The sequence below is a fragment of the Helianthus annuus genome, chromosome 9, assembly GCF_002127325.2.
Source record: "Helianthus annuus cultivar XRQ/B chromosome 9, HanXRQr2.0-SUNRISE, whole genome shotgun sequence".
Classification (NCBI taxonomy): Eukaryota; Viridiplantae; Streptophyta; class Magnoliopsida; order Asterales; family Asteraceae; genus Helianthus; species Helianthus annuus.
In genome coordinates this window covers 162,431,385-162,503,473 of record NC_035441.2, presented here as the reverse complement: position 1 = coordinate 162,503,473, position 72,089 = coordinate 162,431,385, and the positions used below count along the sequence as shown (strand labels likewise).

Genomic DNA, 72,089 nt, shown 5'->3' with positions numbered 1-72,089 from the left:
GATATTTTAGGAGAAATGCTTCTTGATGAACTATTTCAACTAGAAGATCTGATTCTTGATTGGTTAAAAGAACTTAGGATGGATTTTCTAAATTCATCTCAAGACAATAACCAAGAAGAAGTGTTGGGATCGCATTCAAACAACCTCGTTAATCCCGATAATACCTTCGACTCTAGCAAAGACTTGGACGATAGTCATCCCTGTGTCGATTGTTCCGTGAAGGACTCCCCATCGGCTTCGTTCGATGCATACATAGACCTGAGCGATTCGGCATACACCTTCTTTAACGAGAGCCCGGAAAAGGGTTGGACTTGTCCACCTACATATAGCATAGGAATCACCCTCACCGACAACCTCTTGCGTTCTCGTCTTAACCTAGGTCAATTAAGGTATCTTAGGCACTTTGGGGTTGTTCCATCCAGTAAGGAACCACCCGATCCGGATAAGTTCCTTAAGACAAAAGACAATCTTCCTAATCAGCCCTTCGACACGGGGCCGTGTCCGGCCAACACGCCCCCGTGTCCACCAAAAGATTCTTTTCTGATTTTATCAGAATACGGACAAAAATGTGTCAGGATTCTGTCTGCACACGGGGCCGTGTCCAGCCGACACGGGGCCGTGTCCAACGTGTTGTCGTTTTCTATAAATGCAGCATGATTCCTGCTCATTTGGACCACTTCAAAAGACAGAGGTTCCAGAGATCTTCACTCATACTATCCTAGGTATGTTCTAAAAGAAGGTTCTCAAGAACCATCTTGTCTTTTCCACTTTTGTCCATTACCTTCTTCCTCAATTTTTAATTAACACCTCCATTAGAGTTGGAAACTTCATGATTCCAACCTTTAATGAAGTGTTTGTAAGATCTTATTCAAGGAATCTTGTCTAAAATAAGTCATGCAAACTTTGTTTTAAATTATTTGTGCTTAAACTTTGCATATAAACCAGTAAAATAATTTAAAAACTGCAAGATTCCTCAATATAAAAGCTTATAGACATCTGGACACCGGGCCGTGCTCAACGAACACGGGGCCGTGTCCGAGGTACTGTTTTACAAAAATTTGAGCTCGTTACGGTCTTTCCTCTCAGAATGGCAAGCAGAACAAGCGGAACATCCGCATCACACGCAAGGAACAACCGAAACGGAAGGAGGTCATCTATGGCGGAAGACTCTCTTGTAAACTATGTTTACGCCCTAAGAGAAGCTATAGATGAAATGACGGGGGTGGAAGAAGCCTTGGTCGACCGCATCAACCATCTAACGGTGGGACTGGAAGGGTGTCTCCAGGAAGTTAACCTCTTGCACCAGAGGTTGAACATTCTCGCATCTCCCCCTTTGGTACCTATAATAACCCAAAGGGCATGGAACGTGGTGCCTGAAGTTATCATACCAGCCGAGTGGTATGCCATGCACCCGGGGCCTCCTAGGGACATATTGCAAGGAGTTCTGGTTGGCGCTACCCCTCCCCCGCAAGATGTTGAGGAAAACGAAGCCACCTTCTTTCTCCCAAGAGAGATAGAAGAATGGCTTTAAAAACATCTAGGAAAATAACACTCGGCTAAGAAGTCCTACTACATTACCGAGAATGAATTCCCAGAATTTTGGTTCTTCACAAGGGATTAGGACTCCTTATGATAACTTTATGTTTCACTAGATCTATCTAATTTAGGACTTTTTATTTCTTATTTATTTTTAATTTTTAGGACTATGTAATCCTCTCTATGATTATTAATGAAATGATGGTTTGAATGGTGTTATAAAAAAAATAAAAAATAAAACACACTCTGGATGATGAGGAATAACCAGGGAAACGAGAAACATCGCCCCATGCACTAAAACAGAGCAATCCGACAACGATCTCCCGTTACAGTAGGCTCAGCACGGGTCGTGTCCACCCAACACGGCCCCATGCTGCACAATCTGCAGCAAATCGCCCAGTTCAGGTAACTGGACACGGGGTCGTGTTCACTGGACACGCCCCCGTGCCCAGGCTTCTGTTTCTTTTCTTACAATTTTGTCACTGGCACCTGAACACGGGGTCGTGCCCGGTCCCCACGGGGCCGTGTCCAGACTGCCAGTAACATAAAATTTTGCTTTAAACACCATTTTACACATTCAATCAACCTAAAAACTTATTTTTGGGACACATTGAGGACAATGTGTAATTTAAGTGTGGGGGGGATGCTAAAACCTTGAATTTTGCAAGTCCTAATAACAAGCCTTACACAAAACTCTATTGGAACCGCTAATCACCGCAAATTTTTTCCAAAAAAATTTCTTTTTTTTTACTTGTCTAAGTTTAAGTTGGGAATTCAAGACTTAACAAGGTTATATTTTTACAAATTTACAACCGATAGCGTCGTGATAAAAAGAACCAACATAAGAAAATTATGAAAAGGCATGACAAACTTAGTTAAAATTTGATTATATACTTGATCACATAAAAAATCCTTTTCTCACAAAAGTGAGTTTTGAGCCTTTAACGAGCATACAAATATATATATCTTTACACTAAATGCTCATTTTTCGTTTCTTGTGTGAATAGCCGCTTGGTTCGTACGACTCTAGAACTTGCCACAACAATACATTCCCGGTCCTTACCAACTTAAAGCCGAGTAAGTAAATGATGGAGGCATTAGGACTAACCCTTTTTCTTTCTATACCATTATTTTTCTTTTTTTTACCACCTACCCAAAATCCCCCTAGTTAACCCCTTTAAGCCTAAACCTTTTCATTTCTTAACCCAAAACAACCCTTTTTACCCACCTAAACCTTTTTATTTTTTTTAGTAACAACGTTCGGTTATCTTATGACTTTCAAATATTATCTTATGACTTTCAAATATATATATATATATATATATATATATATATATATATATATATATATATATATATATATATATATATATATAGGGTAGGGATATGGTAAAAAGTGTCTAAAATGTGAGAAGGGTAAGAAGTGTTTTAAACCATTGGATATTTGATCTAATGGTTGAGATCAATAGGGTATAAAAATGTAAATTGTGTTTTAATTAGAAGGACCTTATGTAAAATTGAAGGGCAATAGTGTCTTTTCCAATGTTTCAAATATGGTAACCGTATCCTACACAACTAAAACCCCCTTTAATCTCCTAAAAACTAGCTATCAAATTTAATTGCTAAATTATATCGATCCTCAATTCTAAAAATACAAAAATATGTAACTTCTGCAACAAACGTATAACACTATACATCCATCATATAACACTATACATCTATCATATAACACTATATAACAATATATAACACTATACATCCATCATAGACATGCTACCAGAAAAATATAACACTATATAACACTATGCATCCATCATCTAACACTATATAACCAAAGAACACTATATAACACCATGTAACATTATATAAAAAATATATAACACTATACAGTTCTGAATGGTAGTTGCACTACAGAATTAATAATTTATGGTGTTATATAGTGTTTTTTGATAGTTGCGCTACATAATTATATAACACTACAGAATTATATAACACCAAAAACCATATTATAACACCATATAATACCAAGTAACACTATATAACACTATATAAAAAATATATAACACTATACAGTTCTGAATGGTTGTTGCACTACAGAATTATATAACACTACACAAATTCGTAGATTAATTCCTATATTCGAATTCCTATAATAAAGGGTGGCGGTTATTTTGGGCAGTTATCTTTTAATCAATTAATTGAAAGAAATAGAAAATTACTAATTCACTCTTTTGAATTAATTTAGATATAGGACATTTGTCATCACCACATTATTTCTCACCCTTCTCACAAAAGTAGGACTTTGTACAGGATCCTCTACCTATATATATATATATATATATATATATAGGACAAAGATCCGTTAGGAACCACCCTTTATTGCGAGAACCAGTGTGAACACAAACAGTAATACCTAAAAAAATCTAAAAAACACCCAAAAATTTTTTATTTATTTTTTACTATTTTTTATATAAAAATCACTACATTTAGTATCCAAAAAAAATTTTTTTTTTTTTGCTACTAAAAGTAGCGATTTGAACATAAAAAATAGTAAAAAAATAAAAAAAAATTTAGATTTTTTTTTGATTTTTTTTATTTGTTTAGATTTTTTAGGTTTTTTGGGGGTTTAGGTTTTAGCATTTTAACTGGGGGGGGGGGGGGGGGGGGTGGAGGGGGGGGTTAGGTTTTTTTTAGGTTTTTTGAGGGTTTTAGTTTTTAGCATTTAGCTTGGGGGGGGGGGGGGGTTAGGTTTTTTTTGGGGAGGGGTGGGGGGTTTAGGTTTTTGGGGGGTGGGTGGGGGGTTAGGTTTTTTTTAGGGTTTTTTTTAGGTTTTTTTTAGCTATTTTAGGTTGTGTTCACATTGGTTCTCGCGGTTCTCGCAATAAGGTGGTTCTCGCATGAACCTTACCCTATATATATATATATATATATATATATATATATATATATCTTTTGATGAATCCAAACAAACAAACAAAGTTTATCAAATATCTTTGTTTGAACAATCCATCGAAATAAAATATGAAAAATAAAAAGTCTTTCAAACCGACGTTTGTTACGCCTTTAGCCCTTTTTACTAACCACTAACTCATCTACCCACCTTTAGCCCAAGCCAAAAAACCCATAAAGTCCTCTTGATATTTACAAAGGTATATAGTTAAAAAGGAGGAGGATTGATTGCTTGGCAAGCTTATGGTAGAAGTAAGTTCCATGCCGCTCTCGAGTGATTCACCAAAAATACACCTTCGGCCGAGTGTCGAGTGATCTCCCATGAGGTATGTGAACTTGTATATAAATAAGATTTTAAAAAAGGTATGTTATGCCCAAATAAGTAATTTATCTTAAGGAATGTTCTTAATAAATCATGCCGAATAGGATTGTAAATAAATAAAAATAAAACCTCAATAAAGAATCTTGGAAATCCCGACACTCTATGACAAGCCCAAAAAACCTTCTCTTCTACCCATTCCATTTGGGAGTGAATAAAGTCACATTATAAACAGTTTTGCTTGAGGACAAGCAAAGATTCAAGTGTGGGGGTATTTGATATGCGCAAAATGCAACATATAAATCATATCAAATGTGTCATAAAACTAACCCGTTTTTAGTACTAATGTTGGAAAAGTGTGTTTTTGTCTTCCTTTTGTATTTTCAGGATTAAATGAGCTCAAATTAACAAAAGAAGCAAAAAGACAGCAAAATCTAACATAAATACAAGAAAAGGAGCTAAAGTGGAATGCCCTACCCCTCAACAGCATCTTCCCAAGCAAAACCAAGAAAACAGAAGACTGAACGGGGCCGTGCCCAAGAAGCAGCAGAAAAGACAAACCTTTAGAAGCTTCTATTGCCCACCACGGGGCTGTGCCCTGTGGACACGGGGGCGTGGTCAGACTCCTGCAGGCGCATTTATTGTAATTGCGAATTACAATTAATGAGGAGAGAGACAAGGATGGACACGGGGCCGTGCCCGAGCTTATGTTCAGCCTATAAATAGGAGTGCTTGGAGACATTTCAACTCATCCCTTGGCACACCACCTCTCTCACACTTCACCCACCACCCACCACCACCATAACACCATCATCCACCACCATCATCCATTGTCCATCATAGAGTGTGTGAGTCGTCTCGGGATCCAAGATTGATCGTAAGAGTTCTTGACAATCAAAGACCATGTTTGCCTAAGTCTCTTACATCACTTGGTGAAGACCAAGTGTTTAGTTTAATACTTTTTATTTTTAATCTTTTGCACTTTTTAATTGGTTTTGTATTAATGACTTTAATTACTAGTTGCTTATGTTGAAGGTGATTCTTCCTTATCGTTTGTCCGTGGTGTCTTGGCATTATTTTACTGTCTATATAAAATAAAAGATTTTCACCATTCATATCTCCACGGTCTATATGGAGGTATGTTGGCTACCTAGTCGGGGGTTAAGGGAACGGTTTGGTAAGAGTCTTGCCATTGTTCAGCGTTTAGAGACCCTGCAAGGGACCTGGGTCAAATTTAGTAGGACCTCCTTCAATACCCAAAGGTATTGGATGGCGGGGGTCCAAACTCTTTGATCACCTCATAAGTTAACTACTATTAAAACTTTAATCCAGCTACTTAGGACTGTATCCCTGCTGACTCAGACTACTTAGCTGAGGGTAACGTCGCCTTCAAAAGAGGGGCCTACCACATTATGCATTAATAACTTAATTAATTATCTTTCAATAATCCGACCCTTTAGGATTGTATCCTTGCTGACTCAAACTACTGGGTTGAGGGTAACGTCGCCTTCAAAAGAGGGGCCTACTACAATAACTAAGATAATCTCTTAAATAAGTGCAAAAGTGCGAAAATAATCAAAGGTTACACTAACACACGAGTCGGATCCAAGTGATTCATCTTGTCTATCTGTTTTTATTTTTATTTTTATTTTCAGCATTTTAGTTAGTTTTATTTTCTTAGTTTAAAAATCTTTTTCTAACATTTTGGTTTGATTAGACGTTGAGGATAAACCGGTACTAAAAGCTCTTGTGTCCTTGGACGACCTCGGTATCTTACCAACACTATACTACGTCCACGATGGGTGCACTTGCCCATATGTGTGTTTAGTGTTAGTAAATATTGTGTTTTATAAATTTAAAACTTGGCTAAAAAGTGTAAAAGGGCTTAAAATACATACCTAAAATATAACACACTTCACGCACATCAAGGGTTGGGTGGAGACTGATGAGGGTCGAGAGTTCCGATTGTAGGGTCGGTTTTGGTTGTTTCGGTGGGTGTAGTTGACAGTGGAAATGGTTGGTACGGGTGCCGATTCTTTGAGGGTTCGTTCATGGTCAAGGAGTTTTTCGAAAAGATCAGGAAAGGCAATAGTTGTGTCACGGGTTTTGAAGGCAGCCACAAGGTTAGCATAGTCATCGCCTAATTGGTTCATAACATGAACAACGAGATCTTCTTCAGGGATGGGACTTTGAGTGAGAGCAAGTTCATCAAATATAGACTTCATGTCATTGAGAAATCCGGTGATAGTGCGAGAACCACGTGGGTTTTTAGCGAGCCAAGACTTGAGTGATCTTATGCGGGACCGCGAGCCGCTAGCATAACTCGAGTTGAGAAGATCCCAAGCTTGTCGAGCAGTGTCGGCTGAGGATATAATGGGCTGAATTTGATCTGAACAACTTCCGAGGATGGCGGAGATTATCATTTGGTCTTGGCGAAACCATTTGAGGTATTCCGGATTTGGCTTGGTGGTAGCACCTTCAGGAATGGTTTGGGAGGGTGGTTTTTGAGTTCCGACAATATGATGTTCAAGTTCCAAGCCAATGAGGGTTGAGTGGACTTGTTTTCGCCATGAGGGAAAGTTTTGCGGGGTGAGTTTGATCGGAAAATGTGTAGCTGCGGTAATGTGGACTAGGGTAGAGGCCATGAAGGGCTGTGAGGATTAGGAAGAGTGGGACATGATCGGAAAAAAAAGAGGCTCAGAGGAGCTAATTGGCTCTAGATACCATATAGAATAGTGAACAATGCTGTGTATTTTGTATTATGAAAGTTGTGTCTAATACAATGTAAGAGGTACAATATATATACAAAGCAAAGGAGTATTCACAGAAGCAAATCATGCTCTTCTACAACAGTTACGTTGACTAATAATGGAGGAGATAAAGCTCTTCTACAACAGTTACGTTGACTAATAATGGAGTAGATAAAGCTGTGATTTGGAAGGAGAAGATTATGGAGGAGATAAAGTCGTATTAATTGTAGGAGATATCTTTGGTATCCTTGATACTTACCGAAGGAAATTATCTTGATTGGTCCCAAGAGATGCTCAATTTCTTGTTTGCAAAGAACGAGGTTGGCTTCATCGACGGGTCAATCAAGAAACCAGAACCGAATGCAGCCGATTACATGGCTTGGATGCGGTGTGATGCCATGATCAAGGGTTTGCTAAACACCGCAATGGAAAAGGAAATACAAACGAGTGTGAAGTACACCTCAACGGCTCAAGAAATCTGGGCTGATTCGAAGGAACGATTTGGAAAGGAAAATGCCCCTCGGGCGTACGAATTGAAGCAGTCGCTAAGTGCTATCAAGCAAGACGGTCTATCGGTCTCATCATACTACACGAAGTTACTGTAAGACCCATAAATTTATAACAATCTTTAATAAATAAATAAATAAATAACTTTTTAGATTTTATACAAAATTTCCATATTAATATATGGAATCTTAGAAAAGTCATTACATAACTTTATAGTTTAGAACATGTATTTAAATACATAAAATGTTGCTTGACTACTAAACATTTAGATCATAAACATATGATTAACAAAAGATGCAAAAACAAGATCTTCATCGTGTTCGGTTCCTTGGTAATGGCTTGATCATCATCCAAAATACTTGCAAAAACACCTTAAACTGAAAATTTACAACTAGTTAGTGTTATAACGATTAATGGAATGTATAACATAACTAAATTAACAAAATAACAAAAAAAATCAGAAGAAACAACTTCTGGGTGGCGTCGGCTGTCGACGGCACTTAGCTGCGTCGACGACGCCGTCTGCTTTTTGCATCGGGACAAAACTGCCGTAGGCAGTAATTTAGGGCGTTGGACAACATTACCGCGTCGGCGACGACCAAACATGGCGTCGGCGACGCCACGTGCTGCACCAATTTTGTTGCTGTGTTGTTTAGTTTATCCGTTGAGGCTATAACTTGCATAACTTTTAACTCATTCACCCGTTTAACTTCCCGTTTCTTCCTACATGATCGTAATTTGATTTTTCTATCATTTGAACTTGAAATCCAACATCCGGAATAACAAAATCTTTAGCTTACAAGCTCTCGGCTTTATATTTATACACAAAATATTTGACCTGTTCATAATTTCTTTCAAATGCACATGAGTATCATAGCTAGAAATGTTTCCTATTATCTGGAATTCTATCTACGTAATTTATGCATTTCAATACTCAATATGTATTTTTAATTATTCGACCCGTTCAACTAAAAAAGTTGAACTTATTTAGCACAATTTCTATATGCATAATTGTACAACTTTTTGTCATAACTCGTAACCCGAGTCTTTGACCTTCATTTTGCGTTCCCGATTTTCGGTTTACGCGTATTTTTGATGTCTCACCCATTACTCGGGCATTATACCGAAGTCGTTACTTATGCAACCATTCCGGTATGCATTAAGACTTCATTTCACCCGTTTGGTTAACTTAGCGAAATCCATCGCTTTTATATCACCAAACTTTTCATAGATTCATTATTTCACCAAACTTAGTGAAATCCATCACTTTCGATCATTCAAACTTATTACCAATTCCCTCAATTTGTCCCGTTTGAATGTTTAGTGAAATCCATCACTTTCGGATATTCAAACTTATTACCAATTTCCTCAGCTTGTCCCATTTGAATGCTTAGTGAAATCCATCACTTACGAACAATCAAACGTATCGTTAGTTTATCATTTAGGTCCTCCGGTTCGTTTTTACGAAATACATCGTATACATACGAACCGACCTTTATGACTAGTTTATAATAAACGATCATATGCTAATACAATTCAAATAAAGAGAATTCTACGAAGCACGAAACTACGTACCTTTAAAGTTTTCCCTTCAAGCGAGTTCCGCTCTGTCTTGACCACTTGATGATTCACCCAATTTTCTTATAGAGTTCAATTCGATTTATCGTTTAGAACTCATGATACGACATATGTCACGTAATTTGTCAAAATATCATTTACGTGATTCTTTTATACATTTTAATCAATCAATGATTACTTAGGCATTTCATCAAGCATCTTGCGGGCAAGATTTATATACTAACCTTTTAAATCTAGACATTATCAATTAACCAAGTATACATACTTCTTATTACCAAATTGGTTGATGCACATTAACTAGCATCAAAATTCAAAGTATCAAGCACCAAATACCTTACTCGCAACATTATAGTTCATGTATTCTACATAAACACAAAACCCACTTATACACACCTAGTGTTTCATTCAAATACTTGTAATTTTGGCATTTAACTCGAAATCGTTCACTTAGGGTTTGTTCCTAAGTTTGTTTACATCATCTAGCTTACATAATTATTATTAATTCATGTAGATATCAGAATTTCAATTTACAACAATCTTTCTTACTATCATCAAATATCAAATTGTGACATACCTTTTAATCCCTTGGATTAGATGATCACAATCACTGATTCATGCACGAATTTGAACTCCTAATAGACCTTTAATTTACCAATTTGCAGAAATTAGGTCTTGGGGGAGTTTTGATTCACCCGCACACACACCTTTATGTGTTTGGGATTTTTAAAATTTTATTTTATAAAAACCAAGTTTCATTTATTTACAATTTTAGTCCCTCCATTCTTTTCAAATAGAGAATTTTTATAAATCATAATATGTTAGTTAACTTAACTTAGTTAGTTAGCCTTGGTTAATTATGATTTAATATTTTTGGGGTGTTACATCTCAAGGTCTTACACACTGGCGGTGGTACGGGATTTGTTAATAGGAGGGCAAAAATTTTGTTTTTGGAAAATGGTACATTGCAGCAATTATATTGATCATACGCTCCCAAAAGCAAATGGGCGACCTGAACGCAAGAATCGACATATAATAGAAATGGGTTTAGCCATGCTTTTTTGGTGCAAATGCCTTGGTATCTCTTTGGGTTGATGCGTTTGCATTGGCCGCGCATGTCATAGACCGGTTACCGACACTTATCTTGGTGAACAAATCACCTTTTGAACTTCTCTTCATACATACGCCACAATACAATAATTTATGAACCTTTGGTTATTGAGTATACCATTATTTGCGAGACTACTAGGTTCACAAGCTAGACCTGAGTAGCATTCCTTGTATCTTCATTGGGTATAGTACTAAATACAAAGCTTATCGTTGCATGAATCCCGGCTCCTCACGCATTCACATTACCCGCCATGCACAATTCGATGAAACAGAATTTCCTTATACGTGTCGCATATCTACAATCGAACTTTCATCACTTTTCACCTTTATTTATTTGGAAGAATATAACTTCAGCACCTCAACTAATAACCAGTCGTCACCTCCCAAGTCTATTCCTTCTCCCATTAGTCCAACATCTCCCTCCAGCATGTGCCTACCCACAAATCTCACACATAATTCTACAACCACCCAACCGTACCACACCACATCTACTTCTCAAAATGACCAAACTCCACCAACCCCACCCTCCACCTTCGTTTCATCGGACACTCGAACTGCCCTAGTGCCACCACCTCCCATTACCGTCCAAGCTCCGGTTCATCCTATTCTTACTCGCACAACGACCAGAAACAACCATCCTAAACATCAAATAGATTTTTCTATATTATCCACTTCTACTCTTCATTCAGCCCTCCTCACCACCAAAGAACCAAAGGGGTTCAGATCTGCCTTTAAAGATCGAAGACATATGCATGCTTTGGAAGAAGAGCTTACGACTCTTCATAAAAACAAAACATGGGATCTTGTACCACACCCATCCCCATTCAATGTTGTTGGTTCAAATTGGGATTTCTAAACCAAATATAAGTCAGATGGTTCTATCAATAGCTTCAAAGCTCGCTTTGTGGCTCAAGGTTTTACTCAAATCCTGGGTTTTAATTACTCACAGACTTTCATTCTTGTCGTTAAAGCTTCCACCGTTCGAATTGTGTTATATATAGAGGTAACAAGAAAGGAGCATTTACATTAGTTAATTGTTAAAAATGTGTTTTGAATGGTGATCTTCGTGAGACCGCTTTAATGGAACAACCGCAGGGATTTCGACTCTCGATGTCCCACTCATGTTTGTCGATTGAGAAAGGTACTCTATGGTTCAAGCTTCTTGTTTGTTTTCCCCAAAGGTTCTTGTTTTTCTTCTATCTACTAGTCTTCATTGACTACAATATCATTAAAGGTAATGATGAGGCTTCCATTTTATGGTTTATTGCCTCTCTTCACAATGAGTTTGCCATTAGAGATCTTGGTATTCTTAGTTATTTCCTTTGTCTTGAATCGACCTCCACTCCCATTGGCTTGTTTTTTTGGTCAAGCGAAATAAGCCTATGATATACTTTCTCGAGTAGGGATGTTAGATTCAAAACTAGCGGCGACGCCTTTTAGCACATCTAACATATTTGCATCACCCAGCCCACCCTTCTCGGATCCTAGCTATCGTTCTTTAGTGGGTGCTCTCCAATATCTCACAATTTTTCAAGCCAATCTCTCGTATGTTGTTAACCAAACAAGCCTGTTCCTCCATGCCCAAACAAGTACTCACTTGCAGCTTGTGAGACACGTCTTGCGTTATGTCAAATGAACTATCTCTCTTGGCCTTGCTTTCAATGGACCACTTAGCACTTCCATAAATGGCTACTTTAGCGCCGATTGGGCACGTTGTATTGAGACGCGTCATTCCACTTACGGTCATTCCATTTTTCTTGGAGGTAACTTAGTATCTTGGAGCGCCAAGAAACAACCTATAGTCTCGCATCCAAGCTGTGAATTTGAATACCACGCCATTACAAATACAACACCTGAAATTATCTAAATGCTTTTCCAGCTGGTCATTCAATTCTGCTTTGTTACAACCTGAGTGCAGTGTTTCTAAGCCAGGGTTGCTCGTAAATGTGCCAAACATATTGATATTGACTATCACTCCTTTCGTTAGTTTGTCTCTTCGGGAAAACTTCATACAAAATTTGTTCCACCATGCCCCAGATGGCCAATATTTTACAAACCCACTCGCGAAACCATTATTTGAAGACTTTCGTGACAAACTTGGTGTTCGCCCGCCACCCATTCGCTGGAGGAGGGGGTGTTAGAGGTGGCGGGGTGGATACGTGATATTATCACGGAAACAACATCCACGCGTTATACTCCACCGCCGGGAACAAGTTCAACGCGTTATATTTCCACGAAATCCGATTTTCGTTATCTTTATCACGCGTTATTGTTTGGTTTTGTGAGTGTAATTGTTGGTTGGGGGGAAATTGTTGGGTGTGGTGATGAGTGATGACCACCCCCACTAAAAAAGGTTATGAGTGATGGAAAAATGGTCGATGACACGGCGGAACTTGATTGGTGCTTGTGAGTGATAAGTTCTATCACTAGTGAACCACCCCCCTCCCCTTAGCGTTTAAAATTTTTGAATTTCATCGACTTTCTGAAATACGTAAGGTTGTTACATCTATCCTTGTATATAAGAAGTTCTATTAATTACCATCTCTATATTTTTTTAGTTTGTACTATTATTTAATCAAAGAGAAATATCATTGGAGGATCCCACATGCATAAGGGAAGCACTCTCGTTAGAGGGAAAAGTAACTTTAATTAAGGCGTGCTTAGGAAGCCTCTCTAATTGCTTTTTATCGCTCTTCAAAGATCCTACTCTGGTTATCAATTCCTTAGAAAGTATTAGAAGAAATTTCTTGGGGGAGGGGGGGGGGTGTCCTGCGATAGGTCGAAAGTTAGTTAGGTGTCTTGGGATAAGGGTTTAGCCCCCAAGGTGGGTATGGGGTGGGAAGTTTGAAGGCGTTTAACTTGGCCCTCCTATACAAGTGGAGCTGGAGGTTCAAGAAGGATTCAATCAGTTTATCGGTCAAAATAATCAAAACTATTCATTCCAGTAGGCATATTTTAAGAGACCCCCATTACATGTGTTTGGAAAAACATTTTCAGTGTGGATGAGGATCTAGCCAAGCTTCATGTAGATTTATCCAATCAAATTCGATGTCGTCTAAGAGATTGCAAGGTATCTTGGTTCTGGCATGATGTTTGGATAGAAGACACCCCTTTGAAGATAAAATTCCCAAATTTGTTTGCTCTTGAACTGAATTGAATAAGGATTGTTAAGTCTCAAACAGACCACAGGTGACTAATGAGTTGGTGTCCTTGAACAAAATTAACACTTAGTTGAAGTTGATGCTCGAATAAAAAGGGAGGGGACCGCGTATTTAAGATGAAAATGCGAGTTTTTAAATTTAATGTTTACCAGTTTTAATAATTAATATGTACTAGGGTTTAAAATTAATGTTATATTTATCTTGACTTGTTTTTTTTTTAAATTAATGTTATATTTAAGTCTGAGTTATATTTTTAATAAGTATTTTGAGTTATTATATTTATTTTAGATTTAATTTAAAAATTGTGCGAAGGAGTATGAAACGTGCTGCATTTTTCTGTGATTTGGCAAGTTATGACAAGCAGAAGGCAAGTAGTGGAGAAAGATGATGTGAAGAAGAAATATATTATGACAAGTAATCCGAGTATTATAAGCATTCCATGTGACCAAGTATAACGTAAACCACATTTAGTATACTTGTAATCAACTCTTACACTTCTATATCTAGTATAGGTGTAATTAACATTACACTTTTATAGCTTTTTAGTATGTTTAAAATTGATTATTTATCAATAATTATTAACAATAAGAAATCATATAATATTACTCAAGCCTTTTATTGCATAACTGAACCTTGAACAATTTTCTAAACCAATAACCAATTTAGGTGTTACTTGGTTTGATACATCTGGACAACGTAAAATTATAAGTACACTGATACACTATTACATCGTAAACAGAATGCAAAGGGTTCTAACGAACCACTCGTTTCTAGCCTTTGGATAGCATGGTTATTTCCTTGACCATGTTATCTATGTTTAAAGAAGACGAACCCTTGGGACCTATGGCAACACGAGCCTTTTCCTTCCATTCTATAGCCTTGTTCCTCATTCGGTTACCTCCTCCCATCAAGTGTTGCACAAGTCTACTAACTTCATCTCGTTTCACTTTATTCCCCATCTCCACTCCAACCTCCCATTCCTTGCATATATACCTACAGTTGGTCAGCTGATCCCACCCAAACGGCCAACATATCATCGGCACCCCAGCCGACAAGCCCTCGATGGTGGACCCCCACCCACAATGAGTCAAAAACCCTCCAACCGAAGGGTGGTTCAGGACCTTTTCCTGTGGACACCAACTTGAAATAAAGCCTCTCTTTTTTATATGTTCCTGAAGTTCAGGAGGCAAAACTGCAGATTCCCCTTTCACCAAGTTAGACCGGATTATCCAAAGGAAAGAATGGTTGCTATTAGCAAGTCCCCAACCAAATTCTATCAGGTCTTCTAAAGGCATTAATGTTGAACTCCCATAATTTACATAAATGACAGAACTTTGTTCCTTGGACTGAAGCCATTCTAAACATTTTGTGTCTTCTTTCATTAAGCTGTATGCCGCTTTAGTTTGCTTTTTTTCGTCCAGTATCTGATCAAGAAGCAGTTCCAGTGGGCCGATGGTGTAAACATGAGAATACGTCAATGACAAAGCTTTGATAATACTAGACTCCAACGCATCAAACGTGTGGAAAATATGATATGGAACTCTGTGTGACCTTTGGGGAGCTTCCTTACAGAATGTTAGAAGTTTGTCATTGATGTCAGCGGTCCAATCTATTGGGAAATCCTTAAGACGGATGCCTTCCATTCCAGGAACCCAATCAATGATCGTGTCTAAATACCCATTTGTCAAGTAACTTTCATCTGCTCATACATTGAAAATGTAGAGGAATTAATTAAATTAGTGATCACACCCTTTAAATAAAATAAACATAGACAAATTAGTAACTTTCATCCAGGCAAGGGGTTTTTAATACTAACTTGATGATGTTAACATTCTAACTACTAACCTGGTTAGCGACATCCTAACCGTATGCCATTAAAAAAAACTACAAGATATCATCTCTATAACATTTAGAGATTGCGGTGAACAGCGGTTCACCTCCTTTGTCCAAAGCTACAAAATTAAGATATTACCCTTGACCCAAGATTACAATATTGCCCCTTTTTAACTTTACATCTCTCCGGTCTTCACCAGAAATTGCCGTGGTGGTAGCTTCTCCCACCGTAGCTCTCTACAAGTGCTTCCACCGATTCGGATACCATCTGATCGAGAATGGCGTCGTTGATAACTTCCAATGTATTCAATTAAAGTTTCGAATCTGCCATGGCGAACAACCAAGGGGAACTCGGACATTTCAGGAGTGATTGTTTGAAAATGGTGCTGGCAGCGGCGATAATCAACCATCCATCCCCAATTTATAGTTGGACTACAGATTGAGCCTCAATTGCCTAGGCCATCGCTTAACCGCCATCAAAATCGACGACCAACGGATTCGATTTGATAAAATAGGCAACAGGCATGACAGTCGCCAGAAACCGATTTACCGATGCAACTCACCATCGTCGTACTATGGTCGTCGGAGACTATCGTCATACCCTAGAGCCACTCTTGAGATGTTGAACGGTGGATGATGAACAGTGGACGAGATATTTGGGACTGCTAGGATTCAGAGAGAGAGAAAGAGAGATGTGAAACCCGCCTGGTTTTGGAGTTTTTTTTTCAGAAATAATGTTACTTTTGAAAATAATTTCACAACTAATGCCATGTTGAAAAAACTTTCAAAAATAATGCTATCTCCATTTGAAATGGCGATTTGTTGCACATTATAGGTGTTGTAAAGAACTGTCAGGGATTGTAAGAATTAATATGATTAGAATAAGTACATTTTATGACAAATCGCCATTAGGAATGGCAATCTAAGGTGAATCGCAATTTAGAATGGAGATTTCTACAAAAAGTCATTTAAAGTGGCGATTTACTGCAACAAAAGCATTTAAAACGGTGACAACTTCTGCTACAAGCTCTACAAAAAGCCAATTGAAATGGCAATCTACTGAAAAGGTGTAATTCTTTAAATTTGTGATAGACTTTGTAAGATATCCGAGAGTGAAATTATTTTAAAAGGTGTGTAATGGATGATGACCGGAGGTGAGGAAGAGACCGGAGACTGACGGTGTAGTGGTGGTGATCGACGGTGTTCGAAATGCGTCGGAGAAGATAAACGGTGTTCGGTGGACGATGGAGGTGATATCATGTGACAAGGTAGGTTGTCTACGGTGGTTAATGGTGAGAATGGTGGTTGGAGATGGTGAGTGGTGGTTAGCGACAGAGAAGATGGAGGTTGACGATGATGACGGTGATGATGAAAATTGTAAGTTTTGGATGAACAACAGTGTTGTTTCTGGTGGTGATGACCGGCGGCGAGATGATGATGATCTTTTGTGATGATGAACGGATGGAGTATTTCGGAAAGGTGTTTCGGATGATGAAGACTGATGATGTCTGATGAAGATGGTGATGTAAGGTGTTTCGGATAAGAGCAGGTATGTTGCTGATGATGACGATGACTAATGATGAAGATTATTAGAGTTTTTTGCATAAATAATGTCACACCATACACCTTTTCAGTAGAATCAAAGTCTATCACAAATTTAAAGAATCACCATATAACTTTGATTCTTTTTAACACTGTTATGCCTTCAGTCTCCATCGTCCATCGCTAACCACCACTCACCATCTCCGGCCACCATTCTCACCATTAACCACCATAGACAACTTACCTTGTCACACCACACCACCTCCATCGTCCACCGAACACCGTTCATCTTCACCGACGCATTTTGAACACCGTCGATCACCAACACTACACCGTCACCCTCCGGTCTCTTCCTCACCTCCGGTCATCATCCATTACACACCTTTTAAAACAATTTCACTCACGGATATCTTACAAAGTCTATCACAAATTTAAAGAATTACACATTGCACATTTTCAGTAGATTGCCATTTCAGTTGGCTTTTTGCAGAAAATTGCCATTTTAAATGGCTTGTGGCAGAAGTTGTCGCCATTTTAAATGACTTTGTTGCAGTAAATCACCACTTTAAATGACTTTTTGCAGAAATCTCCATTCTAAATGACGATTCACCTTAGATTGCCATTCCTAATGGCGATGTCATAAATTGTACTTGTTCTAATCATATTAATTCTTACAATCCCTGACATTTCTTTACAACACCTATAATGTGCAACAAATCGCCATTTCAAATGGAGATAGCAATATTTTTGAGAGTTTTTTTAACAGGGCATTAGTTGTGAAATTGTTTTAAAAAATAACATTATTTCTGAAAAAAAAAACCTCCTAGTTTTGATATTTTAGAACCAAGATAGAATGGTGATATAGTGCCCGGTTTACCAGCTATAGCAGGCTCATACTTCATACCCACAGTTATTAGATGAATACACGTGGGACTACCTTTATTCAGGCGACCTTTATTTGGTCAGCTTTGTTAAGTTTCAAGATGTCTCTGTATAGTCCCTGAACTTGGGCAAATTTTAATTCAAGCTTCTAACTTGATGCTTTCATGGTATACCATTATTTTAAAATTTATTTACAAATACGGCCGTTATAACAGTCTAAAAAAATTGTTGAAAGTTTAACACCTCACAATAGAATAATTAATTTTTGTTATAAATACGTTATATTACGGTGATTATCCACATTTTAATTCCCGTCTTTTCGTGTCCTCTGTATTAATGTAAGAACGCTATACCAAGTACCTGTATTGTACAAATATTGTAACGAATCGAAGCGATACCAACCAAAAGCCCGCGCGGAGCACGGGGTCGCCCCGTAGTTGTAACAAATAGTGAAATTCCTATGTTTTTTATCTACCCGTGTTTTAAGGTGTTAAATGTTTAACAATTAAGGGGGTGTTTGGGATTGCGTTTTCAATCTGATTATTTGATTATTGTGTTTTGAAATCGCAAAAAATCTATTTTGAGTGTTTGGTAAACAATTAATAAAAAGTGATTTTTTACATTTTGTAGAGTTCAAAACGTGATAATCCATAAGTAGGTCACCCCTTGCTGCAGGAAAACGTGATAATCCAAAAACTAATTTTTTACGTTTTCACTTATTTATTTTTTTGAAATATATATACTTGCCAAACACTCAAATAGTTGATTATCTGATTATTGTGATATCAAACAACATAATCAAATCCAAACAATGTTGATTATCTGATTGTTGTGATATCAAACAACATAATCAAATCCAAACACTATCTTTCTGCAACACGTTTTGTTACAGCTAATTATCTGATTCTGATTATTCAAAACGCATAATCTATTTTCAAAACTCAACCCCAAACACCCCCTAAGTTGTGTTTACCCGTATTTTAATTTCTTATCTACCTATGTTTCTTTAGATTTGTCTCGAGTGTTTAAATTTGGGTTATGTTTGATTAAAATGATTCTTATATAAAGTTAAACTTGTTTTCCTTAATTTTTTGAAACAAAATAGTTTGGTTTGCATCTTGAGTAAAGTGTCATTTTGGTCTCTGTTGTTTGGGCACTTTTGCTATTCTAGTCCAAATCTTAAACTTTTTAAATCTGGCTTCCTGTGGTTTCACTTCTATTGTCATTTTAGTCCAAAATCCAAAAACCCCCTGTTTTGACTGTTGCAACCTGCCTATTTTGTCTTTTTGTGTAGGGGTATTTTTGTCCAACTGATTTTCATTTAACATATTCTTAAATAATAAAACTAAATAATCCCTTATCACCTTCCCCAAAACATCTTCTCCAAACTCTTCTCTGCTCATAAAACTATTCATGAACCGGCGTTCCTGCCTTCCACCGGCCAGCAACATTCAATACCTCACCGGAGCTCCGTTTCTGCTTCAAAACCTCACTGGAGCTCTGTTTCTGTTCAGGACGTTCCAGAAGGTATGTTTTCTAACACATCGATTTCTGACGATGAATACGAAGAAGATTCATCTAAATCGTCAACAAAACAACTTCTGTAACGCATTAATTTCACGATTTTCACCAGTTTTCGTTTTAATTTCATGATTTTCACCCCATCGTACACCCACCACCACCTTCTCCCCTCTACCATCGTACACCCACGCCACTGTACACCTACACCACCGTCTCCCCTCCACCACCGTCTCCCCTTCACCACCACCGATCTTACTGCGACCACCTCAACACCATTCATCAAAACCAGCCACCACCACCGAACCCGTTGTGTCGTTTCTTAGAGAGAAAGAAAGATGAGAGGGATGGGGGGAGGGATACGGTTTGGTGGTGTGTGGTAGGGTTTTTGAGGTAAAGAGAAAGAAGAGGGGTGGGATCTGTGTTATGTTTCGAGAAGATGCGAGTGTTTGGAGAAGGTTAGGGTTTGGTGTTGAGGAAGATGAATATCTGCTGTTTATATGGGGATTATTTAGTTTTATTATTTTAATTAGTTAATATGTTATAATAAAATTAAAATGAGCAAAATGCCCCTGAACAAAAGGACAAAACAATCAGGTTTCAACAGTCAAAATAGGGGGTTTTAGATTTTGGACTAAAAAAATAAAAGTGAAACCACAGGGTCCCAGATTTAAAAAGTTTGAGATTTGAACTAAAATGGCAAAAGTGCCCCAACCACAGAGACCAAAATGACGGTTTACTCTTGCATAAACATTTTTGTAACTTTTCTTTTGTGTATAATTTTGTTTTTAAACTATTTAAAACTTCATTACACCGACCAGTGAATTAACCGATGAAACGGCTGGGCTTTAATGTCCGACCTAAAAAAAACTGGTATTCATTTACTTAATTTTTAAATGTTCAAGAAAAATGGCATATTTGTTGTACGTACGAGACTTAATTAACAGATGCAAATAGAAAACTAACGTTTAAGAGGTGCAAATCCTTTCTCAATGAGAGATTGGATCTGGTAAAATCCCATGTAGCCACAGGCAGCAAGTGTCCAGTACATCATGATCGGGATTCCAAGCTTTAGCGCAGCATCGATTGTGAAAATCGACATGTACCCATCAGAGATAATACAAGTTGGAGAATCCGGAAGCTTGGTTACAAGGTCAATAAAACGACCTAAGAAGTTGGTTTCAAGGGATTGCAGCAGTAGATTTGTCATGGTACGCCTAGCTTCCGAACTGCGAGAAACACCATCCGGAATGATTTCGAATCGGAAATCAGGCGAGCCGTCTAGGCTGTGTGGGCCTCCTGATTCGAGAAGCCGCTCGTGGATAAACTCGGTGTTGACGAAGGTTATCTGGAGGCCCTTATGGTGGAGAAGCTCTGCTAGTTTGAGCATGGCTTTTATGTGGCTTTGGTCTGGAAATGGTATAAAGATTACGTGTGGTTTCTTCTTGGTTCTGGCCATTGAATCCATAGCTCTTTTGTGTATTATGAATATGGATAAGTGGGAGGGGGAGTCATCGGGGGCTTTTTAAGCACTTCAGAAGACAAATTGACACGTACATGACACCTCATCCACACTGTAGAAGTCTTATAGTGTGATTTAAGAACATATGTTGAAATTTTAGGAAAAATATATATGAACGTTGTAGTCTAGTAGAACAAGAGTAAAAACAATATTAGAACTAGGGGTGCAAACGAGCCGAGCGGCTCACGAGCTATTCGAGATCGGCTCGAGAAAAAACTCGAAATGAGTCGAGCTTTGTCAAGCCCGAGCCGAGCTTGAGCCTCAAAACAAAGCTCGTTTGTTTATCGAGCCCGAGCTCGAGCCTCACATGTGAAGCTCGTTAGGCTCGTCGAGCCTTATCGAGTCTCAGTGTAAACGAGCCGAGTCGAGCCGAGCATATTTAAACTTGTTTACAAGCCGTCCTCGAACCTAAAAATAAGCTTATTTAGTAAACGAGCCCGAGCCCGAGCTTTACTTATCGAGCTCGTAAGCCTAAAAAGTCTATTATTTATATTATTTTTATTTAATATACTAATTAATAGATAATAAACGAGCCGAGTCCGAGCCGAGCGTGACCTTAATAAAATACAAACGAGCCGAGCTCGAGCTTTGAAAACAAAGCTCGAATCGAGCCGAGCTCGAGCCCGAGCTCTCATAAGCTAATCGAGCTCGAGCTCGAGCCTGACCGAGCTCGGACTCGACTCGCTTGCACCCCTAATATTTAGAACATACTCATGAAATAAGGTAGTAGTATACATGGACATAAAAGATAAAAGGCGTAATGGATATGATATATCGCAGCAACTACCAAGTTACTATATTACTAAAAAAAGTGTAATACACGACTATTTTTTTAATGTTATAATAAAAATATATTACATATGTCGTGAACCACCATTTTTGGTTAGTGAGCGTGAATTGATGTATTAGGTGTGCTTTATTGCTTTAAATAACACGATATCGTGTGGATAACAACATAAATTTTATAAATAATATAATTTTTTCTGGTTATCCACTTCATACCATTCCTTATAAGATCTTAAGAAAATCTTGATTTTTAACCATTTGTTCAAAGAAAAAATTAATTTAAGAATTAATTGCTCAGATGGTTCTTGTGGGTTGTTTTTCATCTTTAATCCTCAACTTTTCAAAATAGCATGTTTGTTTCTTGTGATTTTCTTACTCGTTACTAGGGTAGTCCCTAACATGGATGGACGTTAAATAATTACGCTAAGTGTGTAAAATTACAAAAATGTCCTTACAGTTACAAAAAAAAATTAAAAATATAAAGAAAAAATATAAGTAAACTCAAGTGGGCCCTGACGTGTTTGTGAAAACACATTGTAATTGTATAATTTTGTACACGTTTTAATCGTTTAAAAGTGTCGTTTTGTATCTTGATGTTGCACTTATGTTGCGTTGGGTTTTTTTTTTTTTTTGGCTTAACAGGTGCTACACGAGGTAAAATGAGCATACAAACAGGAAAACAAGTTCGACGGGTCAAGGCGGAAGCCACAACTGGAAAAATGTATCCCCTGCGACGCGCAGGAGCGAGATAAAACAGGTCCGTTGTGTATACGTGTATTATTTTACATAACATGATTTTAAAAGATGACGAAAACGCGATAGCACCGGTACACATCTGCGATCCTCCAATCGAGCCCGCACTCGATGAAAGTGTCTTAGACGAACTTATGAATGAAGATACGCATTGGAGACTAAAAAATGATCTCGTTGAGCATCTCGGAAGAATGGATTTACCATACCTATTAGTGGATTCCGACGAAGAGTAGTTAATTTATTTAATTATTGTAATTTTTTATTTTATTTTTAATTTAGTGTAATATTTTTTTATTTTATTTATAATTTAGTGTAATGTTTTTTTTATTTTTATTTAGTGTAATGTTTTTCTTATTTTTAATTTAAAGTAGAGTTAATTACTGTTTTCGTCCCTGTGGTTTGTCAAAAATTACTATTTCAGTCCATTAGTTTAAAAATTGCAATTTCAATCCCTGTAGTTTCACTTTCGTAACCATTTCAGTCCACCTCGTAACCATTTCAGTCCCTGTACTTAATAGAAAAATCGATTGAAATGGTTACGAAAGTGAAACCACAGGGACTGAAATTGTTACGAAAGAGAAACCACAGGGACTGAAATCGCAATTTTTAAACTAATGGACTGAAATAGTGATTTTTGACAAACCACAGGGACGAAAACAATAATTAACTCTTTAAAGTAAGTTTAAAAAAAATTGGATTGCCTAAACTCAGGCATATATCCCTTGTGATTTTTGGGTAATAGGCAAAAAGTTTAGGCAAATTACATGATACAATTTAATTGAGTGGCGGAAAATTTTGTCTAAAGGGGTTAGGCATACACCCCTTTCACCCTTATATATAACTAGTTCTTTTCTTTTTTATCAAACTTTTTTCTCTTCTTAGTTTGTTTAAAATTAACTTATTCAATTTGCAAATTAATTTTAACAATAACTCAATAAGCGATCGTTATTACTCAAGCTTTTCATTGTAAACCTAAATCTGGAACGATTTCCTAATTCCAGTTTGAGCTGTTGTTTCAATACATTTTGACAACTTAAAAGTACAAGTACACTATAACTTTTTAAATAAAATGCAAAAGATCTCTAACAAACAAGTCATTTCTAGCCTCGTGATAGGATTGTGATTTCCTTGACAATTTTGTCTATGTTCAAAGAAGATGAACCACTGGGACCTGTGGCAATTCGAGCCTTTTCCTTCCACTCTATGGCATTGTTCCTCATTATGCGACCACCTTCTCCCATCAATTGTTGCACAAGCCTACTAACTTCATCTCGTTTCACTTTATTCCCCATCTCCACTCCAACCTTCCATTCCTTGCATATAGACCTACAGTTGGTCATCTGATCCCACCAAAACGGCCAACATATCATCGGCACCCCAGCCGACAAGCCCTCGATGGTGGATCCCCATCCACAGTGAGTTAAAAACCCTCCAACCGAAGGATGGTTCAGGACCTTTTCTTGTGAGCACCAGCTTGAAATAAAGCCTCTCCTTTTTATATGTTCCTCAAGTTCCGGAGGCAAAAGTGTAGATTCCCCTTCCACTAAGTTAGACCGGATTATCCAAAGAAAAGAGTGGTTGCTATTAGCAAGTCCCCAACCAAATTCTATCAGGTCTTCTTTTGACATGAACGTTGTACTCCCATAATTTACATAAATGACAGAGCTTGGTTCCCTAGACTGAAGCCATTGTAAACATTGTGTTTCTTCTTTCATTAAGCTGTATCCCACTCCAGTTTGCCTTTTCTCTTCAGGTATCTGATCAAGAAGTAATTGCAGTGGGCCGATGGTGTAAACATGAGAATACATCGATGATAAAGCTTTGATAATACTAGCCTCCAGCTCATCGAACGTGTGGAAAATATGATATGAAACTCTATGAGACCTTTGGGGAGCTTCCTTACAGTACCTCACCATTTTGTCATTGACGCCAGCAGTCCAATCCATCGGAAAATCCTTAAGACGGATGCCTTCCATTCCCGGAACCCAATCAGCGATCGTGTCTAAATACCCATTTGTTAAGTAACTTTCATCTGTGTATACATTATTAAAAATGTAGAGAAATCAGTTAAATTAGTTCTTTTTAACTGCAATTTCATTAAAAGAGACCAGTGGGGAGCTGAAATAGACTAATAGTACAAAGCAACATCAGTTAAATTAGTGATCACGCTTTTAATAGAAACCATAGACAAATGAACTAAATCATATCAATTAAAAGCGATAACAAACAACCAAATATCTGACAATTGGTGAGATTCCTATACCCGTGATTTTAAGTGTGAAATGTGTAACAATTTGTATTTATATAACGGTCATCTGTTTTTTTTTTTATTCGTTAATTTTTTAAAAGATGTCCATTAAAGTTCTTATATGTTTATGTCTGTATAAACTTGGGAGATTTCTATTTACACTTAGGGAGGAAGGGGCACCCTAGGGTAAGTACCCTAGTCCCGACCAATCACCATTCGCCAACTCAAAAAGTACATCAAGTACTCATTTACTAGTAAATGGTGGCAGCGCCTAACCTAGCCACAAACTTTTAATTATTTTTTTAATTATATTCTCAAAATTAAATATCTTAAAATTTAAGATTAAATATAGTTCGCAAGAATACGCCACGCCGCTACATGGGTGAAATCCTCGTCAAAGTGGTGCTTGTGGTCGATACAAGCAACTTGAATAAGCTTGTCCTCTTTGAGAGCTCGTTATTGGGGTTTGGCACATTTAAGAATGTAGCATGGAATCTAGAAATTTGGTAATAGATGTGGGTGAATCGTGAATCTAATTGATTCGCGGTTCGGTCCGTGTCACCCATAGTTGCAAATAGCGCGTGCACTCGACTCCAAAAGGTGGACCGTCTCGTAGGAGATGTGGGTTCATGTTGGACCGCTACATAAGATAACGTCAACGCAATGTCTTCTTCTTCCGTCCATGGGTTTGCCATTGGATTGTGAATGCAAAAGATTGTAAATGGCTGGTGAATGTGAATATAAAATGTAGAGAATTTTGTGGTTTGGTTGTGTGGTACGAATGGTTTTATATAAAGAGGTGAATAGTTATTTGAAATGAATTAGTTTTTCTTAATTGACCAAAAGGTAAAAAAACAATTCAAACAGTCATTTTTTTCTCGATGTGTGCGATGGTTAGTGGGTACGGGAGTTGGCCCAGCCAACCCGCATGGGTGGCGGCGGTGTGCTGGCCAGATAGCAGCAACCCGTGGGAGCCTACCCGTATGGTGTTCAGAGAGGCAAATGTGTTCACCCAATATAATTTTCGCAAAGCAACCGGGTTTATGTTGTATAGCACCCCTCAGGGCAATGTAGGGAGGCGCTATGGAAAGGATAGACGCGATATAACCTTCTACTACGGAGAGACTTAGATGTTTAAATTTGGGATATGTTTGAATTCAATAAAATATTCTTCACTGATTTTTATATTTGTATATGATTAGGTATTATCATTTTCGACTAGTGGACCGACAATAACGACTAGTTAGATGTCTTATCCATAAAAAAGCTTTATTGTTTTCTGAACGTTCAAAACAAATCGCATATCTTTTATACGGACAAGACTAAAATATATGCCAATAATAAAAACCAACCTTTAAGCGGTGCAAATCCTTTCTCGAAGAGAGATTGGATCTGGTAAAATCCCATGTAGCCACAGGCAGCAAGTGTCCAATACATCATGATCGGGATTCCAAGCTTTTGCGCAGCATCGATTGTGAAAATCGACAAGAACCCATCAGAAATAATGCAAGTAGGAGGATCCTGAAGTTTGGTTACAAGGTCAATGAAACAACCTAAGAAGTTGGTTTCAAGGGATTCCATAAGTAGATCTCTGATGGTGTCGCCGCTAGCTTCCGGACTGCGAGGAACACCATCCGGAATGGTTTCGAATCGGAAGCCAGGCGAGCCGTCTAGGCTGTGTGGGCCTCCTGATTCAAGAAGGCGCTCGTGGACAAACTCGGTGTTGACGAAGGTTATCTGGAGGCCCTTGTGGTGGAGAAGCTCTGCTAGTTTGAGCATGGCTTTTATGTGGCTTTGGTCTGGAAATGGTATAACGATGACATGTGGTTTCTTCTCAGCCGTGGCAATTGAATCCATGGCTCTTTTGTGTGTTCTAATATGGATAAGTGGGAGTAGGAGAAATAGGGGGCTTTTATAGCACTTCAGAATAATACATTTTGAAGTGGGTCTCTTATGGCGGCTTTTCCCAAACTTTTTTTTTCTTACAGTGCTATATTAATATTAGTTATGGCGGCTTTTCCCAAACTTTTTTTTTCTTACAGTGCTATATTAATATTAGTCAATTTAATTATTAAGTATTTATCTATGTTGATTTGTGTTTTATTCGTAGAGTTAATTTTGTTTTGTTTCCTCTAGTTTCGTTATTTTAACGGTTCTACCTCAACGGTTTAAAAGGTGTTAATTTTCTTCTTAACGTTTCTAACTTATCATCAATTTGTTCTTCACCTCTAACTCTATCCAAATTGTATGTTAAAAGTAAGGCTATTTTAGTAATTTTAAGATTTTTGAGAAATCTCAAAAATATGAAGAAAAAAAAAACTTTTAAAAAGTCTAATTCTCATGGTTCTTACAACTCAAAATGATTCTCATCTTACCCTTTCCATTCAAATCACATTAACTTCTTTGCAAATACAAATCCAAATCAAACACACTCTATTTTCGTAGTTCTATTAATTAATAATATACATTTATAACTATAAAAGACACTAACTAGGTCCCCTTGAAACCTAATATTTTGGTGTGGAAGGCTGAAATGAGTCGTCTCCCACCACTTACGGCTTTAAATTCTAAAGGGACCCAGGTGGTGAGTGATACATCCCCACCATGTGTGAAACTCTCAAACACACCACCGCCACCCCTCAAGTTCAACGCGTTAAACATAAAACACGTGATATTAATCACGCGTGAAAAATCCGACCGTTTGCATGATTTGACCTTTTTTTAACGTTATGTTTAATAAAAAAAACTTTAAACAATCTATATATACTTCACATTTTATACCATTTCACCCACACCAAAACACAAACACATATCACACATTCTACATATTTCACAAATGGATTTTCCTACGGATTCGACGTTTCCGATGGACAGCGATAGCGATAGCCAATCGTCTTCCGACAATGAGACGTTTGAATTTTTCGTGTCGGTGTATAACGAACTTGGAGGAAGTTCAAACCGCCCAAAGAAGAAAATGGTGGATCGTGATCGTATACATGTAACGAAGTGTTAATGAACGATTATTTTGTGGAGAATCCGGTCTACAATGACGAAACGTTTAGAGATCGGTTCCGTTTACCAAAAGAATTATTTTTAAAGATTGTTGGAGATATCGAAGCAACTGAAGAATGGTTTCAAGAAGGTTACGACGCGAGGGGCAAACCAAGTTTTACGTTGATATAAAAATGCACGTCCGTCATTCGCCAACTAGCGACAGGTAACCCTCCTGATCAATTTGATGAATACCTAGCTATGTCGGACAGAACTTCACGTGAATGTCTGTAATTTTTTGGTAACACAATCATTAAATTGTATGGTAAAGAGTTTTTACGTAAACCGACGAGACACGACATCTCACGTATTTACGCCGCACATGAGGCTAGATGTCATTTTCTAGGGATGCTCGGTAGCATCGATTGTACACATATCGAGTGGAGAAATTGTCCAAGAGAATTGCGAGGGGAGTATGTTAGGGGTTACGTCAAAAGACCAATCATCATACTTGAAGCGGTGACGTCGAATGATTTATAGTTTTGGCATTCATATTTTGGTGTTCCAGGTTCAAAAAACGACATCAGTATTTTGCACACTTCGCCGTTGTTCCAAACCGCAACGGATGGTACCGCACCTTTCTGTCCATTCTATGTTAACTGGCGATATTACAGACGAGGCTTTCTTCTTGTGGATGGTATCTAACCATCATGGTCTGTTTTTGTGAAAGCTCCTTCATTTCCTGTCGAGGCTAAAGAAAAGGCGTTCAAAAAGTTGCAAGAGTCGGCAAGAAAAGATGTTGAGATGGCTTTTGGTGTTTTATAGGGTAGATGGGGCATACTAAGCCGACCGGTTCGTGTGATGAGTAAGAAATCAATACATAGCATAGTATATATGCATGTATTATATTGCACAATATGCTAATCAAACAAGACGGGCGTGTAATATCTCCAGATTGGGTGCCGGATCCTCCTACACAAGTTCACGTTCCCGAAAATATCCAACAAGACTTGCGTGATGAAAAAATTCACTTTCGGTTGGGATACGATTTAATTGAACTAGTAGGTTCTGTAGGTTTGGAATTTCCTAATTCGGACGAGGAGTAAAGTTTCTTTATGTATGTTTTTTTTCTATTGTACTCTAAAATATTTCTAGTATGTTTAATTGAATTAGTATGTTTTAATTTAAATGAAATTTATAATTTATAATTTTAGTGTTTTATTTTTAATTTATAATTTAAAAAAAATAAAAAAAGTTGCGAGTAATGGAATTCCATCACAAGTGATGACCATTTCCACTAAAAAATATTGTGAGTGATGGAATAATGGTTGATGACATGACGAAACTTGATTGTATGTTGTGAGTGATGAGTAATCACCACCCCTACCCCCTAAGAATGTGCAACTCAGTCGATCATTTGTAAGTTATGTGGGAATGAAGATGAGTCAAGCGAGCACCTTTTCTCCTCCTGCCTCTTCGCTACCCTCGTTTGGCAAGTAGTGGCTTTTTGGTGTAGGGTGCCACTCTTAGTTGCTTTTTCTATCAAAGATCTCCTGATGGTTTATAAGGAACAAAACATGGAACGGCATCTAAAAAAAGTCTTTTGTGGAATCATGATTACGACATGTTGGAGTATTTGGAAAGATAGGAATGAAGTCATTTTCTCCGGTACAACAGCTAATGTTGCAAGAACAATGGAAGAGATCAAGTCGTTAAGTTTCCTTTGGATAAAGAATAGATCTCAGCTTCTTGCTAGTCGTTGATAATTTCAAAAAAAAAAAAAAACCTATAAAAGACACTAATAATTGGAATGAAGTGACGTTAGAAAAATCGATGATTGTTATGCACGTCATGGAAGCCGCCCATTTTGAAATTCAACAAAACTCCTTATGAAAATTATAGAATTAGAAAGTGATGAAACTTGCACCCCAAACAAACCCCTTATTATGAAAAGTAAAGAATTAGAAAGTGATGAAACTTGCACCCCAAACAAAAAGCTAGCCGCATATGTAGGAAAAATATTTGACAATTTATACCATCCGAACCCCTAATTAACTTTATCGGTCAATTCAATATGGGAGACTATTTGCACACTTGGTGCATAGATAGTCAGCTCAAAAAAGGCTTTTTTGTCCTATATGCACATCCTGTAGTGTCGAGCTGTGGTCAAAGCGTGGCGTTTTGGTCCAGTCAACCAGACAAAGACTGACGAGTGTCTGACGGGTCTGTTGACCGGACCAAAACGCCGAGCTTTGGCCGCGTTTTGGTCCTGTCAACCAGACACCCGGTCAGTCTTTTGTCTGGTTGACATGACCAAAACGCGGACAAAGCTCGGCGTTTTGATCCGGTCAACAGACCCGTCAGACATCCGTCAGTCTTTTGTTTGGTAGACCGGAACAAAACGTCGCGTTTTGGCCACAGCTCGACACTGCAGGGTCCCTTTTTGGTGTGCATATAGGCATTTGGGTGTGCCAATAGGTACACCCACAATAAACTCCATAAATAATAAGTTTCACAAAACCGGTTAACAAATAATAATAATAATAATAATAATAATAATAATAATAATAATAATAATAATAATAATAATAATAATAACCAGTAAAATCACCCCGTAATGAAAACTTCATTGATATAGGCTAAGAAAATCCAAGATAAAAAGTTCTTGAAAGTTGAAATACCCAAAAAGAGGCTATTACGTATATGTAAAGTTTCACAATGAAAATTGAACGAATTGAACAATTAACACAGTTCGTGAATCATTCAACGGTAAGTTCGTTTACGTTCGTTGATTTAATATATGAGCGAACATGAACAAGAAAAATTCGTTTGATTAGTTAAATCAGCGACCATGAATAAATGTCGTGTTTGTTCAAGTGTGTTCGAGAAGGTTCATTCATTTGTGTTTGTTCATGTTTGTTTGTTTAGGTTGTTATTTTAAGATTTTTGTACATTTATTTATGTTAAGATTTTTGTACATTTATTTATGTTATCTAAACTTTTAATATTCTTTAATTTCTATTTATTTCATTACCTGTCAAATATGGTAAATCTAAACTTTATTCGACAAGAAACCAACAATAACGTTCACAAAACACTCGCAGACCATAGATACAATGATCTGTAACATAATTCTCAACAAATCTATATGACAACAGGTTCTACCACACGTAGGAACCACGATTAAAATCTAGATTTGGCACACGAGAGAGAATGAGTGAAAAGTAATAAAAAAACGTTTAGAAACCCTCACAAAATAAAATGATGGAATCTCTCAAATCTCATTTTAAACCAATTAATGATGTTTAGCGCCTTTATATATTCCCAGGGCTGATGATGCAATCCATCTTCAGTTTGAACTCTAAGCCCGCCAGCAACTGAAATCTCTAAGCCCATGACCAGCTTCTAATTAAGTAGCCCAATATCCATTCTCAGCTTCAAGCCCATTTGCATAAATCCGTACCACATATTCAAGCAAATAGAATATATTAGGGTGTCCGGTGTGGGGGCGGTAAACCCACCCGGCACCGCTAACCACCCCACCGCCAACATCTTGTTTGCCGAAATGGTTAAGAAAATCGGTGAGGGAACACCGATTCGGCAAGAGGGAGGAAGGAGAGAGGGGGAGGGTATTGTGGGTGGGGTCCATTCCTATCTCAACCAATCACACTTTTTTCCTTTTTTTTTAAATAGTTTACCACTTCACCAAGTGTTTAAACCATTGCCAACACTTTTCACCAAAGTTTAAACACTTTTGACTGATTGACATGGCGCGCTCTGATTGGTCGGTTTTTTTGTTTGCCACTCAAAGTGTTTAACCACTCCCTACACTCTTAGAAACATTTATTAAAAAAACAATATTAGAAAGATTTAGAAAATATAAAACTGGCTATATAACAATATATTTTCAACACCCCCGCTCAGTTTTATATTTCAAATGGTTAATAAGGCCAAAGACTAACGCAAAATATCTTAAAGCTGTGGGGATGAACACTTTGTAAACACATGCAACAATGCATTTACCTCACAAACATCACATAGCACAATACACTGATTCTCAGCAAGTCAGATAAAAACAAACCAAAGGACTCTCACCAAAACATACAACTCACATATAGATCACCAACTCGACGACCTACTCTCACAAAATAATATATCTAATAGGTAAACGAACCATATACGTTCAAACCCTAGACATGATATGAGAGGCTGCACATAAATGAGAGAAACCCTGAAAAGATACTGGACACGTTCTTCCTTGTTTTTCAAACAGTTTTTCATTTTTCCTTTATAATAACGAAACATAAAACTTTTGAACAAACTAAGTTGTTTCTTTCTTAAACCACTTTCCCATTTTTTTTACATCTAATTATTGTTCAGTTTAATGGTCACGCCGCAACATGCTGGTCTTTATATAATTTTAGAGATTTTTTCAAATTACATAGTTTTTTAATCAGTCTGGTTTACTATTTATTTATCATATATTAAACTGAATATTTTATTAAAAAATATTAGTATAGTTATACAGCACATAACTAAAAACATATGGATGGATAAATATGGATTAAAAACGAAATATTTTATTAAAAAAATATTAGTATAGTTATAGAACACTATAAAAACAAATAAAATAACTAAAAACATATGGATGGATAAATATATGGACTAAAAACTAAATATTTTATTAAAAAATATCAGTATATTTATAGAACACTATAAAAAACTAACTAAACACATATGGATGGATAAACATATGGATAATGTAATCAAATGAACTTAAAGGAAAGAAATTTGGTTCCTGTGACAGAAACACATGTCATGTAACATGTAGACGAAAACATGTCAAAATCAAAGAAAACAAGTTATAAGTTACCACCATCTACACATAACATGTGTGGATTCGAAACCCGAGATGTGTAAAGCGATGAAAATTGATGAGCCACTATAATGGAAACTTATGAGAAACTATGGTATGGTACATTATCAATAACCGCCAACAAACTGCCCTTACGCAAAGGTAAAAAACTACACTATTACATTTAAACAGAATACATAAAGTTGAAGGTTCTAATGCGCAGAAAGCATGAGGTTTAATTTTTAGTGTACTCCTAGCATCATGATTTCCTTAACAATTTTGTCTATGTTCAAAGAAGATGAACCGTTGGGACTTGTGGCGACACGAGCCTTTTCCTTCCACTCGATAGCCTTGTTCCTCATTTTGTGACCACCTTCTCCCATCAATTGTTGCACAAGCCTACTAACTTCATCTCGTTTCACTTTATTCCCCATCTCCACTCCAACCTCCCATTCCTTGCAAATATACCTACAGTTGGTCATCTGGTCCCACGAAAACGGCCAACATATCATCGGCACCCCAGCTGACAAGCTCTCAATGGTGGATCCCCACCCACAATGAGTCAAAAACCCTCCAACCGAAGGATGGTTCAGGACGTTTTCCTGTGAACACCAGCTTGCAATAAAGCCTCTCGTTTTTATATGTTCCTCAAATTCATCAGGCAATGCTGCAGCTTCCCCAATGACCAAGTTAGATCGGATTATCCAAAGAAAACAATGGTTGCTATTAGCAAGTCCCCAACCAAATTCTCTAAGGTCTTCTGAAGACATGACCGTTGAACTCCCAAAATTTACATAAATCACAGAATTTGGCTCCTTAGATTGAAGCCACTGGAGACACTCTGGCTCTTCTTTCCGTAAGCTGTATCCATGACTTGAACTTCCAGTTTGCTTTTTCTCTTCAGGTATCTGATCAAGAAGTAGTTGCACTGGGCCGATGGTGTAGACATGAGCATACATCGATGACAAAGCTTTGATAATACTAGCCTCCAGCTCATCGAACGTGTGGAAAATATGATGAGGAACTCTGAGAGACCTTTGGGGAGCTTCCTTAGTGAACTTGAGAAGTTTATCATTGTCAGCGGTCCAATCCACTGGGAAATCCTTAAGACGGATGCCTTCCATTCCCGGAACCCAATCAATGATTGTGTTTAAATACCCATTTGTCATGTAACTTTCTTCTGCACATATGTTATTTGTCACTGTTGCTCTTTTTGGTAATATATATAAACTGACAAAGGGACAATATAACTGTTTTTTTTTTATTTGAACAATGACAATAAAAACACAAAAATTCAGTTAAACTTGTTCACAAAGCCATGAAAAATACATATATGTTTCTAAAAGTCTACATGATTAAACCGCAGATAAGTCACATATTTCTTGTACAGATCATGAGACTAAAATGAAAATAAAAAAACTAACCTTTAAGTGGGGCAAGTCCTTTCTCAAAGAGAGATTGGATCTGGTAAAATCCCATGTAGCCACAGGCAGCAAGTGTCCAGTACATCATGACCGGAATCCCAAGGTTTTGCGCAGCATGGATTGTGAAAACTGACATGAACCCATCAGAGATGATACAAGTAGGAGGATCCTGAAGTTTGGTTACAAGGTCACTGAAACGAAACGACCTAAGAAGTTGGTTTCTATAGATTGCAAGGGGAGTGGTAATCTGGAGGGGATGCTCTTCTTAACTTCGGGACCGTGATTGGGAATTGTTTCGAACGAGTTGACGCTATCCCGCGCGTTGCAGCGGGATGTTGATAATGAAAGTGTTTGGTATGTTAATTATAAACATTAGATTAATATGTAATATGTTGGATCTGAAATGGGTATAATACTTTGTAAGAATCAATTAAATCGACTAAATATTATTTAATATGCTATGCAATAAATAAATAAGTAAATAATTATAATGATAATAATATATGTATTAGTTAAATCGGTTATATAGCTTTATAAAACTTTAGGGTTTAATATAATTATTAACAAATCATAGGGTGTAAGTTGTAATTTTTTAATCTTACAGGTTCATATTGTTAATTAAACAGAAAAGAGTAAACTGCTAAAATGGTCCCTAAGGTTTTGTCACTTTATTCCAAAACTTAAACCTTTTGAATCTGGGTCCCTATGTTTTCAATTACGTAGCCATTTTCATCCAAAACCGAAATTTGGTCAGATTTTTCAATTAACATATAGTTTTATTGTCTTTTTCCTCCCTTTTAATGAAGGGTAAAATGGTCTTTTAATGTTTTATTATAACAAATTAAAAAAAACTGACAATTTTATCCTTCATTAAAATGGAGAAAAAAGACAAAAAAAAAAACTGGATGTTAACTGAAAAATCTCGTCAGATTTTAATTTTGGATAGAAATAGCAACAAAATTGAAACCATAGTGACCTAGATTCAATAGTTTTAAGTTTTGGACTAAAGTGTTAAAAATGACCAAACCTCAGGGACCATTTTTACAATTTACTCTACAAAAAGTCTGCAAAATTATTTCTGTAGTATAAAATATTGGATTTGAGAGTACATATCCCTCTGATTTTTTGTTCAAGGTCCGATCAATAGTACCCACCTCATTGTTCAAATTTGAAAAGGACACGAACATGATACCTTTGCTCGCATATCACTACTCATCATCTGTTAAAAAAAATTGTCAAAATCGAACTGCAACAGTATAATCCAGAATCTGTGCAAAACATTAATGTTGAATAATTCAATAGGAAAAAAGCCAAATACAGTATTTGTTGTTTATTTTCATGTTATTCTGCTTCTGTACTTTGGTTATGGGTATGCAGTAAAAAGTATCAACCAATTATATATTTCTTGAACGTACTATCCAAAGACGTGGCGGCCAAACCATTAACGGATATACATCATCATTTCTTTCATAGTTGCTAAGAAAATCATGATAATAGCCATATTTCTCTATCCTCAAACCCTGTTCCGATTACAATTGTATGAAGCAACTCAAAATGAAATCAACATAGCCATATTTAGTTAACCATAAAAACATACACCATCATTTGCTTGGGAATGTTTCTCTAAGGTGTTTGGTAATTTTCTGATAATCTTTGTGAATTGTGTGATCACCTTTAAATTGAAATATGACGCTTGAAGAAGAAGAACGGGAACTACTCTACAGAGATCAAACCATTGTTATCAATATCAAAAACGTCTGAAAACGCATCTCGCAAATTCTCCAAAAACTCTGTTGAATCAACATATTTCGGGTTCAGTTTGATAAACTCCAGCAAAGCAAATTGATGAATCAGTTGCTGTCAGCGTCCACCTCTTAATCATGTTCTCGAGTTCTTCGTCATTCCCGGTGGCCTAAACTTCTGATTATCCATCGACGGTTGACTGTTCGGAGAGGATGCAACGACTGCATGGCGGTTTTTAGTGACGGTTAATGTTTAAGTGCGGTTATCTGGTGATCCGTGAGTGGAAGAAAGTGATTGTGGTTAACCGTCCTGGGAAAGAAAGCGGTAGGCCTTGGAATTTGACCGGAAACAGGTGGTGGGATTGGTTACGGTAACAGCGTGATGAATGTTTGAAGGATTTCCGTGGTATATTTTTATTTTTATTTTATGAACCCGGTTCATATTAAATATGTGTTTATTTTGTCATAAGGATTTAGTCAAAAACATTTTTGACAAAAGAGTACATGTAGAAATAGGTTATTCAAAATAAACTTTAACTAGTAAAAAAAACGTATACACATTTTAGGCGACGGAAGCGTATGTAACAAAATTAACATAAACACTTTTATACCAAGGCATACCCGTAATGGAACAAGGTCACCAACATGCAAACACGAAATAGAACATCAACCATAGGGGGTTTAGATATACCTTCGGTTAGTAAATAACCGGTTGAGACACCGAGGTTCAACGAACGAATGCTAGTTACACGAACGAGAGATACGCGAAAGTGAGTCGGGTCTCAGCGGTGGTGGCCGGCGGTGCAGGCGGCGGCGACCGGCGGAGAGCGGCGGCGGCGGGCGGTAGTGACCGGTTCGGGTGTGTGAGTTGAGAGAGGTTTTGTAATCTTCTCTTACATCGAAAAGCAAGACCCAAACCCCATTTAAATAGGACATGGAGCTTTATGCATGCTCGCCAAGTGTCAGAAATCATTTGCATGAAATGTTATTGGTCAAATTCTAGGTGCGCGCCAAATGGCGAGAAGATCCATTGCATGTAATGTCATTGACTGCAATGTAGGTGCGCGACAAGTGGCGAAGCAAGAGGGTTCTTGTCTCATTCGGTCCATGTACCCGTCTCTCAGTTCAATACCCGCGTATCGTTTGTAATTACCAGTTATTAGTTAAGTGGATTTTTAGTTCGTTGACCACGGTGTAACTCTTACGGGTCAAGACCCGGTCGGCAGCGTTGACTTATCGAACCGGACATAAATACCCAACAGCTCCCACTTGGACGGTCTCTGATAAGATCTCAACGCAGACAGCCAACGGTGCTCTAGCTACACATAGCTGCCCCCAACAGATCAAGACACTTTAAAGTCACTAACCAAGGTATCTTCCCTTTAGCAACGACTTGCTACTTGAAGACAATAGACTTATGGCAATCGTTGTCATCTATCCCTTCTGTAAAAGACATCAATTGAACAATGAGACATGGATCAGATTCAATCTCATATGGCGTTCAATCATTATCGTTCTCGTTCTAGAATCAAAGTGGTCCAATCAAACACACAGTAAGTTTGGGTAAGGCCTTACACTTCACCAGTTTGAATCAACGAGGGCGCCCAGATGTCTAACTGTTACATATAATGTAAGAGTACAGAATCCCATCTTGACTACATACAACTCCCACCGAACTTCAGAACCACTCCCAACCAATGCCTTTATTACTGGCAGTTACGCGACAGCGGTTGACACTGATCAAAGAATAGTCTTTAGTAAACGAAAGTTCTAGTATGTTTCTCAGGTTAGAGGATACTAAATGAGTATGCCTAGACCAAAACATCTTATGACTAAGATCCATGAAGATGATTTGATGCGAGTTACATCCAGCGTCATTCATAACGAAGCCTGTGAATTTGGAAGTCAATTCTTTGAGTCCAAAATCAGAATAGTCTTAATTCAGAGTCGTTCCCACGAGTCTGATCGACTACGGATAATTTAGAATACAGGACTCACGGATTAAACGTATCAAAATCGAACGCAGTTGTAGGATTCAAGAATTGCATTTAACTAGTAAATAAAAAATGAATACAGGAATACAACTGTTTGATGTTCGTACATCCAAATACTAAATCAAAACATTTCACTAGCTAATCTAAGCCCAATAGCATCCATATGACGGTCATGTTTCTCTTGAGTCATTGGCTTAGTAAATGGGTCAGCTAAGTTTTGATCTGTGTCAATTTTGCTTATAACGATGTCTCCACGTTCCACAATCTCACGTATGTAGTGAAACTTTCTCAAAATGTGCTTGGCTTTGTGATGTGATCTAGGCTCCTTGGCTTGAGCAATAGCACCTGTGTTATCACAAAATATCTAGATGGGTTTCATGATACTTGGAACCACATCGAGATCGGTTATGAACTTCTTCATCCAAGCAGTTTCCTTTGCGGCATCCGATGCGGCAATGTACTCAGATTCCGTGGTAGAATCAGCTACAACACTCTGCTTGGAGCTTTTCCATGAGACAGCTCCTCCGTTGAGAGTGAACACGAAACCCGTTTGTGAGCGAGAGGTATCTCGATCAGTTTGAAAACTAGCATCAGTGTAACATTTTACAGTGAGCTCCTCATTGACTCCTCCAAATATCAAGAACATATCTTTTGTCCTTCTCAAGTACTTAAGGATGTTCTTAACTGCAGTCCAGTGGGCAATCCCAGGGCTCTGCTGGTAACGGCTGGTCATGCTCAAAGCATACGAGACATCTGGTCGAGTACATACCATAGCATACATGATAGAACCAATCGCTGAAGCATATGGTTTGCTTTATCTCTCGGTCCTCAGAGGGAGCTTGCGATTTGTCCAAGACGGTTCCTTTAGTCATTGGAACACCTCCTTTCTTGGAGTTTTCCATCTTGAAGCGTCTCATTACTTGATCTATGTATGTGCTCTGACTTAGCCCAAGAAGTCGCTTAGATCTATTCCTATAGATCTTGATTCCTAGAATGTAAGCAGCTTCTCCAAGATCCTTCATTGCGAAGCAAGATCCCAACCAATGTTTAATTTCCTTAAGCATGGGGATGTTGTTTCCAATGATCAATATATCATCTACATACAAGATGAGAAATGATATAGCACTCCCACTAGCCTTTCTGTAAACACAAGGTTCATCTTCGTTTTTGACAAAGCCAAACTCTTTGACTTTCTGGTCAAAACGAAGATTCCAGCTCCGAGATGCTTGCTTGAGTCCATAAATGGACTTGTTTAGCTTACATACCCTATTAGGATATTTTGGATCGATAAAACCGTCAGGTTGAACCATATAAACATCTTCGGAAAGATGTCCATTAAGAAAGGCGGTTTTAACATCCATTTGCCAAATTTCGTAATCATAGTACGCAGCTATGGCAAGTAATATCCTGATCGATTTGATCATAGCAACGGGCGAGAAGGTTTCATCATAGTCAATACCTTGAGTTTGAGTGAAACCTTTCGCTACTAGTCGTGCTTTATAGGTTTGTATATTTCCATGCATGTTGGTTTTTCTCTTGAAAACCCATTTGCTCCCTACTGCCCGAGATTCGTTGGGTAGCTCAACCAAGTCCCAGACTTGATTGTCACGCATGGATTGCATCTCGGCTTTCATGGCCTCTAGCCATTTCGCAGAATCTGGATTAGAAATAGCAGATTTGTAACTAGTAGGCTCGTCATCAGACTCGGCTACTGTCAGGACTTCTGAACCCTCAACATGCCAAAGGTATCTATGGGGTTCTTTACGAGTCCTGATGCTCCTGCGAAGGCTTGTGTTTGGGTCTGATTCAGTATCAACAATTTGTTTTGATTCAGATGTTCCGACTTCGTCAACGGTTGTTTGTAGTCCTTGAACTTCTTCAAGATCTACTAAGTTACTTCCAGTTCCTCGACTAAGAAGTTCATCTTCAAGGAACCTTTTAGCCTTCCTTTTGATGGAAATCGTATTTGCATCAGGATGGTAGAAGTAATAACCGCATTGGTTATAGTATCCGACGAAAACAACCTTTTCGCCTCGAGGATCGAGCTTGTCATCAAAGTCACTTGTGATGTAAGCATCACACCCCCATACTCTTAGGTAATTCAAATTCGGCTTATGCCCATTCCATATCTCATATGGAGTTTTGTTTACCTTTTTTGTCGGCGCTAGATTTACGAGTCGAGCAGCAGTCATAAGAGCAAAACCCCAAAAGGAGTGAGGTAAATTTGTTCTACACATCATCATCGATCGAATCATATTTAGTAGGGTTCGATTTCTCCTTTCACACACGCCATTAAGTTGGGGTGTGCCTGGTGGAGTGGGTTGTGAAACTATTCCACGTTCCTTTAGATGATCGAGAAATTCCAAGCTGAGGTATTCACCGCCTCGATCTGAGTGAAGCATTTTAATCTTTCTATTAAGTTGGTTTTCAACTTCGTTTTGAAACTCTTTGAACTTATCAAAAGTTTCATGCTTATGCTTCATGAGATAGACGTAAGCATATCGACTATAGTCATCGATGAACGTAACGAAGTATCTCTCGTGATTCCTAGTCATGGTTCTAAAAGGACCACATACATCTGAGTGTATGAGTCCTAGTAGATCGCTAGCTCGTTCACCAACATGGGTGAAGGGATCCTTGGTGAGTTTGCCAGCTAAGCAAAACTCGCAATCATCAAATGAGTCCGTTCCGGTGGATTCAAGAATCCCCTCAGATTGGAGCCATTTTACGCGTGCCTTGCTTATATGGCCAAGTCTACAATGCCATAGGAATGAATCACTAGTACCGTTTTTCTGACATTTAGAAAGGTGATATATGTTACTGCTAGGCTGAACATTAATTTCATAGATACCGTTTCGAGGTTTAGCCTCAAAATAGTAAATATCATTTAGATAAGCAGAAATAGAAACACCATTAAAAACATATCTAAATCCTTGTTCAAAAAGCAACGAAACTGAAATGATGTTCCTGGTTAAACCAGGTGCATAAAGACAATTGTTCAAAACAACAACAAGACCAGAAGGACATGTAAGATTAAATGTGCCAGTTGCCAGAACTGGGACTCTTTTCCCATCGCCAACAATGAGCTCCATGTCTCCCGGCTTCAGTTTCTTCCACTTCTCAGGCTCCTGCAAGACATTAATGATGTGATAACCACACCCGGTATCAAATACCCATGTGTTGCTTGAACAGTGAAAAGTTCGATAACATATATTAGAATACCTGAAGAAGTGCCTTCTCCATTAGCCTTCTTCACTTTGAGCTTGGCAAGATACTCGGGGCAGTTACGTTTCCAGTGCCCCATCTTGTTACACTCATAGCATTGCCGCTCTTCTGGAAAAGGGGCTTTCACGGCTTGCTTGCTCTTGTTGGTGGCAGGTTTGGCAGCAACAGGAGCCTTTCCTTTGTTTTTGCTGTTATAACTTTTCTTCTTTGTTTTGGGCTTTTTAACACCACCAGATCGAACCATTAACACTTGGCTTACTTTGTTGGAAATGTTCATCTCTGCCGTTTTGAGCATCCCGTGTAGCTCTGGCACTGTCTTTACCCAGTCATTCATGTTAAAGTTCATAACAAATTGATCATAGTGACTGGAAAGAGAGTTGAGAATGAAGTCAACAGCCATCTCATCTTGGAGAGGATAACCAAGTTTGTTTAGTTGGTCGATGTAGCCTTTCATCTTGAGGACATGAGCACTAACTGAGGAACCCTCTTGCATTTTACAGCTTATGAGCTGTTTCATGGTGTCATAGTGTTCCTGACGAGCTTGTTTCTGAAACATGCCCTTGAGTTGTTCAATCATGTCGAAGGCATTCATGTCTTCCATATTCTTCTGAAGATCTGGAGACATGGTGGCTTGCATGAGGCAAGCAACTTCCATGGCATCTTCTTTATGTTTGTCGAAAGCCTTCTTCGCAACCACAGTGTTGTTCTCGGGTGCGGTTGGGATCGGGGTTTCCAAAACATAAAGCCTTTTTGCCATCTTGAGAACGATTCTCAAGTTGCGGTGCCACTCAAGAAAATTGGTGTTATTCAGTTTGTCTTTCTCAAGTATGGACTTGAGAGCAAAAGAGGAGTTGTTTTCAGATGACATCTGTTAAGCAAAAATTATTTAATTAGTATTTTCAATGTATTTCCTTATTTAGTGAGGTGAGACGATGAGGAGCGAGAATCCGGTTAGAAGCTCTTTCTAAAGGCAGCTGGGGCATGCAACATTAGCAAGAGGTTCAAGCGGACTGACAACGATTGTCAATTGTGAGAAAAGCACAACTCCCGGGGTTTATGAGGCTGCGAGGACAATCTTTTGTCCTTGCATTGATACGTTTTGCCTCATCTATGCCACTTTTGTTCTCGAGACGGCTGGGGCACGCAACACGAGAAGAAAAGTAATAGTCGTCCTAAAAGAGTCACATGTGGAAGGGCCGGATGTGTCGATGGAACCCTTGCACCTTGGAAGTATAAACTAGACACCAAGTGTCGTGCTGTGGCTCCAACACTGATGGTTCGCATTATGCCCCAAGTGTTACTAGTGGTAGGATGGCATAGACCATTGATTTTAATTTTTTTTTTTTTACCAAATAGGGTCGTCATAGTCGATTTTAACTTAAGTATTAAATTTGCGACGTAACCAAAAGGACCCTTTCACCTCTCGGGACAATTAATTTTAGATAATCTATAAAACTAAGTTTGTCGCAACTTGGAATAACCAATTAAAGTTAATAGTGAATACTATTAAGTTTATGAGTTTTAAAGATGTGAGAAAAAACATGTTATAAAACTCTAGTGGTTATAAAAATATGCAAGTTACTAGAACTTGCTTTTTTCTCGATTTCATTTTTAAAAAAAAAACTTTTTAAGAATGCGTTTTAGTATTAGGTTGAAGTGTGACAACATTTATCAAAGGGCAACCATAATAGCAAAAATGAATATGTAAATCATATGGGCATGAATATGATCTTGCTAGAGCCAAGTAGCAAGATCAAGGGGTCACGGTCACAAAACACAAAACAACCACAAGGATGGACTTGAGTGCATCTTGTTGTCTTGAGCGACTCCCACTGACTCCAAGACTCCTCTTGGCATTCGGTTTTGCTTCGGGTCTTTGCATCAAACAATATTTAACTAGTACATATAATAAAGACAAAGAACCTTATCTATTACAACTTTGAACCACAAAACGGGCCAAAACCATAACTAAACTATTACAACTTTGAGCCGCAAAACGGGCCAAAACCATAAACAAAACCAAATATAAAAACAACCACAAGGTCGGGCCCGATTTACATATTCAACATAACCAAAAGTATGTTTGGGCAATTTTGGTCAACAAAATACTAACAACTAAAATATGACCAAAAATATATATATATATATATAGCCCAAAGATAAAAATAAATCAAAAACTTCAGACCTTTAAAGTTTGTGATTTATTATTCCGGTGAAAAAGACCGGTTTCGATTTGCATGTGGTGAGCATCGGCTCTGATACCACTGAAGGATTTCCGTGGTATATTTTTACTTTTATTTTATGAACCCGGTTCATATTAAATATGTGTTTATTTTGTCACAAGGATTTAGTCAAAAACATTTTTGACAAAAGAGTACATGTAGAAATAGGTTATTCAAAATAAACTTTAACTAGTAAAAAAAAACATATACATTTTAGGCGACGGAAGCGTATGTAACAAAATTAACATAAACACTTTTATACCAAGGCATACCCGTAATGGAACAAGGTCACCAACATGCAAACACGAAATAGAACATCAACCATAGGGGGTTTAGATATACCTTCGGTTAGTAAATAACCGGTTGAGACACCGAGGTTCAACGAACGAATGCTAGTTACACGAACGAGAGATACGCGAAAGTGAGTCGGGTCTCAGCGGTGGTGGTCGGCGGTGCAGGCGGCGGCGACCAGCGGAGAGCGGCGGCGGCGGGCGGTAGTGACCGGTTTGGGTGTGTGAGTTGAGAGAGGTTTTGTAATCTTCTCTTACATCTAAAAGCAAGACCCAAACCCCATTTAAATAGGACATGGAGCTTTATGCATGCTCGCCAAGTGTCAGAAATCATTTGCATGAAATGTTATTGGTCAAATTCTAGGTGCGCGCCAAATGGCGAGAAGATCCATTGCATGTAATGTCATTGGCTGCAATGTAGGTGCGCGACAAGTGGCGAAGCAAGAGGGTTCTTGTCTCATTCTGTCCATGTACCCGTCTCTCAGTTCAATACCCGCGTATCGTTCGTAATTACCAGTTATTAGTTAAGTGGATTTTTAGTTCGTTGACCACGGTATAACTCTTACGGGTCAAGACCCGGTCGGCAGCGTTGACTTATCGAACCGGACATAAATACCCAACAATGTTATCGTTAATAAGTTTCTGTTGATCATATCCAAATCCGACTCGTAATGGTGCCTATGATGAACATATGTGTAAGATTTTAGGGTATGCATTATGTATATGAAATTGCATACGAAATCGAAACGAAAAGTTGGAGATTATTTGATTTATTATGATACAGGAATCAAAACTTAATATGATGATCGGAGATAATATGACCATCGGTAATGAAAGCGTGAGAGGAAAAATAGGAAAGCCTATGAAAAACCGTATCGTTACGCAGTGGTAAAAAAATGAGAAGGTGTGCCGTATCATTTGAAAGGATGTGTCCAAAGTTGCTTTAGGTAATATAATAATACATATAAAATGAAAGGGTGTTAGTAAAATGAAGCAAAGGGTGTGACTATTAAATAAATGAGACATGACTCAAGTTGATAATTGTATAAGAGTATAATAAGAAACCGGGCGAGCCGTCTAAGCAGTGAGGCCCCCCTGATTCAAGAAAACTCTTATGGACGGAATCGGTGTTGACAAAGGTTATTTGGAGTCCCTTGTAGTGGAGTAGCTCTGCTAGTTTAAGCATGGCTTTAACATGGCTTTGTGCTGGAAATGGTATAAAGATAACATGTGGTTTTTTCTCAGTTGTGGCCACTGCATGATTCATGACCTCTTTTTGCATCTTGAATACGGGTAAGTTGTAGTGTTAAGAAAGAAGGGGTTTATAGTCCAAAATATAGTTTTAAGTAATCAATTTGATATTTGATTCTTACATGGGTCTGTCTTATTTTGTTTGTTTTTGAGAAGTCGCTATCTAGACGGTAGACACCCACATGATCTATTATATGATTTTTATTTTTATTTTTTACTCTCTTTTTTTTTAGTTTTCTTTCTGGGTACATTGCCAAAATCGTCCCTTAAGTATCGGTATATTTGTCTGTTTCATGCAAAACGATTTTTTTATGCATTGCAATTCTTCACCTTTGGTTTTTTTTTTGTGTGTCATTTTCATCCTTGAGGTTGGCAATTTATTGCAACTTTCGTCCCTCGGAAAATAGCCCTCGTAGATGAAAATGACAAGATTTCAAATTTTTTAGATGAAAATAACATCTCAGGAACGAAAGTCGGAAAAGTAGCCAAACCTCATAAACGAAAATGACATTTTACTCTTTACTTGTCCGACCTTATGGACGAAAATGACATTTTACGATTTCCTTTTCTATTTTGTTGAGTATTTATTTCTACAATTGGAGAAAAAATTATTGAAAACCGAGTTTGCATAAACAAACTGTAATTTTAAGTCCCGCATGGTATAAAAAAGTACTTATATTAATTTATTAAGGCTATTTGGTGTGGGAGGAGGCAAGTCCTTGTAGGATGCCCCTTCACCTCAGCATCACGTCACCATCCAAGGAGGATGTCCCTCCAAGGATGGAACAACTTAAATGGTTGATGGGCTTACCCCACTTATTTATTTATGAGTTAATTGCCTGGATGGTCCCTGTGGTTTCATGTTTTTTCACGTTTGGTCCCCACCTTTAGGAAATAGCAGGTATGCTCCCCATGGTTTGTCATTTTGTTACTCGGATAGTCCCCTGACATTTACTCAGGGGACTATCCGAGTAACAAAATGACAAACCATAGGGAGCATACCTGCTATTTCCAAACTATTTGACATCTACTCAGGGGACTATCCGAGTAACAAACTAACAAACCATAGGGAGCATACCTGCTATTTTCAAAAGGTGGGGACTAAACGTGAAAAAACGTGAAACCACAGGGACCATCCGGGAAATTAACTCTTTATTTATTTATCTAATTTTGGCAAATTAAATATGCAATATATATACAACTAAAATTAATTTAAACTCTAAAATAAAGATTAATACCAACACTACACTAAAAATACCTAATCTAAAAAAAATTAAAAAAAAAACTACTAGTCTTCATCCGGCATGTCGTCATTGGGTTCGTTTTGTGCGTTGTTCCAAATGTATTCCACCAAGTCCGCTTGTAGGTTTTGATGTGTATACTCGTTACGTAGAGAGAATCTGTTTAAATCTTGTTGTTCTACACTCACTGGAACAGAATTCCCGTTAGGCATGTTTTCGTCGTAGTCACATATCGCTCTACATTCGTCTTCGATAATCATGTTATGCAGCTAGATACAAGCATACATAACGTATCGCAACCTCTGTGGTGTAAAACAACGTTTGGTTTCAGCAGATTTTTCTTGCTATGTAACCCGATTCATTCGCAAAACTTGTGCAAACATTCACGTGAAGTTCTTTCGGACATCCTTAAATACTCGTCCAAAGAATCGGGTGTCGTCCCGTATTCTAATTGGCGAATGGCCGCCGTACATTTCTGTAAAGTGGTGAATCCCCTACGGCCCCTAGCGTCGTATCGAAGTGTGAAAAACGGATCAGACTGCACCAAGTCTTCTGCTATACGTAAGACCAGTCAACGACTCATTCGGAACCGACGTCTAAACATCGGGTCTGTGTACACAGGTTCGTCGGCAAAATAATCGGCCATTAACCTATCATGGCCACCTAAATATTAATAACGAAAAATATATTAAATACATTATTAACACTAGAAAAATTAAATATATTATTTTCACCGAAAAATAAAAATAACCTTCTCGGTTTAAGGCGGTTGCCCTAGTTTGCGATTGTGACGACGTTTCTTCCTCTTCCTCCATAATCATCTGTGTTGCGTGCATAACGAAGTTCGCAAAAAATAATTCACCTGAAGATGAAGAACACCACGATGAAGAAGAAGAAAAAGACGACATGCCTATAATTTTATAAAAATATAGTGGTGTACAAAAAAGTGAGAGAGATTGAAAAGATTTATGTTAAAAGTGAGGAAATAAAGGGTCTATATTTATAAAATGGGAAATAAAAAATATTTTTTTTAAATTCTAGCCGTTTACAACGGCTATATTTTTGTCTTCACATGGCCCGTCTTCAACGTCTCTTGGATGCCGCTCAGGACGACGCCGTCCCTATGGAAATGGTGTTAGGGGCGTCGCCGGACCAGGCCGGACCTGAACGACCCCACACCGAGTAGCCTTAGTAAAAACAAATTTACTAGGAATTTCCATGTACATTTTTTCAAAGAACTATAACAAATTACATATCACAGTAAGATATTTAAAAAAGGAAAAATTACAAGTTTTGTCCTTTATCTTTATACCACTTTTCAGGCAATGTCATTTTAACGAATGTTGACAGTCGGTATCATTTACTAGGTATTTTGTCGGAAGTTTAGTCCTTTACACCCAACCCAGTTAAAAAACCCTGTTAATTGTTGGGTGTAAAGAACTAAACTTGCAACAAAATACCTAGATAAAGGACTAAACTTGCAACAAAATACCTAGTAAAGAACACCGTCTGTCAACAATTAACACGGTTTTTAACTGGGATGTGTGTAAAGGACTAAACTTGCAACAAAATACCTAGTAAAGAACATATCAATATTCATTAAAAAAGATACCGTCTGAAAAATGGTATAAAGATAAAGGACAAAATTTATAATTTTTCCTTTAAAAAATCTAAAATACTTAAATTACATGATAATAGAAATTCTAGAAGATAGGTTTGCACTTCATTGGAAATTCTAGAACAATTTAAAAAAAAAAAAATAGTTCACTTTCCACATATTAAAGCTATCACTACACAAGGGTAAAGAAAAAATTGTTTTTTTCCGATAAACGGGTATATGTCTCTGGGTAATTAAACAGGTCGGGTTTCACCTAATATCACACTCGAATATCTATCCTATTACCCATCCCGGATGTTTTGAGTTTTTGTAATCGGGTGTCGTCCCGTATGCCAATTGGCGAACGGCCACCGTACATTTCTGTAAAGTGGTGAATCCTCTTCGGCCCCTAGCGTCGTATCGAAGTGTGAAAAACGGATCAGACTGTACCAAGTCATCTTCTGCTATACATAAGAACAGTCGACGACTCATTCGGAACCGACGTCTAGACATCACGTCCGTGTACGCAGGTTCGTCGGCAAAATAATCGGCCACTAAACTATCATGGCCACCTAAATATTAACAACGAAAAATAACTTAAATACATTATTAACACTAAAAAAATTAAATATATTATTTTCACCGAAAAATAAAGATAACCTTCTCGGTCTCAGTTTAAGGCGGTTGTCCAAGTTTGCGGTTGTGACGACGTTTCTTCCTCTTCCTCCATGATCATCTGTATTCTGTGCTGCGTGCATAACGAAGTTCGCAAAAAATAATTCGCCCTCAGCCGAAGATGACGAACACCACGATGAAGAAGAAGAAGAAGAAGACATGTCTATAGTTTTATAAAAATATAGGGGTGTATAAAAAAGTGAGAGATATTGGAAAGATTTGGGTTAAAAGTGGGGGAATAAAGGGTCTATATTTATAAAATGGGAAAGAAAAAATATTTTTTTACAACGGCTATATTTTTGCCTTCACATGGTCCGTCTTCAACGTCTCCTGGCTGCCGATCAGGACACCGCTGTCCCTATGGAAATGGTGTTGGGGGCATCGCCGGGCCTGGATGACCCCCACACCGAGTAGCCTTAATAAAAACAAATTTACTTGGAATTTCCATGTACATTTTTTCAAATAACTATAACAAATTATATACAAATCATCATCACAGTAAGATATTTAAAAAATCTAAAATACTTAAATTACATGATAATACAAATTCTATAAGATAGGTTTGCACTTCATTGGAAATTGGAAATTCTGGAACATTTCTTTTAAAAAAATAGTTCATTTTCCACATATTAAAGCTATCAAAATGAAGCACCATACAAGGGTAATAAAAAAAATAAAAAATAAAAAAAAATCGGTAAACAGGTATATGGCCCCAGATAATTAAACAGGTCGGGTTTCACCTAATATCACACCCGAATATCTATCCTATTACCCATCCCGGATGTTTTGAAGTTTTGTATTCTGGTCTAGTTTGGATAATAATCCCAATAATTCATTGTTAACCACCAACAGTCTCAACTTCAAAAATAACCACTAGTGGTCCCAACTATTAATATATTGGCCTCCAATGGACCCTGACTAACGGAACCCTAACCCCGTTAGTTGTTGGTCGCCGAAAAAAGGTTCTTAAATGTCTGATCTAAGGTTAAAAAGAGGTTTGAGACGAAAATGTTGAGTTTTCCGGACAAAAAGGAGTTTTCAGCAATCTCAATAACTAGGGTTTTTACTAGGAAAAGGTTCATAAAGGTCCAATCTAAGGTTATAAATAGATTTGGGTCGAAAATGTTGAGTTTTCCTACCAAAAAGAAGTTTTCAGCGACCTCAATGATCGGGACTTTTACTAGAAAAGGGTTTCTAAAAATCCGATCTAAAGTTACAAAGAACTATGGGACGAAAATGTTGAGTTTTTTGGCCAAAAAGAAGTTTTTCAACTGAAAACGTTTTTTCGTCGACCGCCGTTACGGTTACTTCTGTTAGCAATTAAATATTAACATAAGTAAAACCCAACTAAAATATTTTTTTAGAAACGATTTTTTTTTCTTTTTTAATAAACCTAACTAAAATATTACGAATGGATAGGAAAAGAAAAATGACTCATGTGACTGGAAAACATGTAGAGGAAGACAAGTCAGATGGCAGTTGCTACCATCTACACACAGCAGGCGCAAAATCGAAACACTAGACATATGAGATGATGACAATTGATGAACCACTAAAACAAAACCTTATGGAACACCTGACATAGATGATCGACAACCGCCCTGCTATCTACGCGCCAAACAAACATAGGAGTTCCTAGCATCTTTCAAAAACCCGGTATAACTTCTCCAGAGATGCTACCTACACAGCCAACATCACCAATGTTCTCAACATATCAACACATTATTTTATGTTAATAGACTAGTCTTGCCAAAATTTTATAGTTAGAATGGTTAATTAGTGAACTTTGTTTCTGGAGTCGTACTTTAGTTTAAGATATGGAGTCTTTATTTAGTTTCATATTTGAGTGCTTTAGGTTTCTTGTTTTATAATATGTTTGTTAGATATGATCAATAGATGGTTAAGTTATTTTAATTGTGTGATTTTGATTTATAGTTCATAATAAAAAAAAATAGTCAAACATGTTCGTTTAGTCTCCAACAATTGATATCAGAGCTTGTAAGCCGAGGAGTCAAAACTCAAAAGACAAAAAAATGGGTCGGAATAAGGAAAAGAGAGAGCATGGGTCGGAAGAAGAAAAAGAACAGAGAAAAGGGTTTAATAAATTGATGGCAATAAGAGTCGGCAAATTGACAGGCAGCAAAAGTGGTGCAAGTGCAACCGATTGTAGCACTCAACTTCTTACAAGTTGAACTCAATTGACAGTCAAGCGGGACGACGTTCTAAAGCAGTAGATTCACAGTATCAGAAAGACGTTTTATAGCAACCAGATAAGCAACATTTGGTGGTGCTTGATCTGTGCAGCGAATGAGACGGAAGCATCGCACGGTCCGATGCAGTTTCAAGACCAAATCACGATGTACATGACAAGAGAGATTCGGGTTGTTTTGAAGCCGTGTGGAGGTATCACGATGCTGAAATCGATGCAAAACGATACCGAATCGTAGCGATTGTGGGCTGCAAAAGTGAATCACCAGTGGGACTACAACGTCCAGTGATTTGGGCTAAGTTTAAGAAACAGTTCATTGTGCAATCAACAGCATGTTTCCAGGGTACGGTTTCAACCGACAGCAGGAACAAAGTTCGAGCAACTGATCTGATCAAGGGTGATCAACAATGGGTTTCAGTCAACAACAGCTTGTTGAAACAGAAGAGTTCGATCAGCAGGTTGGCTAAATTGAAGAATTGATCACCATCAAAGAGGTCTGATCAAACAGCTGGTGTTCATGTGTTATAAAGACATCAACAGGTTTTGTGATGCAAGATTATCTAATATTTATTTAAGTTTGAATTTCCTATTTTATTTTATTTCGTTTCCTATTAAGGTTATGATTCCCACCTATAAATTGGGATTTAGGGTTTTATAGTTATTCAATTTATGTTGATTATTGAATAGAAAGAACTATGATCTTGAACCTTTTTGGTTCTTTTTATCGTCATTAATTACTAATCGTTCTTGAGCCATTTGAATGCACTAGAAACTGCATCAAAATGAAACAGCAAAGTAGCTGGTTTTTCCTTCGGCAAGGAATAGTTTTTCAATCGGCGAACCAGGTTTGATCCAAGGAAGTGTTCTTGAAAGTGTGTATTGAACCAAGGTAAACATGGCACAGTGTTTTCACAAGTTGACAAAAACACGACTTGTTTAACCCGAATTTTCTTTTCTTTTATTTGTTTCATTATAATTCTTTAAAATTAGACGTTTACAACAAAAATACAAATGTATATAAAACAATTGCAATCAGACTATAAAAATTGATGACCATTCTCCTTCGATTTAAATTTTGTAAAAACATAGTCAATGAGTTTTACATTAAAAGTTTTGTTTTTTTTAAGTATAAAATTAAATGGGTCAACCCGTGACCCAAACGTGTTTAGCCTAAAACCATACACACAAACTACGTGTTAGGTTTGTGTTACGTCAAAATATTACATCTTAGGAAAATCATACCTGCACAAATGTTCCATTTGCAGCCATTGAAGTTGGGGGCTTAAAGAAAAGTCGCATAGAAGGAAATAGAACATGCTGTATTGACCATTCTCGCTGGGCCCACGCGTTCTCAGCTTCTGATATTAACTCGTCATCAACTCCTTCAATTTTGTTCAACAGACGTAGATCCAAATTATTGGTTTTAATACAATTTGTATAATTTAGACATTCACGTATAACTTTAGAGCAATCATACCTTCAACATCTCTCTTGTAAAAGTCCGAGTTATCACCTGATGGATTTGGCAGTAGAGGTGGATGCATAGCATAAAAGTTCCCGAGAGCAGCAGCTATTGTTTGAAAGCAAATTTTCTCATCATTCCACGCCACCTAAACAAAAAAACAAAACCACAATTTATGAACCAATGTATGATTATCAATCTCCTAAGAAGTTACTATACGAGAACTATGTTTCCAGTCTGCTGCTTTAAACCGTGTGTTACAACAATGGAGCCCAGCAGTTGGCCAACCAAATATTGTTTACTTCCAGTCGTCTTTAAAATGCTTTAAGTAATTAAAAAAAACTGTAACAAGCTGATGCAGTTTCGCGTGCGATCAAATGGCTCAAGAACAATTGACTAATCAAAGACTGATAAACGAACCAAAAGGTTCAAGAACATAGTTCTTTCTATTCAATAATAAACCAAAAACTGAATAAACAATTAACCCTAGACCCTAATTTATAACTATGAAAAAGATAAAATAGGAAATTCAAATTTTAAATAAAAATATAAGATATGATGATATGCCCCTGCATCATACTCCCCGTCTTCAAAAAAAACTCGTCCTCGAGTTTTGCCTTCGGACCAAAGCCGCCCGGATCAAATGGAAAATCAACCCTATTGCTTTTTATTATTAGCATCACGAACCACCTATACAACTTAACTTTACAGTTCATCTCGCCCAACTCGGGACATGTACCACCTGGGTCGAAGGCTCTCCATGCCTCTTTTTCCCTTGCCTCCTCACTAGGCTTAGAATGTTGATCACTACACTTGAGCTTCAAATATGATCCATTAAAATAATCCAATTTAAAAGTTTTGATTGAGTTGGGTTTGATTTGCAACCCAAGAGCAGATTGTTCTCCAAAGCCCACACCAGTAATTATATTTAATAAAAGTTGTGTATCAAGAGAACTTAGCACATCAGCATTATTCTTTTCACTTAAGGTTGCCACGTTTCTTGTGTCAAATATGATCCCAATATTTGAGCCCTTCAACGCATGATGTGGCACTACATCATAAGTATTTCCATCAATTGTGGTATAATCCCAATCTAATCCATCCAATAAGTGCATGGAATTTTCATACCCCTTAAAATCGTGATACCCCATATTTGAGGAACAAATATTGTTTCTTTCGTATAAGATTTCTAAATTAATAGAGTTTTCAAATTTCAAACCTACCTTATCTTGTGCGACAATCATTCCTTCCACAAATTTTGCCAGCATTAATGGAGTTTCCACACCACCGACTGCCTCAGCGCTACCAATAACCACCGTACTCATTGACGGACCACAACTAATGTCCATTTTCTCTCTTAAAACTTCTCGTACAAACGAACTTTCTTTCTCATCGGGTTCAATCCCATCATCATCGAAAATAGGTTTGTCTTCCGATAAAAACTCTTGATAGATCGGTTCGTAGAACCGGGTTGGGTGACAACCAAACGGATGCTCCTCTCCATCGCCACCTTCGTCCCAGACGACGGTGCTCGACTCGGTTTCCGTCTTGCCCATCTCCCGTTGCAACTCGAGATCTCGGACTCGTTGATGGAGTCGTCTGATCTCTTTAAGATCTCGGACTCGTTGATGGAGTCGTCTGATCTCTTTAAGATCTCGGACTCGTTGTCGGAGCCGTTTGATCTCTTCAAGATCTTGGACTCGTTGTCGGAGTCTTTTGATCTTAATAATATCACGTGGATCACGGTTTCTGATCTCGTTGCCTCGGCCGGCGGATCTACGATCACAGTTTAATCGATCTCCACGAACACGTGAATCACCAATGTTCTTTTCGATGCCTCGGTCGGCGACTCTTCGAAGAAAAAAACATTTGTCTTCACGTAGAGCCATTTGAAAACCAAAGCTCTGATACCAACTGATGCAGTTTCGCGTGCGATCAAATGGCTCAAGAACAATTGACTAATCAAAGACTGATAAACGAACCAAAAGGTTCAAGAACATAGTTCTTTCTATTCAATAATAAACCAAAAACTGAATAAACAATTAACCCTAGACCCTAATTTATAACTATGAAAAAGATAAAATAGAAAATTCAAATTTTAAATAAAAATATAAGATATGATGATATGCCCCTGCATCACAAGCATTCGTATTTATTATCCATGACATGATGCTTGCTGCTGTCTTAGTGTTATTATATGTTTATTCTGAGAGTTACTTCAATAATAATTTGCCACAAATCCAGGCATCAACAAGAAAAGCTAATGGTGCCCCTTCAATTGTTTGTCCTGTATGAATAAAGAAATTTAATATATACATTTATATATGTGTGTGTGTGTTGAGAGAGAGAGACATTCTTTTCTGCTTAATAATATGATGAGAAATGCAAAATGCATTTAAATCTATTGTTTTGAAAGGGACACACAAGAGAGTTATGTAACCGCTTATGTTTCTCTCTCCCAGTATTTATGATAACTCTTGATGCACAAATGCATTATGCCGGTGTTGTGCTTCTCAACATAGTACCGGTACAGTAACAAGCATGCCGTATAAGGGGGTGTGCGTGTAACTTACATCATTTCCCAGACATAAAACAAATTCCGGAACGCGGTCCATGTCAGGTGTGTGCTGGTCAAGTATGACAGGAAGTCTTGATAAATTGCCTTGTGGGTCCACATGGATGCCGAAATATTCATCAAGCATTTCAGCCTTTTCTGTGAGTAACTTCATGTTCATCTGTGTGTAAGATGATGAAGAGCGTAAGCTTTTGTTAGGTATGAAGCATTTGTTAATCTTTTAAGACTTCTTCTAGGACTATCGAACCATCCACTACCATTGTATTTACACGCTGATGCCATGATTAACGGAATAAACAATTCACAATATATGTCCCCAACTTGAGGAGTGTCTGCCTTTTTACAGAATATAACGGTGCAAAATAACATGACAGAGAAGTACTAAATAAAGTGAAGCAATTGAAAAGTAATCTTACATCAGCAATCTTTTCTTTTAAGTCATCGTTTTCAGTGCCTTCTGAATCTGGATCCTCTTCCCTCAATGCCAACATGATTAATTCTTGCAATGGAGCCGGATCACTTAATTGTATTGCATTAAAGTAACCAAATCTTTGTAGAACCAGTTGATACATGAGTTCTTTGCTACAAAAAGACAGTAATCAATAAAAGTATATAATAACAACTATGGGAATTACTTAGCAAAGTTAACTATAAAGATATGTCAAGTATAAGGGGACCCGGGGCGGTCTCCCCTTTTCCGTGATAGTATAACGGAATCCATTTATAACGCGTTATAGCCGGCCGCCGCTACCACTTCAACGCGTTAATCTTCCACGCGTTAATCATTTTCGTGATGGTGACAACGCGTTATGGGTTTATTTTTGTGAGGGTATTTGTTGGTTGGGGGGAATTGTTGGGTGTGGTGGTGAGTGATGACCACCCCCACTAAAAATGGTTGTGAGTGATGGAAAAATGGTCAATGACATGGCGAAACTTGATTGGTGCTTGTGAGTGATAAATTCTATCACTAGTGAACCACCCCTAGTCCCCTAATAAGTGATCAATTTACTTTGAGAAACAGATAAACAAAGCTAGCATATTACCTCAAATTTACAACATTAGCAAGATACAGATTAGTATTATGCTGAAGGAGAGCAAAAACATCATCAGCCATTCCAACATATGTGCAGTTCCTTACAATGTCCAAAAGACCTACAAAATATTAAGAAAGCACTGGCTTTACTAGCACAAAATCATACATTTCGAAAAAAAAAAAACTAAAGAAGAAGAGTTGACTGTGTACCAGAATGGCAACCATGTTCAAATTCATTGATAAGCTCCTGAACACTTGTAAGATCAGCAGTTTCTTTCGGATTTCTCCTTTGCTTGATTGAAGACCTGCAGTCAGGCGACAGTACATGCAAGTGTGAGCCCATGAGTGTTTATTTGAGAAAAAAAATGTTTTCTATAGATTCGTAACTTCAATGACTATTATAACCTCAATGAATTCAAACCACAGTTTTTTTCAAGTTGCCTAGAAGGCTTTACTTGCATGTAGGCATGCAACCTTCCAGAAGGATCCTGTAAATCCGTCCGCACCATTTTATATGGATATACTTTTTGGGACCCTTAAAATAAATACAAAAAGAAGTTAGAATATTAAGAGATCCATGTACAGTTATAGACCGATACAAGTCGAAAATAAAAAGGAAAGAGTAACAATTTGCATACCGGGAGTTGATGTGTTTATAGGAGAAGCTTTGTTTGCAGCTACTTTACTGGATGGAGAGCTATCCACTGCCTGTTCACCACATAAAATAAAAACCACAATCAATATAATATTATGTAACCTGATATAAATTCAGTTATTCACAAACTACGAAATGTAATAATAAAAGACTACTCACTACATGTTCTTGATACGTGCTCGAGTCATTGAAATTTCTTAACTTCGATTCTATTGTTGATTGTATTTTCTCAACAATGACCTCCTGGTTCAAAAGGCTCACCTGCATGAATATTATAAGTTATGAGTTTTAGAGTCAAAAGGATTATCCATCACTTAATAAGATAAAAAATCTAAAGATGATAAAAAAAATGAAATAGCATACAAAATTACGCAAGAAAGAACATTACCTCTCTCTTTGTGGGATGCACATTAACATCAACATGCTCAGGAGGTAAGATAATTGACATATATACGAAAGGCTTTGATGCTTTGGGCAGAGTTGCAGCATATACAATTTCAATTGCCCTCTTCAGAGCAGTACACTCAACTAATCTTTCTGCAAAAAAAGGGAAGTTATGTATAGAAGTCAATAAACTAGCAGCGGTCAAAGTAACATAAGATGTTGATTACATACCATTGATATAGAGAATCATGGTAGTCTTCTTTGCGGAGTAATTGAAATCGGATATATAACCATTCATTTCAAAAACTGAACTAGAAGAATTAGCATCTGAAGCTTCAATTTCTATCAGACTACGAGCAACTGAGGCCCCATAAACAGATCTGATTGCATCAAGCCTTGAAGACACAGCAACTGAGTGAACATCAGCTTTAGATGCACCATGCTAAACAGATGGAATAGTAGACATGTAGAAGATATTAAAACAATGATAAAATATACCAAGTAGAATAATTTAAAACTATTGGTAAGGTACATATAATAACTTTATTTTTAAAGGCAACAACAATTACTTAAGCTACTCACCTTTTTGCATGAGAAGCTCACGTTTTTGTGATGGATCGCAAACCGACTTAGCAGATCTATAATTTTTGGATAATCATCAGCAGAGCTCTGAAGAGATTTCCTTCGCGCAATCATGTTATAGAATAAATTCTCAATCTGATAGAAACACATGCATCATCAATCAAAAGAGGATCTTTTACATGTTCAGAATCTTATCAAAACCACCGGACACACATTTAAACATACAAAAACCACCATAAATGTTGCGAAGTTAACAGTTACCATTCTTATCAAAACACACACACCAAGCAAACATTGTCTAACATACAAGTGTATATGAAAGAACAGATCCCCACCACTATCTGAGTCCCCTTCACAGCAGCACAAGCCCTAGGTTCATGCTCCATCACGCCATCTCTATACGATACCCTAACACACAAAAAACAGAATCAAACTCAATCCAATATAAGGAGTAATAGCAAACTAACAAAAACAACACACCTATAACCATGCAACTGACCACTAGTTATAGTGGTGACTGTAACATGAGCAACATAAGTCATGCTTGCTAGGGCTTCTCCTCTAAACCCCATAGACTTAATCGACTGCAAATCTTCAAATGCCGAAAGCTTCGATGTCGTATGCCTCTCACACAGAATCGGTAAATCCTCATACTGTAACAAAAATTCACCTCTACGTCAAAAATCCCAAAATTCAAAATACAACAATTAACAAAAACTAGACTAATTTAAACATAAAATTAAACAGTTTCTACAGCTTATTATTGATGAATTTGTGAAGTAGTTTATATACAGAAATAAACAGTTGGAATGAGTTAGGGTTTTACGCGGATTCCGTGGCCATCGTCGGAGACTTGGATGAATTTGAGGCCTCCGTCCTTAACAGAGACGTTGATGGAGGTAGAACCGGCATCGAGGCTGTTTTCGATGAGCTCCTTGACGGCGGATACGGGGCGTTGGATGACCTCACCGGCAGCGATACGGTTGACGACGGACTCGTCGAGACGGTGGATCCTCGGTGGATCTTGTGATGGAGGAGGATCGAGTGTGTCTGTTTCCATAGGGTGTGGTGGTGGTGATGGTGGTTCCCTCGTTTCGAATTCCATTGCCGGAGTAGGTGAATGGTGGCTTCCTACCGCCGTAAGATGTCTCGGTGGCACCAATTTGGCGGCAAAATAAAGCCCAGTTTAGATTATTGTGATGATTATTTCGTAACCTTATATTATTTTTTTTATTTCTTATTTGAGAGATGTTAAAGGGTTGTTTCGCTAAGCTTATTGGAATGACTTATTTACTTATTTGCTTATTTGAAAAGCAAATAAGTCATAATGGAATGACTTATTTACTTATTCCTCTCATATAATAAGCTAACCCAAACACCTTTTAACTTTTCGAAAGTAAATAAATCACTAAAATAAGCTTAGCCAAACAGCCCCTAAATCACACTTATGATCCTCCTCCTATTTCAACACTTTTAATTTTGCAATAAGACTACTCTAGACCTTAGACTGTGTTGTGAAGTAGGGTGCGCGCGAGAGGGAGGGCATGTTGACTCGAGGGGTGCGACACGCCACCAAACTGTGGTTGTGAGAAGAGCGTGGGGGCGGGCGTGTGGGGCTTCTAGTGGGTAAGAGGTGTGGGAAGTTGTACGCGAGGAGGAGGCAATGGATTAGGCTAATGTGAACCCTTTCGCGTATTTCACATCCACCACAATACATAGTTTTACACGAAGGAGCAACTTATCAATATACCTTAGGGGTTGTTTGTTTAGCTCTTGGGGCTCTTAATAGTTCGGACCTTTTACTGGTTCAACACTTATTGGTTCACATTGTTTGTTTCGCGAACAGATGTCTGAATGGTTCAGACATTTGCTTCTGAATGGTTAAGTATTATACTAAGGGGCTGTTTGACAAATTCTGAATGGTTAAGTGCTGAACCAATAAGAGGTCTGAATCATTAAGTGTTGAACCAGTAAGAGGTCTGAACCATTAAGAACCAGTATCATTCTTATCTGTTTAGAGCCAAATGTCTGACGACTTCAGATTAAAGGTCTTAACCATTCAGACTTAGTATAATACTTAACCATTCAGAAGCAGATGTCTGAACCATTCAGACATATGTTCGCGAAACAAACAGTCTGAACCATTAAGTGCTGAACCAGTAAGAGGTCTGAACCATTAAGATACCCATTAAAAGCTAAACAAACAGCCGCTAAGTCTGAATGGTTAAGACCTCAAATCTGAAGTGGTCAAACATTTGCCTCTAAACAGATAAACATTATACTGGCTCTTAATGGTTCAAACCGCTTAATGGTTCAGCACTTAACGATTCAGACCTCTTATTGGTTCAGCACTTAACCATTCAGAAGTTATCAAACAGCCCCTTAGTAACGGTAGTCTACAAACTCTCTAATCGTAATTTTTTTGTTTCTAATCCGCATATATATCACCAATGCTCTTGATTTTCTTGACTGTATATCTCTTAAATGTCAACATATACACGTGTGATTTAGCTAACGAAAATTTTTCAATGCCGAGAACCTTGATCAGAGAGTAAAAAATAGGCGTAAGGTTCACAATGGTGTAAAACTATAATGGGATATACCGGGCTAGGATTCGAGTTACAGGAACAAGGGCCAAACCAACCACCCAAGAATGGAATCGTCGAGCGAAAACACTTGACAACCTCCTGGAAGCAGCTTTTCTTGCCACCAGACCTTTCTCCATCAATTAGGAATCTGATGCCGTCACTAAACACATTCCTTAAATTGTAGCCATTTTTTGAGTGTTTATTTTCTGGTGTCTAATCCGCATATATATCACCATTGCTCTTGATTTTCTTAACTGTATATCTCTTAAATGTCAACATATACACGTGTGATTTAGTTTACGAAGATTTTTCAATGCCGAGAACCTCGATCACAGAGTAAAAAAGGCATAAAGTTCACAATGGTGTAAAACTAAAATGGGATATACCGGGCTAGGATTCGAGTTATAGGAACAAGGGCCAAACCAACCACCCAAGAATGGAATCGTCGAGCGAAAACACTTGACAACCTCCTAGAAGCAGCTTTTCTTACCACCAGACCTTTCTCCATCAATTAGGAATCTGATGTCGTCACTAAACACATTCCTTAAATTGAAGCCATTTTTTAGTGTTTATTTTTTGGTGTCTAATCCGCACATATATCACCATTGCTCTTGATTTTCTTAACTGTATATCTCTTAAATGTCAACATATACACGTGTGATTTAGTTTACGAAGATTTTTCAATGCCGAGAACCTCGATCAGAGAGTAAAAAGGCATAAGGTTCACAATGGTGTAAAACTAAAATGGGATATACCGGACTAGGATTCGAGTTACAGGAACAAGGGCCAAACCAACCACCCAGGAATGGAATCGTCGAGCGAAAACACCTGACAACCTCCTTGTAACATCCCATAAATTATAAGAAGGGATATTTTAATATTTAAAAGTTTTATGAATAGTTGTGATTATTTTGTAAATAACCTAAAGAAAGTTTATTAAAATGTGAAGGGGTATTAATGAACAATAAACCAACATGGAGGGTAGAGAATGTAAAAAAATTTATAAAATCAATTAGTAAAATTAACAACCCAGTACTTCTGGGGTGAGTGGGTCGCGACCAGGGAGTGGAGAAAGGGGGAAAACCCTAGCTTGATCAATTAACAACAAAATCCGTACGATTATGGAGGATTCATGTTACAAATCGAATGCTAGTGTCTAAATACTCACTAATCCAAGTGTTTTGAGCATAAGGTAAGATGAAATCTCATATTTTTATGTACGTTGATGAATTAGGGTTTACACCAATTCGTGAATCAGTATGAAATTAAGTTGCATGTGAGTTAGAATCAACATATAGAAGGTGTATTGTACTTGAATATGATTTACTAAAGACTTTGGGAAAAACCCACTTGTTATAGTATGATGATTAGTAAGTATTTGATTAGTTGAGTAAATTTTCAAGTGTAATTGTATGATAGATAGAATATTGGTGGATGATATTGTGTAGAATGAATATTTGAGCTAAAATTGGTTGAACGTGTGAAATATGATGTATTCTAGGGGATTTATGCATAAACTATGTGTACATAAGGCTTGGGAAGTTGTACGCACATTAGGTGTTTGATGAAATGCCTCAATGATAATCTAAGTAGCCTTGAATAAATCGTGAGCGAATGGTTTTGTATGTTGAAAGTTAATGCATTGTTAATTGTTATAAAAGTAGCTTTGATACTTGAAAGTATGGTTATGAATGTAAGGACTATGATCTAAATAAGAACGAATTCGTGTAGGATCGAAAGAAGAAGGAACTAGTTCCGGATCACAAACAAAGGCACAAGATCGAGGTAAGTTCGTTACTTACATGTTTAGTTGTGAGTTTATTAATTTGTCCCTTTGATAATTGATTTTCAAATTAAAGTCATTGTTTCGATTGAGATAGTGAAGGAAGGAGTCCGTATCGGTCCATGTCGAATGGGTCAGTTCGGGTTCGAGTGAGAATGAATTTAGGGGAAGTTTTCTCCATGATCCGTACTAAACGGGTTAATGGAAGTGAATGAGAAATAGTTATGCCAAATCGACTAGAATGAATTGGGAAAAGAAATAAGAATGATTGGTAAGATATCTAGTAGAACCGTGAATACGAATTGTAATGGAACGAAAATGCCATGTATTCTTCACTAATATAATTTGTTGGATGATTGTAGGTAAAGCACAAGTATAAAGTCATCGCGTCGCTCGGATACGAACACACCTTGATCACCCGTGATGCGCTTCCGCAACTTTTGTAGTAACCTTATTAGTTAAAAGCTCTTGTTAAAGTTAGTGGTGTTGAAGTTTTGAACTTTAACTAGATGTTTGTGAATATTTAAGTATCTTAAACTTGATGTTTTGAAACGGTAGTTTAAATGTTAAGGTCCTTCTTATGTTTTTCTGAAGGTGTCGTTATTTGAGTATTTTGATATATTATAAACAGGGAAATTGTTCAAAATGCGAACGGGTCATGCCCAAATTTTAAATTTTGGTGATTAAATTATGTGTCGTTTTTGTAACTTTCAAGCATGAAATTAGAGGGTGTCACAAGTTGGTATCAGAGCCTAGGTTTGAGGGATTCGAGTATCAAGTGCTCGAACTCAAACCGAAAGCTCATGTGATGTGGGTGTTCGATCCGCGGCGCGAAACAAGTAAGTAATTTTAAGACTTTAAATTCTTGCATAATGAATAAAATGGTCGAGGATGTGATGAAATGTTACGGGACGGTTTCGGGAGGCTTAGGGGTTAATCCGGGTCATGATGGATAGATTGGGGATGGTTCGGGCTATAACGAAACCTGGAAAATGGTCAAATATGCAAAAAATAAATAAATCAGCATCAGCAACACAGGAGGGGCGTCGCCGACGGCCCCTGGCCCGTCGCCGACGGCCCCTGAGGTTCCGACGGGCTAATTAACTGTCGACGGGTTAAACCAGTCGACGCAACTTTTTAAAGGGCGTCGCCGACGGCCCCATGTCCGTCGCCGACGGCCTGCGTAAAAACAGAAACACTGATTTCCTTGTTTTGTCTCGTGAGACGACCCGAACCTCCCGAAACCTGTTCGCCGACTCTTGGGGAGCCCCGGTAGACGACTAAAACTAATAAACGAAGTATGTGCGTGTAAATTTACCTAGTAAAAACGTATTAGGAATGAAACCTTCCGAAAGTATGAACAAGAATGAGTAAAAGAACAATGGTGTAAGTTGTGATTAACATATGAATGCTCCTTGAACATCTTAGAATGTGATATAAGAATGCATGAGAATGTGACTTATCTACAGATGATGAATGTTAATAAAAGAAAGAAATGCTTTATGTAGATGACGGACTCAAGTAATGTAGATGATGCTGAAATAGCCCGACAAGAGGCACTCAATAATAAGATGATGGAAGCAGCAGAAAAAGTGATGAATGCTAACCTTCCCAAGTTAGCTCAAGAAGTCGAGAGCCGAGTCTTGGGGGTTGTTGATGAGATGATGGCCAGCAAGATTGAGGAGTTAAAAGGAAATGATCGAAGGGTCCAGGACTAAAAGTAAGGAACGAAGGTGTACATATAAGGATTTTATGGCATGTAGTCCCTTTTCATATAATGGGGAGGTGGATCCGATAAAGTGTCAAATATGGATAGCAAACATTGAAGCCGTATTTGTACGTAGTCGATGTGAGAAAGAAGATCAAGTAATGTTTGCTACGGGTCAGCTTCAGCAACAAGCTAAAGATTGGTGGGATACCAAATGTAAAGAAATAGGGGAAGCAAGACTCCAAACCTTAACATGGCAAGAATTCAAGGAGTTGTTCCTAAAACATCATTGCTCGCAATCGGCAATTGATAGAATACAAGATGAGTTCTTGCATCTTCGCCAACAGAATGAGTCTATTGATGAAATTACCAACATATTCTATGATAAGTTAAAGTTCTGTGATGATTTCGTCAAATCTGAAAGGATGAAGATAAATCGGTATTATGGAATGTTGAAGGCCGAGTATAGGGAGTTCATTACCCCTTCGAAGTGTGAAACTTTGGGTGAACTTATCAACTTAGCCCGGGATAGAGAGATAGAACTGAAGCGACAAGTGGAAAGAGGAGAGAAACGACCTGCTGAAAAGCCATCAACTATGAATCCATCCAAGAAGCCTAAGCAACACGACACTAGAAGTAAAGGAGGGTCTAAAAGTAGTATTCCCCCATGCAAAACTTGTGGAAAGCTTCACACTGGAGAATGTTTAATGGGAAAGAAGGGGTGTTACAACTGTGGTCAAGAGGGACATCCTTATTTTAAGTGCCCTAGTCCCGTAAGGACGTGTTTCAATTGCTTCACTCCTGGTCATGTAAAAGCTGAATGTCCGAAGCTTAAACAACAAGGGCAGAAAGATGAAAAGAAGAATGAAAATCAGAAGGCTCGGGGAAGAATGTTTCAGATTACTACCGAGGAAGCCAAGGTTTCACCGAATGTCGTATCAGGTATTTTCTTAATCAACCAAATACCCGTGAATGTGTTATTTGATTCCGGTGCTAGTAAATCTTTCGTATCAGATGAGCTTATGTGTTACCCCTCCTTTAGAAAGGAACGAATGCCCATGCCTTTAGAAGTAGAAGTAGCGGATAGTAAAAGTTATTTGTTGTATGAAGTTTGCAAAAATTGTAAGATCACCATAGAAAGCAAAGAATTCGAAATAGATCTCATTCCTATGACTTTGGGGGAGTTTAAAGTAGTAGTAGGGATGGATTGGTTATCCCGCTATCACGCGGAAATTCGATGCGAGGCAAAAGTCATTCATCTATTCTCACCTAGTGGGGCTCGAATAAGTATTCGTGGAGAAAGAAAGCTAGAAACAAAACTGTGCACGATTGTCGAAGCGGTTAAGTACGCAAGAAATGAGGGTAGGGTCTACTTGCCTTATGTTGTGGATACAAGACAGAAGGTACCTGAATTTGGAGAAGTAGAAGTGGTGAATGAGTATGCGGATGTGTTTCCGGATGAATTACCGGGATTACCACCTGAGCGAGAGGTGGAATTCCGAATCGAATTAAACCCGAGTTCCAAGCCCATGGCTAAAGCTCCCTATAAGTTAGCTCCCACTGAGACGCGAGAGCTAATGACACAGATACAGGAATTACTCGATAAGGGTTTCGTACGCCCGAGTGTGTCGCCTTGGGGAGCCCCGGTACTATTTGTGAAAAAGAAAGACGGCACGATGCGCATGTGTATAGATTATCGAGATTTGAACAAGTTGACCGTGAAAAATAAATACCCTTTACCTCGAATAGATGATCTTTTTGACCAATTGCAAGGAGCAAGTTGGTTCTCAAAATTTGATTTGCGTTCGGGGTATCATCAACTTCGGGTACGAGAAGAAGATGTTGCGAAAACTGCGTTCAGGACCCGATATGGGCATTACGAGTTTTTAGTAATGCCATTCGGGCTGACTAACGCCCCGGCCGCTTTCATGGACCTGATGAATAGAGTATGCCGGCCCATGTTAGATAAGTCTGTTATAATGTTTATAGATGACATCTTGGTGTACTCTCGTAGTAGAGCCGAACATGCAAATCATTTGCGTGAAGTATTAGAGATTCTTCGGAAAGAGAAGCTTTATGCAAAATTTTCCAAATGTGCCTTCTGGCTTAGAGAGGTGCAATTTCTTGGCCACGTCATTAATAAGGATGGTGTCTTGGTAGACCCAACTAAAGTAGAGGTTGTTATGAACTGGGTTCCTCCTAAGAACCCGAGTGAAGTGAGGAGTTTTCTGGGTTTGGCTGGGTATTACCGAAGGTTTATACAGGATTTTTCCAAAATATCATTACCTTTAACCAAACTAACCAAGAAGAATGAGAAATTTGTGTGGGGAATTGAGCAAGAAAAAGCTTTCCAAACTTTAAAGAGTAAGCTGTCTGACGCCCCAATTCTAACCTTACCCGAGGGTTCAGAAGACTTGGTAGTATACACTGATGCTTCACATTAGGGCTTGGGGGCTGTTTTAATGCAACGGGGTAAAGTGATAGCTTACGCTTCAAGGCAGCTTAAACCACATGAAAGCAACTACCCAACACACGATCTAGAATTAGCTGCAGTAGTATTCGCGTTGAAACTGTGGCGACATTATTTGTACGGAATTAAATGCACCATATATTCGGACCACAAGAGTCTCAAGTATTTCTTCGATCAAAAAGACTTGAATATGAGACAACGAAGGTGGTTAGAATTAATTAAGGACTACGATTGTGAAATCCTTTATCATCCGGGGAAGGCCAATGTTGTAGCAGATGCGTTAAGCCGGAAGGAATACCCATCACCCATACAAGTCAAGTCAATGAAAATGACTGTCACCCCTAAACTTTTGGAGTCGATCAAAGAGGCCCAAACAAAATCCTTAAATGCTAGTGATCCGAAGAAGGAAAGAATGAAAGGCTTAATTGGAGAATTAAAAATGAATGCTGATGGTATCATGACCAGATACGGCCGAATTTGGGTACCTTGGTTATCCGAGGTGAAGTCACTATTGCTAGAGGAGGCTCACAAATCTCGCTATACGGTGCACCATGGGGCAACAAAAATGTATCAAGATTTAAAGAAAGGATATTGGTGGCCTGGAATGAAACGTGACATTGTTAAGTACGTGGCTAAGTGCTTGACATGTTCCCAAGTGAAGGCGGAGCACCAAAAACCGTATGGTAAATTGCAATCTTTAGAGATACTAGTTTGGAAGTGGGAGGACATAACCATGGATCTTATTACAAAGCTACCCAGAACGAAACGAGGTCACGACGCTATTTGGGTTATAGTCGACCGACTTACAAAGAGCGCTCACTTTTTACCCATACGAGAAACTATTTCATCCGAAAAGTTGGTAGAAATTTATATGAATGAAATAATTGCTCGTCACGGAGTACCCGTGTCTATTGTGTCAGATCGTGACACAAGATTCACGTCTCGTTTTTGGCGAAAATTTCACGAAGATGTGGGCACAAGCTTGCGACTAAGTACCGCATACCATCCGCAGACGGATGGACAGTCGGAAAGGACTATACAAACGTTAGTAGATATGTTGAGGGCTTGTGTCATAGACCTTGGGGGTAATTGGGACAACCATTTACCTTTGGTAGAGTCCGCGTACAACAACAGCTATCAAAGTAGTATCAAAATGGCGCCATACGAAATGTTGTACGGTAGAAAGTGTAGAACTCCTGTATGCTGGGGAGAAATCGGGCAACGGGAACTCGCACCTAAAGATGTTGTGGCAATAACGAATGAAAAGATTGATCAAGTCCGAGCTCAGTTAAAGGCAGCGCAAGATAGACAAAAATCCTATGCAGATAAAAGAAGGCGCCCCATTGAATTTCAAGAAGGGGATCGAGTGTTTTTAAAAGTCTCGCCGTGGAAGGGTATAATACGGTTCCGTAAACGGGGAAAATTGGGCCCCCGGTACATCGGACCGTTCAAAGTAATGGCCGTGTTGGTAAAGTGGCATATCGGTTAGAATTACCCCCGGCTCTAAATGGAATCCATAACACGTTTCACGTGTCTCAACTAAGGAGATGCCTTGCGGACGATACAGTGCATGTGTCACTTGATGATATTGAATTGGATGATAAACTGAATTATATTGAAAAGCCGGTGGCTATCAAAGATTCCAAAATAACGTATCTACGAAACAAGGCCATTCGACAAGTTTTAGTGCAATGGCAGCATCGGAAAGTATCGGATCTAACCTGGGAATCTGAAGATGAAATGCGAAAGCACTACCCGTCTCTTTTTGGTACGTATTAAGGTTTCGGGGACGAAACCTCTTATAAGGAGGGTAGATTTGTAACATCCCATAAATTATAAGAAGAGATATTTTAATATTTAAAAGTTTTATGAATAGTTGTGATTATTTTGTAAATAATCTAAAGAAAGTTTATTAAAATGTGAAGGGGTATTAATGAACAATAAACCAACATGGAGGGTAGAGAATGTAAAAAAATTTATAAAATCAATTAGTAAAATTAACAACCCAGTACTTCTGGGGTGAGTGGGTCGCGACCAGGGAGTGGAGAAAGGGGGAAAACCCTAGCTTGATCAATTAACAACAAAATCCGTACGATTATGGAGGATTCATGTTACAAATCGAATGCTAGTGTCTAAATACTCACTAATCCAAGTGTTTTGAGCATAAGGTAAGATGAAATCTCATATTTTTATGTACGTTGATGAATTAGGGTTTACACCAATTCGTGAATCAGTATGAAATTAAGTTGCATGTGAGTTAGAATCAACATATAGAAGGTGTATTGTACTTGAATATGATTTACTAAAGACTTTGGGAAAAACCCACTTGTTATAGTATGATGATTAGTAAGTATTTGATTAGTTGAGTAAATTTTCAAGTGTAATTGTATGATAGATAGAATATTGGTGGATGATATTGTGTAGAATGAATATTTGAGCTAAAATTGGTTGAACGTGTGAAATATGATGTATTCTAGGGGATTTATGCATAAACTATGTGTACATAAGGCTTGGGAAGTTGTACGCACATTAGGTGTTTGATGAAATGCCTCAATGATAATCTAAGTAGCCTTGAATAAATCGTGAGCGAATGGTTTTGTATGTTGAAAGTTAATGCATTGTTAATTGTTATAAAAGTAGCTTTGATACTTGAAAGTATGGTTATGAATGTAAGGACTATGATCTAAATAAGAACGAATTCGTGTAGGATCGAAAGAAGAAGGAACTAGTTCCGGATCACAAACAAAGGCACAAGATCGAGGTAAGTTCGTTACTTACATGTTTAGTTGTGAGTTTATTAATTTGTCCCTTTGATAATTGATTTTCAAATTAAAGTCATTGTTTCGATTGAGATAGTGAAGGAAGGAGTCCGTATCGGTCCATGTCGAATGGGTCAGTTCGGGTTCGAGTGAGAATGAATTTAGGGGAAGTTTTCTCCATGATCCGTACTAAACGGGTTAATGGAAGTGAATGAGAAATAGTTATGCCAAATCGACTAGAATGAATTGGGAAAAGAAATAAGAATGATTGGTAAGATATCTAGTAGAACCGTGAATACGAATTGTAATGGAACGAAAATGCCATGTATTCTTCACTAATATAATTTGTTGGATGATTGTAGGTAAAGCACAAGTATAAAGTCATCGCGTCGCTCGGATACGAACACACGTTGATCACCCGTGATGCGCTTCCGCAACTTTTGTAGTAACCTTATTAGTTAAAAGCTCTTGTTAAACTTAGTGGTGTTGAAGTTTTGAACTTTAACTAGATGTTTGTGAATATTTAAGTATCTTAAACTTGATGTTTTGAAACGGTAGTTTAAATGTTAAGGTCCTTCTTATGTTTTTCTGAAGGTGTCGTTATTTGAGTATTTTGATATATTATAAACAGGGAAATTGTTCAAAATGCGAATGGGTCATGCCCAAATTTTAAATTTTGGTGATTAAATTATGTGTCGTTTTTTTAACTTTCAAGCATGAAATTAGAGGGTGTCACACTCCTGGAAGAAGCTTTTCTTGCCACCATACCTTTCTCCATCAATTAGGAATCTGATGTCGTCACTAAACACATTCCTTAAACTGTAGCCATTTTTTGAGTGTTTATTTTTTGGTGTCTAATCCGCATATATATATCACCATTGCTCTTGATTTTCTTGACTATATATCTCTTAAATGTCAACATATACACGTGTGACATAGTTTACGAAGATTTTTCAATGTCGAGAACCTCGATCAGACAGTAAAAAAGGCGTAAGTTCACAATGCTGTAAAACTAAAATGGGATATACCGAGCTAGGATTCGAGTTACAGGAACAAGGGTCAAACCAACCACCCAAGAATGGAATCGTCGAGCGAAAACTCCTGACAACCTCCTGGAAGTAGCTTTTCTTGCCACCAGACCTTTCTCCATCAATTAGTTATCTGATGCCGTCACTAAACACATTCCTTAAATTGTAGCCATTTTTTGAGTGTTTATTTTTTGGTGTCTAATCTGCATAGATATCACCATTGCTCTTGATTTTCTTGACTGTATACATATTAAATGTCAACATATACACGTGGGATTTAGTTTACGAAGATTTTTCAATGCCTAGAATCTCGATCAGAGAGTAAAAAAGGCGTAAGGTTCACAATGGTGTAAAACTAAAATGGGATATGCCCGACTAGGATTCGAGTTACAGGAACAAGAACCAAACCAACCACCCAAGAATGGTATCGTCGAGCGAAAACACTTGACAACCTCCACGAAGGAGCTTTTCTTGCCACCAGACCTTTCTCCATCAATTAAGAATCTGATGCCGTCACTAAACACTTTCCTTAAATTGTAGTCATTTTTTAAGTGTTTATTTTTTGGTGTCTAATACACATATATATCACCATTGCTCTTAAATTTGTTGACTGTATATCTCTGAAATGTCAACATATACACGTGTGATTTAGTTTACGAAGATTTTCCAATGCTGAGAACCATGATCAGAGAGTAAAAACGGTGTAAGGTTCACAATGGTGTAAAACTAAAATGGGATATACCGGGTTCGGATTCGAGTTACAGGAACAACGGCCAAACCAACCACCTAAGAATGGAATCGTCGAGCGAAAACACTTGACAACCTCCTGGAAGCAGCTTTTCTTGCCACCAGACCATTCTCCATCAATTAGAAATCTGATTCCGTCACTAAAAAACATTTCTTAAATTGTAGCCATTTTTTGTGTGTTTTTATTTGTTGTCTAATCCGCATATATATCACCATTGCTCTTGATTTTCTTGACTGTATACCTCTTAAATGTCAACATATACAAGTGCGATTTTGTTTACGAAGATATTTCAATGCCGAGAACCTCGATCAGAGAGTAAAAAAAGCGTAAGTTTCACAATGGTGTAAAACTAAATTGGGATATACCGGGCTAGGATTCGAGTTACAGGAACAAGGGCCATACCAACCACCCAAGAATGGAATCGTCGAGCGAAAACACTTTACAACCTCCTGGAAGCAGCTTTTCTTGCAACTAGGCCATTCTCCATCAATTAGGAATCTGATGCCGTCACTAAACACATTCCTTAAATTGTAGCCATTTTTTGAGCGTTTATTTTTTGGTGTCTAATCCGCATATATATCACCATTGCTCTTGATTTTCTTGACTGTATACCTCTTAAGTGTCAACATATACACGTGTGATTTAGTTTACGAAGATTTTTCAATGCCGAGAAACTCGATCAGAGAGCAAAAAAGGCGTAAGGTTCACAATTGTGTAAAACTAAAATGTGATATGTCGGGCTACGATTCGAGTTACAGGAACAAGGACCAAACCAATCACGCAAGAATGGAATCGTCGAGCGAAAACACTTGACAACCTCCTCGAAGCAGCTTTTCTTGCCACCAGACCTTTCTCCATCAATTGGGAATCTGATGTCGTCACTAAACACATTCCTTAAATTGTAGCCATTTTTTGAGTGTTTATTTGTTGGTGTCTAATCCGCATATATATCAACATTGCTCTTGATTTTCTTGACGGTATACCTCTTAAATGTCAACATATACACGTGTATTTAGTTTACGAAGATTTTTAATGCCGAGAACCTCGATCAGAGAGTAAAAAAGGCGTAAGGTTCACAATGGTGTAAAACTAAAATGGGATATGCCGGCCTAGGATTCGAGTTACAGGAACAAGGACCAAACCAACCACTCAAGAATGGAATCGTCGAGCGAAAACACTTGACAACCTCCTCCAAGCAGCTTTTATGGCCACCAGACCTTTCTCCATCAATAAGGAATCTGATGCCGTCACTAAACACATTCCTTAAATTGTAGTAATTTTTTAGTGTTTATTTTTTGGTGTCTAATCCCCATATATATATCACCATTGCTCTTGATTTTCTTGATTATATATCTCTTAAATGTCAACATATACACGTGTGATTTAGTTTAAGAAAATTTTCAACGCCGGGAACCTCGATCAGAGAGTAAAAAACGAGAAAGGTTCACAATTGTTTAACACTAAAATGAGATATACCGGAATAGGATTTGAGTTACAGGAACAAGGTCCAAACCAACCACCCAAGAATGGAATCGTCGAGCGAAAACACTTGACAACCTCCTGGAAGCAGCTTTTCTTGCCACTAAACCTTTCTCTATAAATTAGGA

The 72,089-nt window shown here is 37.9% G+C and overlaps 4 protein-coding genes and 2 long non-coding RNA genes across 7 annotated transcripts; 2 read left to right on the top strand and 4 right to left on the bottom strand.

The window, feature by feature from the left end:
* Window positions 1-14,497: 14,497 nt before the first annotated feature.
* LOC110879313 (UDP-glycosyltransferase 85C2-like) lies at window positions 14,498-21,214 on the bottom strand. Its single transcript, XM_035977790.1, has 2 exons — window positions 20,649-21,214; window positions 14,498-15,606 (listed from the first exon to the last, which is right to left on the bottom strand). The coding sequence occupies exons 1-2, from the start codon at window positions 21,148-21,150 to the stop codon at window positions 14,678-14,680; spliced, it is 1,431 nt and encodes a 476-aa protein (XP_035833683.1). The 5' UTR covers window positions 21,151-21,214; the 3' UTR covers window positions 14,498-14,677.
* Window positions 21,215-23,661: 2,447 nt separating this feature from the next.
* Window positions 23,662-27,064, bottom strand: LOC110879312 (UDP-glycosyltransferase 85C2). The gene is made up of 2 exons (XM_022127757.2): window positions 26,344-27,064; window positions 23,662-24,775 (listed from the first exon to the last, which is right to left on the bottom strand). The coding sequence occupies exons 1-2, from the start codon at window positions 26,846-26,848 to the stop codon at window positions 23,844-23,846; spliced, it is 1,437 nt and encodes a 478-aa protein (XP_021983449.1). The 5' UTR covers window positions 26,849-27,064; the 3' UTR covers window positions 23,662-23,843.
* Window positions 27,065-32,901: 5,837 nt separating this feature from the next.
* Window positions 32,902-34,538, bottom strand: LOC110879314 (UDP-glycosyltransferase 85C2-like). The gene is made up of 2 exons (XM_022127758.2): window positions 34,262-34,538; window positions 32,902-34,017 (listed from the first exon to the last, which is right to left on the bottom strand). The coding sequence occupies exons 1-2, from the start codon at window positions 34,395-34,397 to the stop codon at window positions 33,080-33,082; spliced, it is 1,074 nt and encodes a 357-aa protein (XP_021983450.1). The 5' UTR covers window positions 34,398-34,538; the 3' UTR covers window positions 32,902-33,079.
* Window positions 34,539-49,851: 15,313 nt separating this feature from the next.
* LOC110879316 (DNA mismatch repair protein MLH1) lies at window positions 49,852-58,599 on the bottom strand. The gene is made up of 16 exons (XM_022127759.2): window positions 58,225-58,599; window positions 57,879-58,051; window positions 57,734-57,806; window positions 57,399-57,533; window positions 57,048-57,258; window positions 56,821-56,969; window positions 56,592-56,693; window positions 56,416-56,485; window positions 56,183-56,312; window positions 55,988-56,082; window positions 55,788-55,896; window positions 55,161-55,326; window positions 54,743-54,904; window positions 52,185-52,317; window positions 51,950-52,089; window positions 49,852-50,178 (listed from the first exon to the last, which is right to left on the bottom strand). The coding sequence occupies exons 1-16, from the start codon at window positions 58,501-58,503 to the stop codon at window positions 50,134-50,136; spliced, it is 2,172 nt and encodes a 723-aa protein (XP_021983451.1). The 5' UTR covers window positions 58,504-58,599; the 3' UTR covers window positions 49,852-50,133.
* A 2,444-nt stretch (window positions 58,600-61,043) lies between these two features.
* On the top strand, window positions 61,044-62,356 carry LOC110874874. Of its 2 annotated transcripts, XR_004867712.1 has the most exons (4): window positions 61,044-61,178; window positions 61,718-61,771; window positions 61,867-62,040; window positions 62,132-62,356. It is a non-coding gene; the product is annotated as an uncharacterized LOC110874874 (long non-coding RNA). The 2 variants fall into 2 exon arrangements; XR_002556293.2 differs by lacking the exon at window positions 61,867-62,040.
* A 5,624-nt stretch (window positions 62,357-67,980) lies between these two features.
* On the top strand, window positions 67,981-69,293 carry LOC110874875. Its single transcript, XR_002556294.2, has 4 exons — window positions 67,981-68,115; window positions 68,655-68,708; window positions 68,804-68,977; window positions 69,069-69,293. It is a non-coding gene; the product is annotated as an uncharacterized LOC110874875 (long non-coding RNA).
* The last annotated feature ends 2,796 nt before the right edge of the window (window positions 69,294-72,089 follow it).

Excerpts from the sequence above, each read along its gene's own strand:
- LOC110879313 (XM_035977790.1), bottom strand. The coding sequence starts at position 21,150 with ATGGATTCAATGGCCAGAACCAAGAAGAAACCACACGTAATCTTTATA. Across the intron at positions 15,607-20,648 it reads AGGATTTGCACCTCTTAAAC|ATGAAAGTTACTTGACAAAT; the intron begins GTTAGTTTTCTA and ends ATGTATGAGCAG.
- LOC110879312 (XM_022127757.2), bottom strand. The coding sequence starts at position 26,848 with ATGGATTCAATTGCCACGGCTGAGAAGAAACCACATGTCATCGTTATA. Across the intron at positions 24,776-26,343 it reads AGGATTTGCACCGCTTAAAG|ATGAAAGTTACTTAACAAAT; the intron begins GTTGGTTTTTAT and ends ATGTATACACAG.
- LOC110879314 (XM_022127758.2), bottom strand. The coding sequence starts at position 34,397 with ATGTCAGTTTTCACAATCCATGCTGCGCAAAACCTTGGGATTCCGGTC. Across the intron at positions 34,018-34,261 it reads AGGACTTGCCCCACTTAAAG|AAGAAAGTTACATGACAAAT; the intron begins GTTAGTTTTTTT and ends ACATATGTGCAG.
- LOC110879316 (XM_022127759.2), bottom strand. The coding sequence starts at position 58,503 with ATGGAATTCGAAACGAGGGAACCACCATCACCACCACCACACCCTATG. Across the intron at positions 56,313-56,415 it reads TATAAACACATCAACTCCCG|GGTCCCAAAAAGTATATCCA; the intron begins GTATGCAAATTG and ends ATTTATTTTAAG. Across the intron at positions 50,179-51,949 it reads CAAATGGAACATTTGTGCAG|GTAGCATCTCTGGAGAAGTT; the intron begins GTATGATTTTCC and ends TTGGCTGTGTAG.